The 61,607-nt window shown below is 45.2% G+C and overlaps 1 protein-coding gene across 1 annotated transcript; it reads left to right on the forward strand.

Annotated features, from left to right (window-relative positions):
- The first annotated feature begins 26,236 nt into the window (after positions 1 to 26,236).
- On the forward strand, positions 26,237 to 39,445 carry LOC143933564 (uncharacterized). Its single transcript, XM_077456506.1, has 5 exons — positions 26,237 to 26,361; positions 29,786 to 29,902; positions 32,135 to 32,278; positions 34,367 to 34,519; positions 38,058 to 39,445. The coding sequence occupies exons 1-5, from the start codon at positions 26,313 to 26,315 to the stop codon at positions 38,168 to 38,170; spliced, it is 576 nt and encodes a 191-aa protein (XP_077312632.1). The 5' UTR covers positions 26,237 to 26,312; the 3' UTR covers positions 38,171 to 39,445.
- The last annotated feature ends 22,162 nt before the right edge of the window (positions 39,446 to 61,607 follow it).

Consider the following 61,607-nt stretch of genomic DNA (forward strand, 5'->3'; position numbering starts at 1 on the left):
CAAACAGTCCGTCGAAAGTTTGCGCGATGACGTGTACAGCACGTACGACGGGACTAGAAATAGGAAGTCGAATACACAGCAAAGCACCCTTTCGCCGTGTAAATCCTTTCTGGGCATGCGCCATTCTTAGTCCGTCGAACTAGCCTACTGACGAGCGGATTGTCCGCTGAAACCAAAGTACGACGGACAGAATTTCGAAAAATCCGATATACTTAGTACGCCAGACTGCACGCTGAAAAAGTCCGCTGAAGCCCACACACGAGCGGACTGTCCGCTGAAATGTGTTTCGACGGACTAAGTACGCCATACAGTCCGCCCGTGTGTACGCGGCAATAGTCAGCTGCGTTTATGCAGGTTTGTGCCCGCTCACATAGAATATAACATGGAATCTATAGGTATTACTTCCTCCTCATAGGCTCAGAAGGGGCATAAAGAAAAAGTAAAACAATGCCATAGCGTGATGCTGTTTAATTAAAACGTATTTTAAAAACATAAAGCCAAATGGCTGCTTACATTACACAGTGCCCGACCTGGCCCTGGGGCTGCTCGTTTTCAAGTTTACTCGTGGTTCCTTGTGGTGTGCGGCGTGCGTTCCACCAAGAACAGCCGACAACCGGGCAGACCGGAAATTGCGTAGCAAAAAAACGTGACCTCCTCCGGTGGTACCTGGTCACGTTTTTTTGCTACGCAATTTAAATAGCCATTCAAACCCCTTTGTGTCAACTTGTGTGCATGTTATCAGGCCAATAGCACCAGGGTATGTAAACTTTTGATCAGGGTCATTTGGGTAGTTTCTGTTGTCATTATGATTTAAAAAGAGTAAACGCAGTTGATTGATAATAAATGGCTTCAGCCAAACACTGACCATGAGTGAAAGAAATATTTTTGTGTTATCATTTATATTCTCTGAAAAATAGCCACAAAATCATACATTTTGCCAGGGTAAACTTATGAGCACATCTGTTTCTGTGCATGTTTCTGTTGGAATTGGACAGCCTGCACCCCCTTCCTTCATCAAGAACTCAACAAATGCATGTTGCTTCTGATTGGATTCCATTATTTAGCTGCAATGAAAATGAGGATGAAGGAGAGAGAGATGAAGAGCTTTAGAGGAAGAGTAGAGGGAATAGAGGAAATTCTACTCTATTAAAGTGGTTGTAAACCCTTACAAACCACTTTGACCTACAGGTAAGCCTAGATTAAGGCTTACCTGTAGGTCCAAGAAATATCTCCTAAACCTATACGGTTTAGGAGATATTTGCCTGAAGACGGGCACCGCTGTCTACGGCGCATGCGCCGTAGACAGCAACGCGCAGGCGCACTGAGCGGGGCATTTCCAACAATGGATCTGCCGCGCGTGTCGGCTCCCATGCGCATGCGCGGGAGTGACGTCATCGGCGGAGCTGTGAGACGCCACCAGCAAGATGGATGCGGCGGACTACAGAGGACAGCGGTGACTTCGCTGGCTCCTGTGTCAGGTAAGTGACACATAATGGGCTACTATGCGATGCATAGTAGTCCATTATGCTTTGCCTTTGCAGGGAATGAAAGAGGAAGTAAACTCATCAGGGTTTACTTCCTCTTTAAAATGTGAAATTTGAAAAACATTGGACAGCCTGCATCCTTACTTTGCCAAAAACTCAATGAGGTTGATTTACTAAGCTCTATGCTCTGCATAGAAACCAATCAGTTTCTTCATGGAATCCTTTTTCTTTTTTTACCTGCAATGAAAAAGAGGAAGAGTTATTAGAGCAGGGATTTCCAAAACTTACGGCCCTCCAGCTGTTGCAGAACTACACGTCCAGTGAGGCATTGAAAAACATTCACAGCCATGACTAGGCATGATGGGAATTGTAGTTCCTGAACAACTTGAGGGCCATAGTTTGGAGACCCCTGCTATAGAGGAAGAGTTACTCTATAAAACATGTGAAATTTGAAAGGCCTTTGTAAGTTAATGAAAAAGTTATGCTCACCTTTGCATTACTTTCGGTACAACCCTTGTACATATTTTATACTTACTATACACAATCTTTTTTTTTTTTTGCAAATTAATATTTGCTACATGAATCAGTAAGTTGTTCAAAACCTCCAGTTTGCATTTGTAAAAGCTTCTTTCTTGTATCATATCACAGAGCCCCCTTACAACAGAGTTTACTCTAAGCCCTTGTACACACGGTCGGAGAATCTGTCGGAATGAGTCTTATCAGACCGTGTCGTCAGATAATCCGACTGTGTGTGGTATGCATCGGACTGATTCCGTCCGAATCTCCGTCCGACCCAATTTTCCAACATGTTGGAAATATTTCCCGACCAACTGGGCTGGATGGACCCAGGGCCGCTGTTAGAAATCATGGGGCCCCATACAGCCTACCTGACTGGGCCCCATTGACCCCGCCCACAACCCATCCTGGCTCCGCCCATAACCCCACCCCTGCCTCCACGCTGTCAGGGCAGGAGGCAGGAGCTGGAACATTTAACATTTACAGCGCCCCACCAATCATAACTGCATCTGAATGGGAGAGATGTCAGTGTTTTGACATCTGTGCCCATTCAGTTTGTGTCTTCATACGGAGCTTTCAATCAGGTCTGCATGAAAAAGGACCTAATTGCAAAGCTTGGGTGAAAGGTTATGAAAGGAGAGTGGTTTGGGGGTGGTAAAAATGCAGCTTGGCTATGTATTTTTACTGTCCCTTCCCCCATCACATGTGTAAAAGTAGCATCTCACTATGTGCTCATGGTCATTATCATTATGATGATCAGAGCACAGCAGGTGCTATGTGGCTCTGTCAGTGTAACATGACTGTGTGATGCTGACTTTGTTATGGCTGTGCTGAGTTATAGTCTGTAACACATAGTACAGTCATATATCAGGAAAGTCAGCACCACACAGTCATGTTACACTGACAGAGCCATACAGCACCTACTGTGCCCTGATCATCATAATGATAATAACCATGAGCACACAGAGTCTAGGGACTGCACATGCTACAATAGTGTGACCTGTCAGTGTGTGTGTGTGTGTGTGCAGGGGACTGCTTGCCTGTGCACCACTGCCATTGTCCAGATTACTCCTGCTGCTCTGTCTGTCTCAGCCGTCCCAGTGATAAGTCCCTCAAGCTGCAGCACTTACTGGATGAAGTATAACAGTAATATCCATCCGCCGGAGAGGCATACAGTGAGCAGGAAGAACTTTAGTTTGTGCAGGTATACTGAGAACAGCATGCGGCACAGCATTGTATCCCTGCACCCGAAAATAGAAAAAAAGTCCCTCTTCTGCTTTCACCTCCTGGGCCCCTCTGGTAACCTGATGGGGCCCAGGAAATGAATATATATTCCTTATATATGTTAGTAATCAAGTGGGTGCAGGTTAATATAGTTATTTCGTTTTTTTTTTTTTTTTTTAGCTAGAAGTTAAAAGCTGCTCGGGCCCCCCCTGCTGGCCGGGCCCGGTACAACAGGGCTGGTTGTACTGCCCTATCAGCGGCCCTGGATGGACCTAATCCGATCATGTGTAGAGCATTTTCATCGGACCAAGTGCCACGCATTCTCAGATCAAATTCCTACACCAAAGCTATTGGCTACTAGCCTGAATGTAGTCCCATTGTAACGAAATTACGTCATCAGGTTCTGAAAGATCGGATTTTTCACCAACTTGGCCCGACCGTGTGTATGCAACAGTTTCGGACAAGATCCGACGGACAAAATCCGACGGGCAATATCTGACGGATTTGGTTGTGGAAATCTCCGACCGTGTGTACAGGGGCTCTGGCCCCTTTCACACTGCCGGTGCCCGGGTGTCAGTGGTACAGTGCTGCTATTTTTTACCACCTGCTAGCGGCCAAGAAAGGGTTAAAACCACCCGCAAAGCACTGCTGCAACAACGCTTTGCCGGCGGTTTAGCCGTGCTTCCCCATTGATTTCAATGGGCAGGAGCGGTGAAGGAGCGGCGTATATATGGCGGAACTTACACTTACAAGCAGTGTTCTGTCTTACGAACAGATTTCACTTATGAACAAACCTACAGTCCTTAACGTGTTCGTAACTCGGGGACTTCCTTTAATAGGTTGTTAGGAAACTAGAAGTGTAATTTATGCTCCAAAAATGCCTGACGGTGCTCCCTGCATGTTGGGCCTTTGTATGTGGCCAGGCTGTGTAAAAGTCCCACACACGTGGTATCGCCATACTTGGGAGGATTAGCAGAATGTGTTTTGGGTTGTAATTTGTGCTATATACATGATTTGAGTTAGAAATATCTTATAAATTGACCACTTTGTGTAAAAAAAATAAATGTTTTAATTTTCTTTCCACGTTTTCCGAAGACTTGTGGAAAAACAATGAACCATTCAAAAAACTCACTATGCCTCATAGAATAGATGTTGGGGTGTTTGCTTTCCAAAATGGGGTTATTTTGGGTAATTCCACTGTCCTGGTGCTACAGGGCCTTCACAAATGTAATAGGTCGTTAGGAAATTAGAGGTGTCATTTGTGCTCCTAGAAACTCTGATGGTGCTCCCTGCATGTTGGGCCTCTCTGTGTGGCCAGGCTGTGTAAAAGTCCCACACATGTGGTATCGCCATACTCAGGAGGAGTATCAGAATGTGTTTTGGGGTGTAATGTTTTCTATATACATGCTTTGAGTTAGAAATATCTTATAAACTGACCACTTTGTGTAAAAAAAAAAAAAGTTTTAATTTTCTTTCCACGTATTCCGAAGACTTGTGGAAAAAAATTAACCGTTCAAAAAAATCACTATGCCTCATAGAATAGACGTTGGGGTGTTTGCTTTCCAAAATGTGGTTACTTTGGGTAATTCCACTGTCCTGGTGCTCCAGGGCCTTCACAAATATAATAGGTCGTTAGGAAATTAGAGGTGTCATTTATGCTCCTAGAACCTCTGATGGTGCTCCCTGCATGTTGGGCCTCTCTGTGTGGCCAGACTGTGTAAAAGTCCCACGCATGTGGTATCGCCATACTCGGGAGAAGTAGCACAATGTATTTTGGGGTGTAATTGTAAGTATACATGCTGTGTGTGAGAAATAACTTGTTATTATGACAATTTTGTGGACAAAAAAAATTCTTATTTTCCCAAGAATTGTGGGAAAAAAATTACAACTTCAAAAAACTCACCATGCCTCTTAAGCCCCATACACACGGTCGGACTTGTACAAACTTTTCCGTGGACTTTTGTACAAAGTGTGTTGTCCACAAGTTTGTATTGCATACACACGGTCGGACTTTTTGACAACAAACACGAACGTAATGACGTCACAACGTACTGACGCCGCTTCAAAAGAGGACGTTCAATGACTCCAGCGCCACCTTTGGTCAACTTCTGTATTGTAGTCTGATCGTTTGCAATGGTTCTGAGCATGCGTGTTTGTACCTTGTACAAAAGTCCGATGCTTTTGCGTACACACGGTAGGACTTTGCTCCATCGGACTTCTGTTGTCAAAAAGTTTGTCCGTTCGCAGAGCCAACAAAAGTCCGATGAAAACAGAAAAAGTTTGTCCGATGGAGCGTACACACAGTCGGATGTTGCTCCAAAACAGCTAATTTGCATGTTTGTTGTCAAAAAGTCCGACCGTGTGTACGGGCCTTTACTAAATACCTTTGACTGTCTACTTTCTAAAAAGGGGTCATTTGGGGGGTCTTTGTACTTTCCTGACAATTCAGGGCCTCAAGAAATGAGATTGGCGCATCATGTGTGATCAATTTTCAATGATTTGCACCATAGCGTTTAGACTCTATAACCTTCACAGAGACTAAATAATATCCACTAATTTGGGTTATTTTTGTCAAAGAGATGTAGCAGTATAAAGTTTGGCCCAAATTTATGAACAAAAATGACTTATTTGCAAAATTTTATCATAGAAACTAAAAAAAAAGTGTTTTTTTCCCCCAAATTTTCGCTTTTTTTCACTTATGTCGCATCGGTCTCTCCAATTTTCCCATTGTCTCTGCTCATTCCCATCATCCTATATTATTTATAGTGATCTCTTCCTCTTGTTACCCCCACTAGAAGCAATAAAATGCAAAAGCTGCATGGAGCGATACTCTGATCACTGCAAGTCCGAAGACATCATAGATTGCGAGGACAGCGATGGGTGTGGTGCAGTGTCTGGATTATTTCAGAGAGGTAAATGCCAGTATATTGTGTTTTTGATATGTCATGTTTACACTTTTAAATGCCAGAGATCCTATTTGTTACTGTCATCTGCAGTTCATCTTTTGGTTTAACCACTTGACTACTGGGCACCCCCTGCCCAGGCCAATTTTCAGCTTTTAGCGCTGTCACACTTTTAAAGACAATTGCTCGGTCATGCAGCACTGATGATATTTTTATCTTTTTTTTTTTTTTTTTATTAAAAAGCTTTCTTTTGGTGGTATTTAACCACCACTAGGTTTTTTACTTTTTGCTAAATAAACGAAAAATTTTGGAAATTTTTTTTTTCCAAAGTTTGTTTTTTCTCCTTTACTGATGAGGCTGCACCAGGGCCGGATTGACAACTCATGGGGCCCCCGGGCAATAGGAAATTATGGGCCCCCTGGGCAATAGGAGATTATGGGGCCCCCAGGCAATAGGAGATTATGGGGTCCCCAGGCAATAGATTATGTGGCCACACAGTGTACACACACACATACAGTATACACACACAGACACACAATATACACACACAGTATACACACACAGAATACACATACACACACTGAAAAGGTACTGGAGAGGCGGGTAGCTATAATCTTGGTATTTAAAAAAAAACACAGATTTTTACATACTGTCCCTGGTTTTGTTAAGGCTGGCAACCCTGATGTGGCCCCTTAGTGGCACGGGGCCCTCGGGCAGTGCCCGAGTGCCCAAATGGTCAGTCCACCCCTGGGCTGCACTAATAGGCACTAGGCAGTGATAGGCTGCACTGATAGACACTGATGAGGTAGCACTGATGGCACTGATGAGGCTGCACTGATGGGCATTGAAGGACACTGATAGGCTGCACTGATGAGCACTGATGAGGAGGCATTGATGAGGCTACACTGATAGGTGGCACTGATGGGTGGCAATGATAGTCACTGATAGACGGCACTGGTAAGTGACACTGATGAAGAGGCACTGATAAGGTGGCACTGATGGCACTGATGAGGCAGAACTTATGGCACTGATGAGGCAGCACTGATGAGATGGCACTGATGGGCACTGATGAGGAGACACTAATGAGTCTACACTGATAGGTGGCACTGATGGGCTCCGATAGGCGGCACTGATAGGTGACACTGATGAGGAGGAACTGATGGGCACTGATGGACACTGATGAGGCAGCACTGATGGGCATTGGTGGACACTGATAGGCTGCACTGATGGGCACCGATGAGGAGGCACTGATGGGTGGCACTGATAGTCCCTGATAGGCGGCACTGGTAGGTGACACTGATGAGGAGGCGCTGATGAGTTAGCACTTATGGCACTGATGAGGCAGCACTGATGAGACGGCACTGATGGGGACTGATGAGGAGACACTGATGAGTCTACACTGATAGGTGGCACTGATGGGCTCTGATAGGCGGCACTGATAGGTGACACTGATGAGGAGGCAATGATGGGCACTGATTGGCAGCACTGGTGGGCACTGTTTGGACTGCATTGATAATCAGGACACTGATAATCAGTGTAGATGTCCCTTTTACAGAAGCCGATTATTGGCTCTCTTCTCCCTTCCTCACCCTCTCAGCGGGAAGAAAGGAATGCCGATAACCGTCCTCTGTTTACATTGTGATTAGCTGTGATCGTACAACGCTGATCACGTGCTAAAGAGCCAGTTGACTCTTTACCTCAATCTGTGATCAACTATGTCTGGATTGGGCACGTGGCGGGTGCGATCACAGAAGGACATCAAGGACGGCCTCCCGTTGCTGGCCGGCTGTGATGTAGTCATCAATCGGCTATAGCAGGGTCGGCAAGTGGTTAATCACACCCATTCCATAGAATTAACGGCTCTAAAACTGGTTGAACCAGAAATACAAAGCTAATATAGAGCTGCATAAAGTGACCCTTTTCTGAAACTAAAAATGGCTATAAAAGTTGTACCTGTAATATAAATAAATACTCGCCTCACCTGATGCCTGTGTGAATATATCTCTGATCCTAAGAGATAGCCTGCTGAAGCCTTGTGCAGAAGCCAACACCTCTGGCAGTGCCAGTCACCTGGTTCTCCACAATGCTTGCCCTGGTGTGCGTGCAAAACCACTGCTTCTAATGTCATTAGAAAGTAGAGAGCATCTGCTTAAGGCACAGAGCTGATTGGAGTGGCTGTATATCATGTGATCACTATGATGACCAATTACAGCAAACAGCAGTGTAAACAGATTAACAAAGGCAGAGGAGGCTGCAATCAAAGGTGGAGGTATAAGGGGTTTAATTGGCCAATGACCACCAAATGTTGTGGCATTGTTTTGGGGTGGTGGGGGCATTAATGGGGTCAGGATGGGGTTGGTGGGGTTTTAAAGTGCCAATGACCACCAGTGATTTTTTTGGATTGTTTTGGGGGCAATTTAAATTGCTGCTGACCACTAGAGACCCCCTGGTTCGTTTTGCACCTGAACTCCCGAACATAGCAAAAGTTTGGACCCGAACATTGAACCCCATTGAAGTCTATGGGACCTGAATGTGAAAAAAACAAAAGTGCCCATTTTGAAGGCTTATGTGCAAGTTTGTTGCCCATAAACAGCATTTGGGGACCCGGGCACTGCCCTGGGGGACATGTATCAATGCAAAAAAAAAAAACTTTTAAAAAAGATTGTTTTTAAAGGAGCAGTGATTTTATTGATTCATAACGTGAAACAATAAAAATGAAAAATTCCTATAAATATAGTGCATGTGGGGTCCCCTTAGTCCGCCTGTAAAGTGGCTCATCTGTACCATGTATAGAACCTGCTGCAGCAAAACTGACAATTATAAGGAAAAAATTATATTTAAATTGCCGGTAATAGAAAAATCAGGAAGAAAAAGTCCCTTATCCGAGCATTCAGCCCGGTAGGTCAGGGAAGGGGGGGACAAGTGAGCGCCCCTCCCCGAGCTATACCATACCATAATAAAAAAAAAAAAATAGTGGCTATTTAATACCACCCAAATTTTTTATTTTTTTTAATTAAGTAAAATTAATTTGGGTACAGTGCATGATGGAGTAAGTGTCAGTCCACCTATCACAGTGCTAATCACTGAACAATGGCCTGATAATGAAGGAGGGTGAAGGTCCAGTCTGGTTGATGTCTCCAATGCATTTCGCAGCCAAGACATTTTGGAACACCCTTGGTCAAGGTATTACCAGAAATCTCTTGTCTCATTACACCAGGATCTGAAAGGAAGAATTTTCTGTACAAAGGTTGCCGGCTTCCGATAAAATGCAATTCCTGGATGAGCATTTCCATGAATGATACCTATCTACAGTCCTACATCACGTGCTGCGATGGGGAGATGTGCGACCTGGATTACTACAGTAAGTAATGTGAACTGGAACAGAACCAACAAAAGGCCGGGGCCACCTACATTTTTATGTGCCTATCTCTCCGTCTTTGATTTAGTTTTGGTTTACTTTACTTTTAACCTCAACCGAACCTAGGCTTTCTATGGAGCCGGTCCACATATATGCCGTGTAAATTCGCTGCAAAGAGTCCTGTACGTCTTCTGAGCACTGCCGTGCGGTTCGGCTGCGAATTCCAGGCTCATTGCCTTCTATGGGAACGCATCTGAATTGCACATGTGATCAGTTTTGGACATGAAAATGTGGTGGTCCCAACCCCCCCCCCCCCCCCCCCCCCAGGTCATACCAGGCCCTTTCGGCTCTGGTATGGATTTTAAGATAAACCCCACACCAAAATATAGAAAATAAAAAGCGCCATTGCCCGCCCCCATTGCATACCAGACCCTTAGGTTTGTTATGGATTTTAAGGGGAACCCCCACACCAACATTTTTTTAGAAAATGGCAGGGCCGCCCCTCAAATCCACACCAGATCCTTATCCGAGCATGCAGCCTGGCAGGCCAGAAAAGGGGAGGAAGAGTGGGGATGTAGTACCCAATACTCATTCACATGGGAGTGGAGTGGGACCTGGGGCCCCCTTGTTAAAAGGGGGCTTCACAGTTTCTGATAAACCCCCTGCCCACAGACCCCCACAACCATTGGGCAGGGTTGTGAGTAAGAAGCCCTTGCCCCCAGTGGCGTAACTAGAACCTTCAGGGCCCCGATGCAAGAAACCATGAAGGGCCCCCCCTGAACCCCAGCCAGGGCCCTTCCCTCCGAGTCCGGCGGTGGAACTCCAGGGCGTGGTCACAGGTATGACCTTTGTGAGCCCTGTAGTTCCACCGCTGGCATCAGTAGTTTTTTTTTTATTATTTTATTTTTTATTTTTACGTGCCCCATTGGGGGACTGTCCCTAGGCAGGATGGGGTCCCCGTCCCCAGAAGAGATGAGGTCCTTTTCTCCAGGGCAGATGAAGTTACTGCCCCCAAGTGAGAAGGGGTCCCTGTCCCTAGGGGATGTGGAGGTCCCTGTCCCCACCTCCCCTAGGGGGAGATAGAGGGGGTATGTAATGGTGTGTGGGGGATGGGGTCCTCTCACTCACCATGACCAAGCTGCAGGCCGCGCACTCATCCATGTTGGCCTGGGCTCCATCCAGTGTGCTGGACGGGCGATCAGCATATCTCCCAGAAAGACCTTTCATCATCTGTGTATGACGGGGGAGGAGGGGGGCTGGCAGACAAGCCTGCAGTGTCCTCCGGGGAGCTCTCATAGGGCTGCACTGCATCTGTGTGCTTAAAGTTTGTTTACCCGGGAGAAGTATGCAGTGCAGTGTGGGCCGGCCTTGGGGGGGGGGGGGGGGGACTCTGGCTGGGGAGAACAGACATCGGACTGAGCGGCAATGCATGGAGCAGGAGAGGGGTACTCTGAGGAGCCGGCCGAGGACACAGGTCATGCGGGGAATGCACAACTAAAGAGCAGCCAGTGCGATAGTCGAGCATGGAGCTCTGCTAGTCACCCTCCATCTCCAGCCCCCCGTGTGCATGGTGCACTGGTACCCCTAGCTGCCTATGCTGCTGCCAGCCATATGTAGAGGGGGCTGCATCACAGGGCCTGGTTGTGGTCACAACTGCTGCACCCCCTATAGTTACGCCCCTGCTTGCCCCCATCAACATGAGGACAAGGTGCTTTGAGATGTTGGGGGGAAGAGCCCCCCCTGAACCAAAGTACCCCCCATGTTGAGGGCATGTGGCCTGGTATGGTGTCAGAGGGGGTGTGCTCGCTTGCCTCCCCTTTCCTGGCTTGCCACCCCACGCCCTTTAAAAAAAAAATTGGCTTTGGTTACCCTCAAAATCCATAGCAGACCCAAAAGGACCCGGTATGGATTGAAGAGGGACCCCCCGGCCATTTTTTTTCACAATTTTTTTATAGCCGGCAATGTGTTTTTTTACATTTAGCTGTCAGGGGGGAACCCCGCTGACAGCTGGCGAGTCATTCATTGTTAAGAATGTGCCGGCCGGTTCCTTAACAACCAGCTAATGTTAAAGATGCCGGATACAAAAATTTTGCATCTGAACCGCATCTAAATTGCAGCTGAATCCATTTGGAAAACCGCAGTGAAAATTGGGGGAACAATTGCACTGGACAGGTGTGAGCCTAGACTTTTTTTGCCCAAACTCACTATACCTAACACTTAAAGCTAGACTCCGGGAATGATCTGAATTGCATTCTTACATTGGTCCAGTGTACCAATGTAAGTAAGTCTAACATACAGAGTGCAGTGGTCAGGAGTATGTTATGTACAGCCTACTAAAGAAAGTGTAGAAGTCAGGAGTGTGTTATATATAGTGTCCAAAACAGAGGGCAAATTTCAGGGGTATGCTATGTACAGTCTACCTTACAGAGTGCCGAGGTCAGGAGCATGTTACGCACAGTCTACCACACAGGGTGCAGAGTCTACCTAACAGAGTGCACAGGTCAGGAGTATGTTATGTAGAGTCTACCTTACAGAGTGCAGAGATCAGGAGTATGTTATGTACAGTCTACCATACAGAGTGCAGGAGTCAGGATTATGATATGTACAGTCTACCATACATAGTGCAGGAGTCAGAAGTATGATATGTCCAGTCTACAATACAGAGTCCAGGAGTATGTTATGTATAGTCTACCATACAAAGTGCAGGAGTCAGGAGTATGCTATGTACAGTCTACCATACAGAGTGGAGAGACCAGGAGTATGTTATATACAGCCTACCAAACAGGGTGCAGAGGTCAGGAGTATGTTATGTACAGCCTACCAAGCAGGGTGCAGATGTCAGGAATATGTTATGAACAGTCTGCCATACAGAGTGCAGGATTATGATATGTACAGTCTACCACACAGAGTGAAGAGGTCAGGAGTATGATATGTACAGTCTAACACACAGAGTGAAGAGGTCAGGAGTATGATATGTACAGTCTACCATACAGAGTGAAGAGGTCAGGAGTATGATATGTGCAGTCTACCATACAGAGTGAAGAGGTCAGGAGTATGATATGTACAGTCTACCATACAGAGTGAAGAGGTCAGGAGTATGTTATGTACAGCCTACCAAGCAGGGTGCAGATGTCAGGAATATGCTATGAACAGTCTGCCATACAGAGTGCAGGAGTATGATATGTACAGTCTACCACACAGAGTGAAGAGGTCAGGAGTATGATATGTACAGTCTACCATACAGAGTGAAGAGGTCAGGAGCATGTTATGTACAGTCTACCATACAGTGTGCAGGAGTCAGGAGTATGATTTGGATAGTCTACCATACCAAGTGCAGAGGACAGTAATATACTATGTACAGTCTACCATACAGAGTGCAGAGTCAGGAGTATTTTGTCTACGGACAACCCTGAAATGCCCAAGACAAATAAGAGCCAAGAGCATGCAATGAGTGAAGATGACCTTTAAATGATTAAGCATTCTTTCCTGATCCTTCAGTGCCCAGCGATGCAGATAAACCGGATAATGGCGAAGAATGTGAATCTTGCTACGTAGAAGACAATGCGGATGAATGCAGCTCCACACAGACTCAGCGGTGTAGAGGTGATGAGACGCTGTGTTTGTTTTATGAAGGATATCGCAGGACACAAGGTAATGGAGTTAATAATTAATGGTAGGGATGAGCGGAGGGATTTCAGTGAAATTTGCGGGGGGGGGGGGGGGTCATACAGTACATGAGAAGGGTTGCCACTTTTTCTGCAAGCCAAACCCAAACACTTTAGCGGGACAGGCTAGCAAAGGACCCGGGACACCCTCGTGTGTTCCAAGGAAAGTAGTAATGTGGTGGACAGTGCGTGGCACAGCGAACAGTGGGCGTGGCCACATTGCATTAACAGTGGGAGGGGCTTAACAAAAGCATTCTTCTACCCACAAAATATGCTTGGATTGCGGTGCCACAACGTAAGAGTCTCACAGACATGATTTTGTGTACTCGGAAAATAGTCAGAGAGCTAACATTTTACCTATAACCACTTCGGCCCCCAAAAGATTTGGCTGCTCAGTGACCAGGCCACTTTTTTAGCGATACGGCGCTGCGTCGCTCTAACTGACAATTGCGCGGTCGTGTGACGCTGTACCCAAACAAAATCGACATCCTTTTTTTTCCCCCACAAACAGAGCTTTCTTTTGGTGGTATTTGATCATCTCTGCGGTTTTTATTTCTTGCGCTATAAACAGGAAGAGCGACAATTTTGAAAGAACCACAACATTTTGTACTTTTTGCTATAATAAATATCCCCCTTTTAAATTTTTTCCTCAGTTTGGGCCGAGATGTATTCTTATACATATTTTTGGTAATAAAAATTGCAATAAGCGTATATTGATCGGTTTGCGCAAAAGTTATAGCATCGACAAATAGGGGACAGATTTATGGCATTTTTATTATTATTATTATTTTATTTATTTTTTGTTACTAGTAATGGTGGTGATCAGCGATTTTTATCGGGACTGCGACATTATGGCGGACAGATCGGACACATTTTTGGGACCCTTGGCATTTATACAGCGATCAGTGCTATAAAAATGCACTGATTACTGTGTAAATGTCACTGGCAGGGAAGGGGTTAACACTAGGAACGACCAAGGGGTTAACTGTGTTCCCTAGGGAGTGATTCTAACTGTGGGGGGGAGGAGACTGACTGGGTGAGGAGAGCGATTTGTTGTTCATACTTAGTATGAACAGCAGATCGTTCTCCTCGCCCCTGACAGCATGAAGGTATGTCTGTTTACATTGACAGATCTCCGTTCTGTCTCTGTGTGGAGCGATCGCAGGTGCCCGTCGGTCATCGCGACCGGCTGGGCAAGCGCATCGGCTCTGGCGTCGACCCCTAGTGGTCAAAAGGCAATCCGACAAACAGTTACGTCGTTTCGCCCAGGAGAGCCAACCGTACAGTACAACTGTGGCGGCTGGCTGGGAAGGGGTTAAAGAAGACCTTCAATAAAATGGCCAGGGACTGCTTAGCAACCAACAACTGCTAAGACAATTAACACTTTGATGAGAAGTATATACAGCAGTGCTGGGACAAGGGGTGGGCAGGAGGGACGGCTGCCCCTGGCGCAATGGTTTATTGCAGGGGTAGGGGGCACCCTGACCCTAATCCTAAGGGAAAAGGGGGGGCGCAATTTCGCTTCTTTGCCCTGGGGGCACTGGATGACCTTGTCCCGGCACTGATATACAGTATCTCACAAAAGTGAGTACACCCCTCATATTTGTGTAAATATTTTATTCTATCTTTTCATGTGACAACACTGAAGAAATGACACTTGTCTACAATGTAAAGTAGTGAGTGCACAGCTTGTATAACAGTGTAAATTTCCTGTCCCCTCAAAATAACTCAACACACAGCCAATAATGTCTAAACCGCTGGCAACAAAAGTGAGAACACTCCTAAGTAAAAATGTCACAATTGGGATCAATTATCCATTTTCCCTCCTGGTCTCATGTGACTTGTTAGTGTTACAAGGTCTCAGGTGTGAATGGGGAGCAGGTGTGTTAAATTTGGGGGTATCACTCTCACTCTCTCATACTGGTCACTGGAAGTTCAACATGGCACCTCATGGCAAAGAACTCTCTGAGGATCTGAAAAAAATAATTGTTCTCTACATAAAGATGGCCTGGTTCTGGGATATGCAATTAGCGGACCTCCAGCTGTTGCAGAACTTCAAGTCCCATAAGGCATAGCGAGACTCTGACAGCCACAAGCATGACACCCAGAGGCAGAGGCATGATGGGACTTGTAGTTTTGCAACAGCTGGAGGTCCACTAATTGCAAATCCCTGGCCTAGGTTATAAGAAGATTGCCAAGACCCTGAAACTGAGCTGCAGCACGGTGTCCAGGACCATACAGCGGTATAACAGGACAGGTTCCACTCAGAACAGACCTTGCCATGGTCAACCAAAGAAGTTGAGTGCTCAGCATCATATCCAGAGGTTGTCTTCGGGAAATAGACGTATGAGTGCTGCCAGCATTGCTGCAGAGGTTGAAGGGGTGGGGGTGGGGGGGGGGGGGGGTCAGCCTGTCAGTGCTCAGACCATACGCCGCACACTGCATCAAATTGGTCTGCATGGCTGTCGTCCCAGAACGAAGCCTCTTCTAAAGATGATGCACAAGAAAGAGTGCAAACAGTTTGCTGAAGACAAGCAGACTAAGGAGATGGATTACTGGAACCATGTCCTGTGGTCTGATGACACCAAGATAAACGTATTTGGTGTCATATGGTGACAAGTGTGTGTGGGGGCAACCAGGTGAGGAGGACAAAGACAAGTGTGTCTTGTCTACAGTCAAGCATGGTGGTGGGAGTGTCATGGTCTGGGGCTGCATGAGTGCTGCCGGCACTGGGGAGCTACAGATCATTGAGGGGACCATGAATGGCAACATGTACTGTGACATACTGAAGCAGAGCATGATCCCCTCCCTTCAGAGACTGGGCTGCAGGGCAGTATTCCAACATGATAACCACCCCAAACCCCTCCAAGACCACCACTGCCTTGCTAAACAATCTCAGGGTAAAGGTGATGGACTGGCCAAGCATGTCTCCAGACCTAAACCCTATTGAGCATCTGTGGGACATCCTCAAACGGAAGGTGGAGGAGCGCAAATTTTATAACATCCACCAGCTCTGTGATGTCATCATGGAGGAGGGGAAGAGGTCTCCAGTGGCAACCTGTGAAGCTCTGGTGACCTCCATGCCCAAGAGGGTTAAGGCAGTGCTGGAAAATAATGGTGACCACACAAAATATTGACACTTTGGGCCCATATTTGGACATTTTCACTTAGGGGGTGAAGACTTGTCCTCCCTGCCTCCTCCTCTGCTCCCCTCACTATCCCTCCACCTCTGCTACCCATCCCAGGCTCCCCTCACCCTCCTGCCAGGCCAAGCTGGTCTGAATAATGTGTCCGGATTTCAGGTGGACTGCAATCGGAAAACACATGGTTCAAAGCCTGGACTGATCAGATGGCAACTCTAGGTTTAGTGCCCCCACTATGCTGGCATCAGTGGTGCAGTACCCCTGCTATGCTGGTATTAGGGTTGCTACTTTTTTTTTCAAGCCAAACTCGAACACTTTAGTGGCACACAGTCATTTTTTTTTTTTGCTTTAGTATACACTATAGGATTGTAACAGACCTGGGACACCTTTGGGCACTCCAAAGAGAATAGCAATGTGAAGTACATAGTGCCCCCTCATCCTCCTGTCAAGCCTTGTCTGAATAATGTGTCCGAGTTTCAGGTGGACTGAAACCTGGACACAATATTTAAAGCGGAGCTCCACCCTAAAGTGGAACTTCCACTCATTGGAACCCTCCCCCCTCCGGTGCCACAATTGGCACCTTTCAGGGGGGGTGCAAATACCTGTATAGTACAGGTATTTGCACCCACTTCCGGCATAGATAGCCGCAGATTCTTCAGGTATTTACGCCACTTCCTGCGGGTCCCCCGCTGTCTGCTGGGAAACACACAGATCCCAGAGACAGCGGGGACCATCCTTATTGCGCAGCTTGACTCGCGCATGCGCAGTAAGGAACCAGGAAGGGAAGCCGCAAGGCTTCGCTTCCAGATTCCCATACCCAAGATGGCGGCAGCAGCACCCGAGAACCGATCGAGAGATCGGCTTCGGGTGCCGACATCGCGGGCGCGCTGGGCGGGTAAGTGTCCTTATTTTAGAAGTGAGCAGCTGCAGTATTTGTAGCTGCTGACTTTTAAAAACAAAAAACGGCGGAACTCCCGCTTTAAAACCGGGACTGTCCGGGTGAATCCGGGACAGGTGGCAACCCTAGCTGGTATCAGTGAAGTCGCGAAGTTAAGTAGTGTCCTGCCATGCTTGAATCAGTGTTATAGTGGTCCCACCACACTGTAATGGGTATTGTAAGTACCTTTTTTCTAATCGATATACAGCTGTCACATGACTCAGCTCTTTCCCAGCCTGCCTGCAGGGAAACATAAGCAGGAGGAGATTCTAGTCCTTTGCTGCTGATCAAATGTAAAAAAAAAAAAACAACAAAAAAAAACTGCCTTGAGAACTTCAGAACAGAGTACAAATAAATAATTAAAATCAATAAACTGTTTTAAATTGTCATAGATATATATTTGAAATCAAATCCTTTTTTTTGGGCAATAACATGGTGTGGGGGCGGATTCCTGCCAGTCACAGGCTGCGTCACACCCCTCCAGCCTCTGTCTTAGAATAACAGGGAGGTGAAGCCTCCTTCAATCTACATGTAAAATCCCACCCCCATTATGTTTAGCTGGTTAGTGTGCATGGAGGAGGAGGGAAAGAGTGGACTGTCATTTGCCCCTATGTATACACCCACAGGTGTGACTTTATAGCGTGATGGCGAACCTTGGCACCCCAGATGTTTTGGAACTACATTTCCCATGATGCTCATCCCTCTCTGCAGTGTTGTTGAGCATCATGGGAAATGTAGTTCCAAAACATCTGGGGTGCCAAGGTTCGCCATCACTGCTCTATAGACACATGGGCTGCTCAGATGTGATAGGGGAGGAAATGCTCGGCATGGAAACTCATTGAAAACTGAGCATGTGCGGAGCTGCCAACACTGCTCTGCAAAATCCCTAGCTGGATTGGGGACATGGACAGAAGGGGGAGATAGAGAGCAGTGGGATTGACCAGGTTTTTTATTTTTAGAATACAGAAAACGAATCTGATAGTGGCTGAGTGAGTATGAACAGCATGGAATACACCATTTATTGATTATTTATTGATAGTTTTTTTTTATAATGTTGGTTTAGTGACACTTTACCATGCTTGTATGCATTTATTATTTGATTTTTTTGATTTTTATTTTTTGATTTTTCATTCTACAGATGGAGAAAGAACTGCTGTTTTCTTTAAAGGCTGTGGCAATACTTTGTCATATAAACATTTTGATTACTTCTATGGCTTTGATGAACTTGAGAAGGAATATTTATTGTATATTAAAAAGTTTGTAGACCATTCTATGGATTAAGGTGAAAAACCTTAAGGCCCCCCCCCCCCTCCCCAGAGCCCCCTTTTTACTTACCTGAACCTGGTCGTTCCAGCGATGGGGACGAGCACAGCAGCTCCAGCCGCTATCTTGTGTTCTGATTGGATAGATTGATAGCAGGGCAGCCATTGGCTTCCACTGCTGTCAATCAAGTCCAATGACTCTGTGCAAAACCAACTTCACAGAGGAGGTAAGTATAGCATGTTTGTTTTTAAAAAAACAACTAAAAAACAATGGAACCTGTAGTTTTCCTTACCGCAAACCAATGTAGCAGTACGTCGGTAATTTGACATAGAATAACGGGGTTATGGCAGCAGATAGCTGTCATAATCCCGTTTTTTTAGAAAAGGCGTCCCTTTTTTAAGATAAAAGTGGTCTCCGTGGTGGATTCGCCGCAAGATCACTTTTATCGGGGGCGGGAAAGGGACCCCCCCTTCCACCACGCTTGGGTCGTCTCCGCCGCTTACTGGAGCCCTTGGTAGCGGTGGAGACAATCCGATGTTCTCCCCTCACAGGCCTGGAGCCGAGTGAGGGAATGATGGGCCCTACTCGGCTCTTTAACCCCTTCCCACCGACCATATGCTGATGTGCGTACTCGGCTTCCAGGGGATATACCAGGATGATGCCCGCAGCCATACCGTTTTTTTAGAGCGGGCAATTGGCTTTCCAGGGATAACAACCAATGCGGCTAAAAGCCACTCGGCTGTTATCCCGGAGGAGCGGGAGGGAACGTACACCCCTTCTGCCGCCTCCCGCCGCTCCTCCCGTCCCACCGGGAGGCCGATCGATGATCCGTCGCTTCCAGCGGCTATTGACAGACTGGCACGAAGCCAGAAATGGCTTCGTGCCAGTCTCCTGGATGTAAACACGGAAGCGACGTCACGACGTCACTTCCTGTTTACTCGGCTGCCAATGGCGCCGGATTAAAAAAAATATACAGTATTCAGATACACCCTTTTTTGGTGATCTGAATACTCTGAAGTGCAAAGGAGGGATCGGAGGTCTTTTAGACCCCCCCCCCCCCCGATCCCTCCATAAAGAGTACCTATTACTGTCACAAGGGATGTTTACATTCCTTGTGACAGCAATAAAAGTGATACAGTTTTTATTTTTTTTTAAAACACAATTTAATAATATAAAAATAAATCAAATAAATAAGAAAAACATTTTTTTTCAAAGCGCCGCCGTGAGCTTGCGCAGCAAAGAAAACGCATACGGAAGTCGCGCCCGCATATGTAAACGGAATTCAAATCACAAATGAGAGGTATCGCCGCGATCATCAGAGCGAGAGCAATAATTCTAGCACTAGAACTTTTCAGTAACTCTAACCTGGTAACCGTAAGCATTGCCTATGGAGATTTTTAGGTACCAAAGTTTGTCGCCATTCCACGAGTGCGTGCAATTATAAAGCGTGACATGTTTGGTGTCTATTTACTCGGCGTGACATCATTGTTCACATTATATAAAAAAAATGGGATAATTATACTGTTTTTTTTATTTTTTTATTCATGAAAGTGGTGTTCAAACCACACATGTGTGGTATCTCCGCGATCGTTAGGGCAAGAGCAATAATTCTAGCAAAAGACCTCTGTTACTCAAAACTGGTAACCTGTAGAAATTTATAAACGACGCCTATGGAGATTTTTAAGGGTCAAAGTTTGTCACCATTCCACGAGCGGGCGCAATTTTCAAGCGTGACATGTTGGGTGTCCATTTACTCGGCGTAACATTATATTTCGCAAAATATAGAAAAAAATTGGGCTAAATTTACTGCTGTCTTATTTTTTTAATTTAAAAATGTGTATTTTTTCCCCAAAAAATTGAGCTTGTAAGACCACTGCGCAAATACGGTGTAACATAAAGTATTGCAATGACCGCCATTTTATTCTCTAGGGTGTCTGAAAAAAAAAATATATATATATATATAAGGTTTAGGGGCTCTAAGTAATTTTCCAGCAAAAACTGATTTAACTTTTAACTGTAATGAACAGATCTAAAAAAAAAAAAAAAAGTTTGGTCCTTAAAGAGGAAGTAAACCCTGATGAGTTTACTTCCTCTTTGATTCCCTGCAAAGGTAAAGCATAATGGACTACTATGCATCGCATAGTAGTCCATTATGTGTCACTTACCTGACACAGGAGCCAGCGAAGTCACCGCTGTCCCCTGTAGTTCCGAGCGTCCATCTTCTTGGTGGGTCTCGCAGCGATGACGTCACTCCCGCGCATGCGCACGGGAGCCGACACTCACGGCATATCGCCGCGATCTGCGGCTTACCCAGTGCGCCTGCGCGCCGCTGTCTACGGCGCATGCGCCGTAGACAGCGGTGGCTGTCTTCAGGTAAATATCTCCTAAACCGTATAGGTTTAGGAGATATTTCTTGGACCTACAGGTAAGCCTTAATCTAGGAACAGCTACAACAACACAACCAAATAGCTTGGTATCAAATGCATTTTATTAGAGGTCATGACAAGCAACAAAATGTAAAAAAAAACAGGACAAGACTGATCATTAAAGGCCAACTCCGGGCACGTAAAAAATTAAAATACCTTTGCGGTGTCCCCCCCCCCCCTCCCCACTCCACATTGCAAGGTTAAAAAGCTCATTAAGACTAGTGGGTTGCAGCAGAGGTTGAAATATTTTATTATTTACAGTGAAATAAATTATTTGCCCCCGCCCTTTCAAAAAACTGGATGGGGGATTTAAATGTCTGACTGGTGGATTGTCTGTTAAATATGTGTTGACTTGCTCTGTACCATGTCACTTGTCTGATGAAGGGGCCCTGCGTGGCTCCGAAACATTGCATTTTCTGTACCATGTGACCACGATAATAAAGCTTTGGACCATTCTTGAAGAATCCTTGGTGTGCTGATTTATTCACGGAGATCTAAGTGTGTCACAAATTACACTTTTTATTGATACATTAAAATCAATCACATAGTAAAAAGTCTAATTTATAGCAGCTACCGTCGAATCGCATAGGGGAATATATACAATTGGATTTTCAAAAGTGGATCAACGCATTTCGCTTGATAGCTTCTTTAGGATCCACTGTTATGTTTGTTGATATCAAATAGAGTAGCCAGCAATTAGATGGATGTATTGCACTTTAGATGGTAAAGGGACGATGATGACATCCTTGAATAACCAAAGACTCAAACAACCAGCATAATCTTGACCACAGAGAGGCATTATTGTATTATTTATCTGGTCCTCCTCAGCCTGCTCTGTAAGCTGCTCCCGGCCCATTCACACTCCTGCCTCCGCCACTTACAGTGCAAAGTTATTAACCTTGCGTTGTACATGATGATGCCTAGGCTCCACCCACAGATGGGAGCTTTGGGGAGAAAACAGAAGCACCAGAACCTGCTGGAGCAGGGAGTCAGATAAGTAATGCAGCCTAGTCATTCTACCTGTTCTGTCTGTAGGACAGAGAGCTAAACCTACCTGCTCCATAAACTTCAGACACCATATTTCTTTGATCTAAAATTTATTAGAACGAGCCAGGTGAAACTACAAATTGATAAAACAGCCATTATTCAGTATAACATTACATATGGTAAAAAAACAATGCTCTATAACACAGACTAGGATAACAAAAACATACTTTTTAACCACTTGCCGACCAGCTGTCACATTTTTACTGTGGCAGAATGGCACGGCAGGGCGAAACGGCGTTATGTTACGTCGCTTCGCCCTGTGGCCACTAGGGGCGTGTCCCCCGGAGCCGATGCGAGTGCCTGTCGGGCGCGATGACTGCCGGACTCCCGCGAACGCTTGTGACACAGCGAGAATCGGGATCTGTGTGTGTGAACACACAGATCCCGGTTCTCTGAGGGGAGAGGAGACTGATCGTTTGTTCATACAAAGTATGAAAACTGATCTCTTTCTTCCCCTAGCAGAGCCCTATTCCCCTACAGTTAGAACACAGAGAGGGAACACAGTTAACCCCTTGATCACCCCCTAGTGTCAACCCCTTCCCTGCCAGTGACATTTTTACCGTAATCAGTGCATTTTTATAGCACTGATCGCTGTATAATTGTCAATGGTCCCAAAAATGTGTCAAACATGTCCAATTTGTCTGGTGCAATATCGCAGTCTCAATAAAAATCGCAGATCGTCACCATTACTAGTAAAAAAATAAATAATAAAAAAATGCCATAATCTATCCCCTATTTTGTAGATGCTATAACTTTTGCGCAAACCAATCAATATACACTTATTACGATTTATGTAGAATACATATTGGCCTAAACTGATGAGTACATTAGTTTTTTTTATATTTTTTTATGGATATGTATTATAGCAGAAAGTAAAAAAAATATAGTTTTTTTTCAAAATTGGCAGTCTTTTTTCGTTTACTGTATAACACAAAAAATAAAAACCGCATAGGTGATCAAATACCACCAAAACAAAGCTCTATTTGCAGGAAAAAAAGGACGTCAATTTTGTTTGGGTACAACAACTGCGCAATTGTCAGTTAAAGCAACGCAGTGCCATATCACAAAAAAATGGCCGGGTCATTAAGGGGGTAAATCCTTTCGGGGCTGAAGTGGTTAATGTGTCATGACCATGTTTTTTTTTTTTTTTTTTATGGGAACAAGGGGGAACGTAATTGCAGCGAAAGGGGGTTCTACAAAGTTTTGACTCAGGGGAGCTGAATACAAATGCACACCACACTTTTCACATATTTAATTGTAAAAAATTTTGAAAGCCATTTATAATTTTACTTCCACTTCACAATTATGTGCCACTTTGTATTGGTCTATCACAATAAATCCCGAAATCCTGAAAAAAAAAAATTATGTTTTTAGTTGTAATATGACAAACCGGGGAAAAATTCAAGGGTTATGAATACTTTTTCAAGGCTTTATTTCCTATGTTCTAATCTCAGTCCATGTATCAGCCAACTGCTTGAACCAATGACTTGGTGGAAGAGTGGAAGACTTTCTATAACACCTCCATGTATAGCTTAGCTGCAATATGAGATTGGGGTGATCCCATAGCAGAGCCATGGAATCATTTAGTTATCCTTTTACTTGAAACAGGTGGTGGGACGAAGGCCCAGCAAGGAACCTATTTGGTCTGGTTTGAGTTATGTTCATCTTTTAAGAGTCTTATCTTATCCCAGATGTTTCCTTACAGTCTCAGTAGCCTCTGTAATTTGGGATGTGACATCATAGGACACCATTGTCTGCCGGCTGGAACTTCAATTGATGTACCTTGTTGACAAATTCTTTAGAGTTTTGAACATGGTGTACCATGTTGCCAACTAAGGGTGATTGGATAATAGCCAGATACTTAGCAATGTTGTATGTAACAGTTGACGCGACTGTCATTCAGGCTTATAATTAGAACATAGAGCTTCCACAGCCTTTACACTTCCCATTCTGTTCTTCGACAATTGCCATCGACCTTGATACCTTCCATGGTCATTGGATTAAGGCAAGGCTGGACTGGGACAGAAATTTGGCCCTGGACTTCATCCAGACCGGCCCACTTACATTTTGAGTGTCCCATCAGCACTCCCTTACTTTAGAGTGTCCTATTACCAGCCCAGTTACATTAGAGTGTCCCATGAACAGCCCTCTTACATCAGAGTGTCCCATGAGCAGCCCTCTTACATCAGAGTGTCCCATGAGCAGCCCCCTTACATCAGAGTGTCCCATGAGCAGCCCCCTTACATCAGAGTGTCCCATGAGCAGCCCTTTTACCTCAGAGTGTCCCATGAGCAGCCCTCTTACCTCAGAGTGTCCCATGAGCAGCCCCCTTACATCAGAGTGTCCCATGAGCAGCCTCTTACATCAGAGTGTCCCATGAGCAGCCCTCTTACATCAGAGTGTCCCATGAGCAGCCCTCTTACATCAGAGTGTCCCATCAGCACCCCCTTACATCAGAGTGTCCCATGAGCAGCCCCCTTACATCATAGTGGCCCATCACCAGCCCCCTTACATCAGAGTGTCCCATGAGCAGCCCCCTTACGTCAGAGTGTCCCATCAGCAACCCCCTTACATCAGAGTGTCCCATCACCAGCCCCCTTACATCAGAGTGGCCCACTGAGCCATCGGCTCACCGGGAAACTCCCAGTAGTCCCAATTGCCAGTACATGCCTGGATTAAGGTGTCTGTACTATCTTTGTGAATATAGATGCTGGGGTATGTCCTTGACACTCATTAGATTTGAAGAAGTGGCTTGGATAAGCTTTGAAACATCAATATTACAGGCTCATTGGAATGTAAGTTATTGCTACTGGCTATACCATGATTTGGCAAAATGAGAACCTTCACAAACATATTGGCAATTTTGGGGTATATACCTTGAAACTGGCGCAGGAACATGAGAAAATGGCAACAAACAAAATTGCAGATTACAGGAGCACCCTACATTTCAGCCTCAGGTGTCAACATCATGGACTTACCCTTATCAGTGTTCACTTGGTTTCCACAGTAAAGTTCATGGGGCCCATACAATTTTACAAAGAGCACTAAACATAATGCTAAATGAATTGATGAGACAGACTCACTTCACTATTGAGGCTTCGAGACAGAAAGTTGAAGACATTAAACAGTCTTTGACCTGAAAACTATCTGCTGAGATCCTAGCAGTTACTTGCACAGAACAAGCCCAACTCTAATGCCGCGTACACACGATCTGACTTTGAGGGACTAGGTCCGACGGTCTTTCCGACTGACTTTCAGCGGAGTTCCGACGGACTTTCCGAATGAACGGACTTGGCCACACACAATCACACCAAAGTCCGACGGATTCGAACGTGATGACTTACGACCGGACTAGAATAAGGAAGTTCATAGCCAGTAGCCAATAGCTGCCCTAGCGTCGTTTTTTGTCCATCGGACTAGCATACACACGAACTGATTTCTCGGTCCGGCGGAGTTCTGGTGGGAAAATTTTAAACATGTTCTATTTCTAAAGTCCGCTGGATTTTTGGCAAGCAAAGGTCCGATGGAGCCCCACACAAAATCGAATTGTCCGACTGACTCGTTCCGTCGGACCTTTGCTGTCAAAGAGTCCGATCGTGTGTACGCGGCATTAGGGAAAGGAAAGAGCGTTCAACAAATTCACCAACAGGCTACTATAGACCAGCAATATCAACACAACAGAGGAGGAAGGGAAGGATGATAACAGGACACCTCAAAGAAATATGGAAAAGTCGGTAAAGAACCTTTTAGTCAGAAAGCTTATTTAACCATAGAAGGAAGTCTAAGCCAAGGGAATTACATTTTCTGTGGCAGACGGACCAGTTCTCTGTAGTGGATATCATTTCAGCTACAGTATCTTCCATCCAACCACCTATCAGCACTGCAGAAGAGACTATGGGTCTTGGCAATCTTGTCCAGTGCCAAGGCACCTCTTTCCAAGAGGAAGTCCAGGTGAATGTCGCTAACTTCTCTAGCTTCCCTTTGCTCCAATTTTTGTAGATTTGAGTACATTGAGTTCATTTAGAAGAACCAGAGAAAAGAAAAGTGCCTGCAGGATTCCTTATAATAATAATAAGACAAACAAAAGCCCAATTGCAGAACCGGTAATAACGTCTTGCAATTTTGGCAGGACCTGCTGTTTTCTCCAAATCTAGTTTATTTACTGAAGGTGTCTAACGTCAAGTCTATGAAGTCTTGCCAAGAGGAACATGGTGTGATGCAGGATTAAAACAGATGACAGTGCCTCCCATTCTCTTTCCCATGTATAAGATTGCTGAGAGCCACCATAACTGGAGAGAAGAGAGAGAAAATAGAGACGGACGGATACCTGAGACTATTGTCCGACAATGCAGCTTCTAATAGTGTCCTTCTTCTGGTTTATAATATGCACCAGTGGTAAGCCTATTTGTCCTAATGTGCTATTATCTATCTATCTATCTATCTATCTATCTATCTATCTATCTATCTATCTATCTATCTATCTATCTATCTATCTATCTATCTGTCTATCTATCTATCTGTCTATCCGTCTATCCGTCTATCCGTCTATCCATCTATCTATCTATCTATCTATCTATCTATCTATCTATCTATCTATCTGTCTGTCTGTCTGTCTGTCTGTCTGTCTGTCTGTCTGTCTGTCTGTCTGTCTGTCTGTCTATCTATCTATCTATCTATCTATCTATCTATCTATCTATCTATCTATCTATCTATCTATCTATCTATCTATCTATCTATCTGTCTATCTATCTGTCTGTCTGTCTATCTATCTATCTGTCTATCTATCTATCTATCTATCTATCTATCTGTCTATCTATCTATCTATCTATCTATCTATCTATCTATCTATCTATCTATCTATCTATCTATCTATCCATCTATCCATCTATCAATCCATCTGTCAATTCATTATCTATCTAGCTAACTTTCTAATTTTTCCTTCTCAGTTTTTTCTTCTTCTCTTGCCCCCTTCCGTCCCTATATCTTTTATCCCTCTTTTTTTCTCTTCAGCTTTCTTTCTATCAGTCTCTCCATCTATATTGTGTTTATTTATATTTCCATCTCTCTTTATATATTTTTGGAAGTTTGGATATAAACTGGTGTGTGTTAAACATTCTAAATTATTTCTATAACATATTTAATAAACCAAATTCATTTTAACTTTGCCAAAGAAAGCGGGTAAGAGGATAGAGGAGGTGTTCACAATGTAGGAACTACGGATGTTAGGATTGAGAGTTATGCACTAATAGAATTGAATTATAAAATTTTTGGTTTTAAGAACATTTGTTTGATATTATAATTGTTAGTGGGGTCAAATCGACATTTGTTTTTGACCACAATAAGAAGGAAAGGAGAAGGATAGGATTTTTTTTCTAGCAAATGCATTTCTAATGCCCTGTACACACAGTCGGACATTCCGACGACAAAATTCTTTGTTTTTTTTCCGACGGATTTTAGCCCACGGTCGCACAAAGTTGTCGGAAAATCCAATCGTTCAGAACGAGGTGTCGTAAATCACGTACGACGGGACTATAAAGAGGGCGGTAGTCAATAGCTTTCGTCTCGTAGTTTATTCTGAGCATGTGTGGCACTTTGTCCGACCGGAATTGTCTACACACGATCGGAATTTAAACGATCGGACGAAAATCAAGCTCTGGACCGCCGCACTCTTCAGAAAACCACTTTCTTTTATTGGAAAATCACAGCTCAACAAACACAGCGAACAAGGAAAAATTGCTGACGTTTCGCACTAGCTGTCGTGCTTAATCATAGCCATTTGCTATGATTAAGCACTACAGCTAGTGCGAAACGTCAGCAATTTTTCCTTGTTTGCTGTGTTTGTTGAGCTGTGATGTGATTTTCCAATAAGAGAAAGGTGTTTTCTGAAGAGTGTGGCAGTCCAGAGCTTGTTTTTTGTCTGTTGCTAGTGGTAATAGCCAGCACCTGTGGCTTCCGAGCCGAAGAGACAGTTTACAGCCTGCATGTGTGCTCCTGGAGCGGTGAGATCCCTCTTCCTTCATATTACAAGATCGGATTTTGTTGTGGGAAAATTTTAGATCCAGCTCTCAAACTTTGTGTTTCTGGAATTCCGACGGAAAAAGTCAGATGGAGCCCACACATGATCGGATTTTCTGACAACATGAGCCGATCGCGCATTTTCCGTCGGAAAGTCCGACCGTGTGTACAGGGCATAACAGTGAATGTGGTTTTCAATTAGGAAAGCCAATTCTTTTTAAAATGTAATGTTAAAAGTAAACATAATTTTGAAGAACTTTTGAATGAATTTCGTCATGTCCAGGTACTCTGGTTTCATGCTGGTAGGTTAATTGGATCCTGTCTAAACTGGCCTTAGTATGTGTATTTGCAGGGCAGAAGTTAGGGTGGTGGGGGCCCCTGGGCTTGAGTCACTTTCGGGCCCTACCTTCTATACATTACCGTATTTATCGTCGTAAAACACGCACCCCAAGTTTAGGGGGTAATTTTAAGAAAAAAACTTTTAGGAGGGAAGTTTAAGGAAAAAACTTACATTTAAATGCTCATCAATGCAGCCTTATCAGTGTCTATCTGCAGCCTTGCCCATCCATCTACAGCCTTGTCCAGTGTCATTGCAGCCTTGTCAGTGTAGCCTTGTCATTTACAGCCTTGTCATTTACAGCCTTGTCATTGCAGTCTTGAAGTTTAAAAATGGCGCCGCCAAGATACAGAGTCCTGTGTATCTTGGCGGCTATCGGGTCCTCTCGGCGGCTCTCGGTCCAGTGTCATTGCAGCCTTGTCAGGGTAGCCTTGTCATTTGCAGCCTTGTCATTGCAGTCTTGAAGTTTAAAAATTGTGCCGCCGACATACAGAGTCCTGTGTATCTTGGCCGCTCGCGGGTCCTCTCGCAGTCCCGAGCGGAGCCGAGAGTAGCCGAGTGTACTCGGCTCGGCTCACAGTCACGTCCAGTCCCTGTGTTATGTCTATCATAGGACAGGACTGGGTGTGACTGTGAGCGGAGCCGAGCCGAGTAGACTCGGCTAAGCATCTCGACGGGGCCAGCGGGGCCCCCTTATTGGGCGGGGCCCATGGGCTTGAGCCCAGTCAAGCCCAATGGTAAGTCCGGCCCTGTGTATTTGTGACTTAGGGAAGTTAGATTGTAAGCTCCTTGAGGACAGGGACTGATGTGAATGCACAAAACATGTAAGAAGCAGTGTGACATTGTTAAATAAGTACCTGTAATAATGAATACAAATAAACAAATCATCAAATGTACTGAAAATGTTTGTACAAATTTTGTAAAGTTTTAACTATAATGGTTTTGAGCCAATACAATTTTATTTTTTACATGTATATTTGACAATTCATTAAATATATTTTTATTAATTTCAGTTTCAGCGCCATCAATTTACGCAGCGCTTTACATATACATTGTACATTCACATCAGTCCCTACCCTCAAGGAGCTTACAATCTAAGGTCCCTAACTCACATTCATACATACTAGGGACAATTTAGACAGGATCCAATTAACCTACCAGCATGTCTTTGGAGTGTGGGAGGAAACCGGAGTACCCGGAGGAATCCCACGCAGGCACAGGGAGAACATGCAAACTCCAAGCAGGTAGTGTCGTGGTTGGGTTCCAAACCAGTGACCCTTCTTACTGTTAGGTGAGAGTGCTAACCACTACACCACTGTGCCACCCATATATGCTGGGTGCTGTAATGACCATAGGCTGGAAACCGTCGATAACATCTCTGCATAGGTCTCGATTTTCCCATTGTCTCTGCTCTTCCCCATCATCCCATATTGTTATATTGATCTCTTCCTCTTTTTGTCCCAATAGAAGCCATGAAATGCAAACGCTGCTTAGAGCGATACTCTGACTGCTGCGTGTCTGAAGACATCATAGATTGCGACGACAGCGAAGGGTGTGGTGCAGCGTCTGGTTTTTTTCAGAAAGGTAAGTGCCATTATATTATGTTTTTTTATATACTCTGTTTAAATTATTATTTTTTCAATGGAAAGTGAATTTCATTGTATACAGTGTCATTTCAAGGAGCCATAAGCAGGACACTCTATATGGTGAATTAAATGCCAGAGATCCTGTTTGTTATCCTTTTGGTATAAACACATCAAATCCACAGAATTAACGGCTCTAAAACTGCTTAACCAGTTGCCGACCGCCCGCACGGTGATATACGTCGGCACAATGGCAGTGGTGGGCATATGGGCGTACCTGTACGTCCCCTTTAAGAGCCGGGGATAGCAGCCTCGCTTGTGCATGCCACGCCATAGCGAGACCGCGCCGGCGGGACCGACGGACTCGATGTGCGCCGGTCTCCTGCCGATCATGTCACGGAGCCTCAGAACGGGGAAGTGCCTATTAGACATGCGCAATTAGTTTCGTACGAAGCGGAAATTCGTACGAATTTCCGTAAATCCGTACATTCCGGAGGATCCCAAATATGAATTGCTATGCTTCCGAATTTTGGACGAAATACAAAATTTTGTTTACGAATTTCGGATCCAAATTCTGTTACAACGGAAAACGTGACTGGTGTTTTGTTGATCAATCAGAGGTCTTCTTCTGCTGCTGAGTGAAGGTGGGGAAAATGACCTTTTTTAATATGGGAGTGGGAGACGGGTAATGGTAGTCGATAGGAGATTCAGAATCGGACAAAATACGAATTTCCGTTAATTACGATTATTCGTTATGATGAAACCCAGGAAGTCAGCACAGCACAGGGATGGTGGGAGCCCCTCATAATGAGCACAGCACAGGGGTGGTGGGAGACCCTCATAATGAGCACAGCACAGGGATGGTGGGAGCCCCTCATAATGAGCACAGCACAGGGATGGTGGGAGCCCCTCATAATGAGCACAGCACAGGGATGGTGGGAGACCCTCATAATGAGCACAGCACAGGGATGATGCGAGCCCCTCATAATGAGCACAGCACAGGGATGGTGGGAACCCCTAATAATGAGCACAGCACAGGGATGGTGGGAGACCCTCATAATGAGCACAGTACAGGGATGATGCGAGCCCCTCATAATGAGCACAGCACAGGGATGGTGGGAGCCCCTCATAATGAGCACAGCACAGGGATGGTGGGAGACCCTCATAATGGGCACAGCACAGGGATGGTGGGAGCCCCTCATAATGATAAATTCATCCTAACGAATGTTCGTAATTATTACGAAAAGTTAACGAACCTAATGAAAATTCGTATTTCGATTTAACGGCTAATACGAAACGGAACGGAATGAAATGAAACAAATTTATTGACGACGTACATGTCTAGTGCTTATGTAAACAAGGCATTTCCCCATTCTGCCTAGTGTCATGACAGAGATCACTGCTCCCTGTCATCAGGAGCAGTGAACGCTGTCATATCAATGGTAGCCCATCCCCCCCACAGTTAGAATTAATCCCTAGGACACACTTAACCCCTTCATCGCCCCCCTAGTGGTTAACCCCTTCACTGCCTGTGTCATTAACACAGTAATTAATGCATTTATATAGCACTGATCGCTGTATAAATGACAATGGTCCCAAAATAGTGTCAAAAATGTCTGATGTGTCCGCCGTAATGTGGCAGTCTCGATAAAAATCGCAGATCCCCTCCATTACTTATTAAAAATAAAATTAATAATTAAAATGCCATAAAACTATCCCCTATTTTGTAAAAGCTATAACTTTTGCGCAAACCAATTAATATACGCTTATTGCGTTTTTTTTTTACCAAAAATATGTAGAAGAATATGTATCGGCCTAAACTGAGGAAAAAAATCATTTTTTTTTTATATATATATTTTCTGGGGATATTTATTATAGCAAAAAGTAAAAAATAATGCATTTTTTTTTCAAAATTGTCGCTCTATTTTTGTTTATAGCGCAAAAAATACAAAACCACAGAGGTGATCAAATACCACCAAAAGAAAGCTCTATTTGTGGGGGAAAAAAAAGGACGTCAATTTTGTTTGGGTGTAACGTCGCACGACCGCGCAATTGTCAGTTAAAGCGATGCAGTGCTGAATCGCAAAAAAGTGCTCTGGTCAGGAAGGGGGTAAAATCTTGCGGGGCTGAAGAGGTTAAAGAGGAGCTCCAGTCTCTTCAGTGAAAATTAAAAAGCCAGCAGCTACGAAAACCGTCATGGCATTAACAGAAGTCCCTTGTCTCATTACTCCAGGGTCGGAAAGAACAAATTTTTTTTACAAAGGCTGCCGGTTTCCCATAGAATGCAATTCCTGGTTGTGCATTTCCATGAATGGTACCTATCTACAGTCCTACATCACGTGCTGCGATGGGGAGATGTGCGACTTGGATTACTACAGTAAGTAATGTGAGCTGGAACAGAACCAATAAAAAGTCAGGGCCACCTACATTTTGATGTACCCATCACTCCATCTTTCATTTGTTTTGGGTGACGTTTAACCTCCACCTAACTCCTGAACCCTAAACTTTGCCTAAACTCCTATACCTAACACTTAAAGTGTTTATTACCCCAACACTTCATATTCCGGATATGTGTACCATATACTTGTATGAGAAAGTCTCCTGTTCTCCTTGTATTTTTTTCCTTTATGTGAAATCCCTGGTGTTCCTCCCATTCCCTCTGCTTTCCTAGTAAAAACTGACCACACAAAATAGGAGCGCACAATGTGGTCAGTTCTCTAGCTATGCTGGGAACTCAGAGTTCTCTCCTCCAATAATCAGACTTGCCCGGACACGCCCCCCACTGCACAGCCATTCCCTGGGAAGCCCAGTGTTCTGCTGCTTCCCCTGCCTTTCAGTTCTAATTTAGACTGAATGGGTTACTTTACAAGGTAATCGTTTACAATCACTTTAAAGCTGAACTCCGGGAATGATCGGTATTGCGTACTTACATTGGTCCAGTGTACTGTTTAAGTAAGTCTAAGATACAGAGTGCAGGAGTCAGGAGTATGTTGTGTACAGACTACTAAACAGAGTGCAGAGGTCAAGAGTATGTTATGTATATACTAATGTACAGAGAGGAGAGGTCAGGAGTATGTTATGTGCAGTCTACCACACAGAGTACAGAGGTCAGGAAGAGGCTATGTACAGTCTACCATACAGAGGGCAGAAATCAGGAGTATGTTATGTACAGTCTTCCAAATAGGATGCAGAGGTCAGGAGCATGCTATGTACAGTCTACCAAAGAGAGTGCAGAGGTCAGGAATATGCTATGTACAGTCTACTGTACAGAGGTCAGGAGTATGCTATGTACAGTCTACCATACAGAGGTCAGAGGTCAGGAGTATGCTATGTACAGTCTACCATACAGAGGTCAGGAGTATGCTATGTACAGTCTACCATACAGAGGTCAGAGGTCAGGAGTATGCTATGTACACTCTACCATACAGAGGTCAGAGGTCAGGAGTATGCTATGTACAGTCTACCATACTGAGGTCAGGAGTATGATATGTACAGTCTACCATACAGAGGGCAGAGGTCAGGAGTATGCTATGTACAGTCTACCATACAGAGTACAGAGGTCAGGAATATTTTATGTACACTCTACCAAACAGGGTGCAGAGGTCATGACTATGCTATGTACAGTGTACCATACAGAGGGCAGAGGTCAGGAGTATGCTATGTACAGTCTACCATACAGAGGTCAGGAGTATGCTATGTACTGTCTACCATACAGAGGTCAGGAGTATGCTATGTACAGTCTACCATACAAAGGGCAGAGTTCAGGAGTATGCTATGTAAAGTCTACCATACAGAGTGCAGAGGTCAGGGGTATGCTATGTACAGTGTACCATACAGAGGGCAGAGGTCAGGGGTATGCTATGTACAGTGTACCATACAGAGGGCAGAAGTCAGGAGTATGCTATGTACTGTGTACCATAGCAGAGTTCAGGAGTATGTTATGTACAAAAATACAGAGGACAAAGGTCAGGAGTGTTATGTACAGTCTACCATACAGAGGGCAGAGGTCAGGGGTATGGTATGTACAGTGTACCATACAGAGGGCAGAGGTCAGGAGCATGCTATGTAAAATGTACCATACAGAGGGCAGAGGTCAGGGGTATGCTATGTAAAATGTACCATACAGAGGGCAGAGGTCAGGGGTATGCTATGTAAAATGTACCATACAGAGGGCAGAAGTCAGGAGTATGTTATCTACAGTGTACCATACAGAGGGCAGAGGTCAGGTGTATGGTATGTACAGTGTACCATACAGATGGCAGAGTTCAAGATATGTTATGTACAATATTTTATACAGAGGATAAAGGTGAGGAGTATGTTATGTACAGTCTACCATACAGAGGGCAGAATCAGGACTATGCTATATACAGACAACCCTGAAATGCCCAAGACAAATAAGAGCCAAGAGCATGCAATGAGTGAAGATGGCCTTTAAATGATTAAGCATTCTTTCCTGATCCTTCAGTACCCAGCGATGCAGATGAACCGGATAATGGCGAAAAATGTGAATCTTGCTACGTAGAAGGCACTGCGGATGGATGCAGCTCCACACAGACTCAGCGGTGCAGAGGTGATGAGACGCTGTGTGTGCATTATGGAGGATATCGCAGGAAACAAGGTAATGAAGTTATTAATTAATGGTAGGGATGAGCGGAGGGATTTTAGTGAAATTTGTGATGGGAACATACATGCTACGTAATTATGGTGACCACATTTCCAAACTGCCATTCAGGGACATCCCCCCTCCAAAAAAATCAGCTTGTGCTGTAACGAATCACAGCACAGTGATTAAGACACAAGAGGCGGGATTTATAATTTCTCCAATCACAAGCAGGGGGCGGAGATTGTGCTTCTCCAGACATTCCCGGCCAGGACAAGTACTGTCAGTGAGTATAGCGGTCAGGTGGCGCCCTTTTTTTTGGGGGCATCAGATTGGCCCAGGGGGGTGACTGTGTCAGTTTCATTCCGGGACACTGCAGTGTCCTGGAATGAAGGTACCCGGGACAGACCTGCAAAATTCGGGACTGTCCCGGGCAATTCGGGACAAGTGGTCACCCTATTAACGTAATGTGTCGGTGTAAAGCTGTCCATGCACTGTTTTAATTTTGGGTGACCTCCTTCCATCCGACATCCTTCAATTGAAAGAGGGGACTCTTTTAGATTTTTTTTTTTTTTTTGTGTGTGTGTACGGCCAATCGGACACTTCCAGCTCTCACAGAAATCACAATAACTTAAATCCTGGCGTCTGCTTAGATTTTTGCTGTGCTTGCAATTGTCTGATACACATAAGCTCCCTATTTCAAACTTTCACCTTCTGCCTTCCTGCAAATTTACAATGTTGCACGACTGAGGAGAGGAGACTGAGGAAATGCTTCCTCCTGCCTGCAGCAGACTGATGGCATCAGCTCAGCCTAGGCAGAGTCACTTAAAGTGATACTAAACACACACTTTTTGATTTACACTGTCCCTTCTATTTCTGTATATGAATGGTGGCACTATAGTTACATAGTTAATAAGGTTGAATAAAGACACCAGTCCATCCAGTTCAACCTGAGTGAGTGTCTACAATTGTCCCTATCCCTGTACATTGCACACTCACATCAGTCCCTACCCTCAAGGAGCCCACAATCCAAGGTCCCCATTCATATTCTAGGGGACAATTTTGGACAGAAGCCAATTAACCTACCTGCATGTCTTTGGAGTGTGGGAGGAAACTGGAGCACCCGGAGGAAACCCACACAGGTACAGGGAGAACATGCAAACTCCAGGCAGGTAGTGTCATGGTTGGGATTTGAACCAGTGACCCTTTTTACTGCTAGGTGAGAGTGCTAACCACTACACCACCATGCCGCCCCTAATTATAATTATTTTAAGAAAAAAAAAAAAAACATCTAAGTATCTTTTTCTTAATCAATATACAGCTGTCACATCTCCCAGCTTTCTCCCAGCCTGTCTGCAGGGAAACATAAGCAGGAGGAGCTTCTAGTCCTCTGCTGCTGGTCACGTGTTAAAAAATAAACAAACAAAAAAAACAGCCTTTGGAATACAGAGCAAAAATAAAGAAATAACAAATAGCAATAAACAGTTTTTAATACAAATATATATTTGAAATAAAATCTTTATTATTTAGTGGAAATAACATGGTTCGGGCAGATTTTTGCCAGTCACTGGCTGTGTCATGCCCCTCCTACCTGTGTCTTAGAATAAGAGGGAGGTGAAGCCTCCGTCAATCCGCATCTAATATCTTGTCCCCATTGTGTTAACTGGTTGGTGGGCATGGAGGAGGAGGAAGGGAGTGGGCTGTCATTTGCCAGAGTTTATATGCCCACATGTGTGACTCTATGGTCACATGGGCTGCTCAGATGTTACATAGTTAGTAAGGTTGAATAAAGACACCAGCCCATCCTGAGTGAGTGTCTACAATTGTCCCTATCCCTGTACATTGCACACCCACATTGGTCCCTACCCTCAAGGAGCCCACAATCCAAAGTCCCCATTCATATACTAGGGCAAATTTTGGACAGAAACCAATTAACCTACCTGCATGTCTTTGGAGTGTGGGAGGAAACTGGAGTACCCGGAGGAAACCCACACAGGCACAGGGAGAACATACAAACTCCAGGCAGGTAGTGTTGTGGTTGGGATTTGAGCCAGCGACCCTTTTTACTGCTAGGCGTGAGTGCTAACCACTACACCACTGTGCCGCCCAGATGTGAGAGGAAATGCTCAACATAGAAACTCACTGAGCATGTGCGGAGCTGCCAACACTGCTCTGCAAAATCCCTAGCTGCATTGGGGACATGGACAGAAGGGGGGGATAGCGAGCAGCAGGATTGACCAGGTTTTTTTATGCAGATTACAGAAAACGAATCTCTGTGACTGAGTATGAACAGCATGTAATACACCGTTTATTAATAGTTTTTTTTAATGATGTGGGTTTAGTGACACTTTAATTGGAGATGTTTTTTTTTTTTTTAATACAAATTTGAGCTTCTCTGAATGTTACTGTTGCTATTTGTTGTTTAATTTCATACATTAATTAACTGCCGGCCGTGTCCTGCACATATAAGTCGGCAGAATGGCACGGCTGGGCAAAGTAACATACACGTACATTACCTTGAATTTCCCGACGCGCGCTCACGCACGTGCACGCCTCCTGCGCGCTCTGTAACTGCGCCGGCGGGATCCGTGGGCTCGATGTCCACGGGGATACCCGCGATCGCGTCACGGAGCTGAAGAACAGGGAGATGCCGATGTAAACACAGCACCTCCCCGTTCTGCCTAGTGACAGGACACCGATCGTCTGCTCCCTGTCATCGGGAGCAGCGATCAGTGTCGTGTCACTGCTAGCCCATCCCCCAGACAGTTAGAATCACTCCCCCAGGACACACTTAAACCCTCCCCCGCCCCCTAGTGGTTAACCCCTTCACTGCCCGTGCCATTTTTACAGTAACCAATGAAATTTTATAGCACTGATCGCTGTATTAATGCCAATGGTCCCAAAAATGTGTCAAAATTGTCCGATGTGTCCACCATAATGTCGCAGTCACGATAAAAATCGCTGATCGCCGCCATTACTAGTAAAAAAAAAAAAAAATTTGTAATAAAAATGCCATAAATCTATCCCCTATTCTGTAGACGCTATAACTTTTGCGCAAACCAATCAATAAACGCTTATTGCGATTTTTTTTTTTACCAAAAATATGTCGAAGAATACGTATCGGCCAAAATTGGGGGAAAAAACGTTTTTTTTATATATTTTTGGGGGGATATTTATTATAGCAAAAAGTAAAAAATTTGTTTTTTTTTCAAAATTGTCGCTCTTTTTTTGTTTATAGCGCAAAAAATAAAAAACGCAGAGGTGATCAAATACCAGCAAAAGAAAAGCTCTATTTGTGGGGGGAAAAAAAAGAATTTTGTTAGGGAGCCACGCCGCAAGACCGCGCAATTGTCAGTTAAAGCGACGCAGTGCCGAATCGCAAGAAGTCCTTCGGTTTTTGGCCGGCAAAATGGTCCGCGGCTTAAGTGGTTAATGAACACTTACATTTACTGAAAGGTTCAGCTACAGAAGCTGTAACTATTGATTATTTTACGCTTGTATGTATTTATTATTTGATTTGATTAAATTTTTTTTTTTTCTCTTTTTCATTCTACAGACGGAAAAGAAACCGCTGTTTCCTTTTCAGGCTGTGCCAATCCTTTGGCATATGAAAATTTTGAGTACTTCTTTGGCTTTGAAGAAACTGGGACTACACTCTTTACTTATTAAAAAAAATTCCAAGACCTGTTGGGGCAACCAGTGCAGAGTGCAGTTTTAAAAGTGCAGCAATCTGGGAGCTACCGTGTTTTCCCCCCGAAAATAAGCCCTACCCGGAAAATAAGACCTAGCGAGATTATCGGGGAGGGCTGCAATTTAAGCCCTACCCGGAAAATAAGACCTAGCGAGATTATGGGGGGGAGGGGCTGCAATTTAAGCCCTACCCGGAAAATAAAACCTAGCGAGAATATCGAGGAGGGCTGCAACTTAAGCCCTACCCGGAAAATAAGACCTAACAAGATTATCAGGGAGGGCTGCAATTTAAGCCCTACCCCAAAAATAAGCCCCAGTAAAGTTAATTTAAAGAAAATAATTATCTGCTTTGTAAAATGTCCACAGTGGCATGAGGCCCAAAAAATACCCCATCCGCAGCCGCAGCTGACCCGCGGAAGGTCTTCTCCTCTGCTCCCGGCTGACGTCTGCGGCCCCTCCCTCTGCAGTGCTCGGAGCGGGGCTGACGTCAGAGGTAAATTCGGAATCGGAGAAAAAGAGCTCAGGCAGGTTACATGATCCCCGAGGGCTGCTGTAAAAAAGTACTTCTCCTAAAACAGCCACAAAGGGAGGCACGCTGCACCCTACACCAGCACAATCCTCCCACAAAACGGACTACATCATCTTAAAAGTACTTTAACAAGATGTTTTTTTTTGGGGGGGGGATTAAAATTATGTCAGAATACTGATACTACCCTGTTTCCCCCCAAAATAAGACCTAGCGTGATTGTCGGTGATGGCTGCAATATAAACCCTACCCCCCAAATAAGCCCTAGTTAAAGTCCTTGTAGGTCTTATTTTCAGGGTAGGGCTTATTTTTCGGGGGAAACAGGGTAGGGCTTATTTGGGGGGTAGGGCTTATATTGCAGCCAATCACCGACAATCACACTAGGTCTTATTTTTGGAGAAAGAGGATAATAAGACATCCCCTGAAAATAAGCCCTAGGGTCTTTTTTGTGGCCAAAATTAATATAAGACTGTCTTATTTTCGGGGAAACACGGTAATCAGATTACAGGTCACTACAGTCAGATCAGTCGACAGACAATTCCCGACTGACTACCAGGAACTTTGCACATGCTCATTGCAATTTACATTGTCTATATGGTATAGGCTGGCTTATTTTTTTTTTTTTTTAGAAGTTAGAAATTTAGAACCAATTAATAGTTTATGATTTCCTGGGAATTGAACAGCTACAACAGCACAAACATTCTAATAAAAAAATAAATTGCTCTGCATCAAGTGTATTTTATTACGTCATGACAAGCAACAACGCATAAAAATCCAGGACAAGACTTTATCATTAAAGGCTAATTCTGGGCGCAACACCCCCCCCCCCAAACCTTTGCAGCACCCCAAATTGCGAGGTTAAAGCTCATTAACCACTTTCAGCCCCGGACCATTTTGCTGGCCAAAGACCAGAGCACTTTTTGCGATTCGGCACTGCGTCGCTTTAACTGACAACTTTGCGCGGTCGCGGCGACGTGGCTCCCAAGCAAAATTGGCGTCCTTTTTTTTGTCCACAAATAGAGCTTTCTTTTGGTGGTATTTTATCACCCCAGCCGTTTTTATTTTTTGCGCTATAAACAAAAAAAAAGCGTTAATTAAAAAAAAAAAAAAAAACGCATTATTTTTTACTGTTTGCTGTAATAAATATCCCCCAAAAATGTATAAAAAAAACATTTTGTTCCTCAGTTTAGGCCGATACGTATTCTTCTACATATTTTTGGTAAAAAAAAAAATCGCAATTAGCGATTATTGATTGGTTTGCGCAAGAGTTATAGCATTTACAAAATAGGGGATAGTTTTATGGCATTTTTATTAATAATTTTTTTTTTTTTTTTACTAGTAATGGCGGCGATCAGCGATTTTTATTGTTACTGCGACATTATGGCGGACACATCGGACATTTTTGACACATTTTTGGGACCATTGTCATTTATACAGCAATCACTGCTATACAAATGCACTGATTCCTTTGTAAATGACCCTGGCAGTGAAGGGGTTAACCACTAGGTGGCAGTGTAGGGGTTAAGTGTATCCTAGGGGTGTGTTGCTAACTGTGGGGGGGGGGCGTGGCTGTGTTTTACAGGTCACTGATCTCTGCTCCAATCACATCACTGTTGCTAGGCAGAACAGGGAGATGCTTGTTCACTTTAGCATCTCCCCGTTCTTCCTCCCTGTGAGACGATCGCGGGTATGCCCCCAGCGATCGAGTCAGTGGGACCCGCGATCGGACTCATGGAGGTCCCCACCGACGGCAAATTTAAAGGCACGTACCTGTACACCCATTTGCCTGTCCGTGCCATTCTGCCGACGTACATCGGCGTGCGCCGGTTGGAAAGTGGTTAAGACTAGAGGGTTGCAGAAGAGGTTGTATTATTGTATTATATTGTACCTGACTCCATTGATCCTCCTCAGCTTACTCTGTGAGTTGCTCCTGGCTACGGTCTCACTCCTGACTCTGTCACATACAATTAAGGTTGCCACCTTTTCTTCAAGCCAAACCTGAACACTTTAGCGACGTATTGCATTTTTTTTTTTTGTAGTATACACTATGCATATATTTTGTGATGAAATCACAACGCACAGACACGCACCAGACCCCAAATGCGGACGCACATATATGAACCTGGCCAAAAGCATCCAGGTTGCTAGGAAACAGACGGTCCTAGCAACCAACGCCTGCCAACTGCAAAGATGTCCATTCACTGTCTGGCTGCTCTGGCGGTGCTGGCAGCAGGAGGGGGAGGGGAGCTTGGTGCTGGTGGGAGAGAGCGCACAGTGAGCTGCAGGCTGCAGCATTCAGGCTTGATTAGGCTAGCGCTGCATTGACAAGGATGAGGGGAACCGGACCTGGACCGACTCACCACCGTCACCATTCACCAATCACCAGTGGCAGTGAAGGCCTGCTGGAGCAGGGGAAGGAGGTGGGGTGGAGCGTGCTGCTGGCGGGACAGAGTGCATTCAGGGCAGGCTACATTTGCCGATCATCATTGACACATTGAGATAATAAATGAATGTGCCTAAATGAACAAAAAATAATAATAATATAAACGGTATCCTCATCCTAATAAATTTGGTATAGAAAACAAGAATAATTATTTTATTCTATTCTTGTTTTCTATTGACACATTGAGAGGAGTTGAGCTGGATGATGGGGAATGCTCACCACTGAAACCACAGGACAGGAGCCGTGGTAGGAGTGGTAGGTGCTGCTGGCAGAAGAGTGTGCATGGACACCTACTTCCCACACTGGCTGGAGCCTATGCTGCTGTGTCCGGGCTTCAGGAGGAGAGAAACCCGGGCACCGCTGTCAAAACCCGGACTGTCTGGGTCATTCCCGTACAGGTGGCAACCCTACATACAATGCAGACACAGACGGGAGATTTTGGGGAGAAAAGAGAAGCACAGGGCCTGCTGTAAGGAAGGAGTCCTCACTGTAAAGGTTTTTTTTTTATGTGCCTGGAGTTGGGCTTTAAAGATATTATTATTATTATTATACAGGACCTATATAGTGCCAACAGTTTCCTCAGCGCTTTACAATACAGTTACAATACAATTCAATACATGAGGAATCAGAGGGCCTTGTTCGTTAGGCCACGTACACACGGGCGGACTGTCCGTCCAACTTAGTCCGCCGAAACACATTTCAGCGGACAGTCCGCTCGTGTGTGGGCTTCAGCTGACTTTTTCAGCGGACTGTCTGGCGGACTAAGTCTTTCGGAATTTCCGTAATACAGTCCGTCCAACTTTGGTTTCAGAGGACAGTCCGCTCGTGTGTAGGCAAGTTGGACGGACTAAGTATGGCGCATGCTGAGAAAGGATTTACACGGCCGAAGGTTGCATTGCAGTGTATTGGACGTCGTATTTCTAGTCCCGTCGTACGTGCTGTACACGTCATCGCGCAAGCGGACTGTCTGTTCATCGTGTGTGGTCAAGTCCGTTCATTCAAAAGTATGACGGACTGTCCGTCGGATTGTCTGACGGACTTAGTTGGCCAGACAGTCCGCCCGTGTGTACGTGGCTTTAGAGCTTACAATCTAGGAGGGAGGGTCAAGTGATACAAAAGGTAATAACTGTGGGGGGTGAACTGATGGAGAAAATGAAAATACAGTTGATAGGTGTGGGTAGGTCTCTCTGAAGAGGGGGGTCTTCGGGAATTGTCTAAAAGCAAATAGAGTAGGACATAATCGGACAGATTGTGGTAGGGAGTTCTATAGGATGGGAGAGACTCTGGAAAAGTGCTGGAGGAAACCATGGGAGGAGGTGACGAGGGAGCTAGAGAGTAGGAGGTCTTGGGAGGAACGAAGAGAATGCTTAGGTTGGTATTTTGAGATCAGGCTAGTGATGTAGCTGGGGGCCGAGTTGTGGATGGCTTTGTAAGTTATTGTTAGTATTTTGAATTTAATTTGTTGGGTGAGTGGAAGCCAGTGGAGGGATTGGCACAGAGGAGTAGCAGACACGGAGCGGTTGGTAAGGTGGATAAGCCTGGCAACAGAATTCATGATGGACTGAAGGGGGGATAGCCTATGCAAAGGTAAGCCAATGGAAGGGAGTTGCAGTAGTCAAGGCGAGAGATGACCAGGGAGTTACCTAGGAGCTTTGTGGTGTCATTGGTTACAAAGGGACGTATTTTGGAGAAGTTGCGGAGGTTGAGGCAGAAAGATTTGGATAGTGATTGGATGTGGGGCCTAAGGCTCCATGCACACTGAAGCTGATAAACTGCAGTTTATTGGCGTTTGGGCGTTTTTTGTAAAAGCCCATAAACTCCACTCTATGTTAGCCTATGTGTCCATGCACACATGGACGTTTTTCAGCTTTAATGAGCAGTGGAGTTTATGGGCTTTTTTCTGAACGCCAGAAATTCGCGTTCAAAGTGCCGTTTTTCAGCGGCAAAAAACGACAAACGCTCATTAACGCTCATTAACGCTCATTAACGCTCGTTCATTAGTGATCGGCATTCTATTTTTCAATGCATTGTGGGATTTTTGGAGTGTCCTCTGTGTATTTTTATAAAAAACGCCCATTAACGCTAACGCTGTAAAACGCTCATTAACGCTCATTAACGCTAGTATAAAACGCTGTTAAAAGCAGGTTTTTCAACCAGCGTTTTCTGCCAGCAATCTGGCGTCCAGAAATAGCTTTTTTGAGCTTCAGTGTGCATGGAGCCTAAAGGATAGATCAGAGTCCACTATAACACCTAGGACCTTGGCATGCGGCGTTGGGTTGATAGTTGTGCCATTGAACTTGACAGAGAGATCAAGGGAAGGGGCACGTGGGGGAGGAAATATTATGAGTTAGGTTTTGGATAGATTAAGTTTGAGGAAGCGGTGTGACATCCAGACTATGTCTGTTAGTAAATTAGTGTTATGTGAGGAGACTGAAGGAGTGAGCTGAGGGGTAGAAAGATAAATTTGGGTGTCGTCAGTGTAGAGCTGACCCAGGGAGGAAGTGTAGATGGAGAATAGGAGAGGTCCAAGAACACAACCTTGGGGGACCCCAACAGATAAAGAAAGAGGTGAGGAGGAAGTAGAATTATAAGTAAAGGTGTGGTTGGATAAGTAGAAAGAGAACCAGGGAAGAGTTCAGCCCCAAATACCAAAGGCATGGAGTTTTTTAACCACCTCAATACAGTGCAGTTACACCCCCTTCCTGACCAGACCAATTTTCAGCTTTCAGCGCTCTCACAGTTTGAATGACAATTACTCAGTCATCCTACACTGTATCCATATGAAACTTGCGTCCTTTTTTCCACACAAATAGAGCTTTCTTTTAGTGGTATTTAATCACTAGTGGGTTTTTTATTTTTTGTGCTATAAATAAAATAAAACGTAAATTTTGTGAAAAAAATGCCTTTTTCTTCGTTTCTGTCATAAATTTTTGCTAATTAGTAATTTTTCTTCATAAATTTTGGCCAAAATTTATACTGCTACATATCTTTGGTAAAATAACCCACATTAGTGTATATTATTTGGTCTTTGTGAAAGTTATAGAGTCTACAAACTATGGTGCCAATCACTGAAAATTGATCACTTCTGATCAGGCCTTCAGTACATCAGGTGTACCTCATTTCTTGAGACACTAACAAGTCAGGAAAGTACAAATACCCCCCAAATGACCCCTTTTTACAAAGTAGACATCCCAAGGTATTAAGTAAGTAGCATGGTGAGTTTTTTTAAGTTGTCATTTTTTTCCCACAATTCTTTGCAAAATTAAGATTTTTTATTTTTTTTATTTTTTTTTACTAAATTGTCATATTATCAGGTTATTTCTCACACACAGCATATGCATACAACAAATTACACCCCAAAATACATTCTGCTACTCTTCCCGAGTACGGTGATACCACATGTGTGAGACTTTTACACAGCCTGGCCACATACAGAGCACTAACATTGATGTAGTACCTTCAGACGTTCTACGAGCAAAAATTACGCATCTCGTTTCTCAACCACCTATTACACTTTTGAAGGCCCTGGAGTACCAGGACAATGGAATTTCCCATAAAATTACCCCATTTTGGAAAGCAAACACCCCAACGTATAATCTGTGAGGCATAATGAGTCTTTTGAACGGTTCATTTTTTTCCAGAAGTTTTTGGAATATGTGGAAAAAAATTAAAACGCATTTTTTTTTACACAAAATTGTCAATTTATAAGATATTTCTAACACATAGCATGTATATAGCAAAAATTACACCCCAAAATACATTCTGCTACTCCTCCCGAGTATGGCGATACCACATGTGTAGGACTTTTACACAGCCTGGCCACATAGAGAGGCCGAACATTGAAGTAGTACGTTCAGGCGTTCTAGGAGCATAAATTACACATCTCATTTCATTCCTACCCATCACACTTTTGAAGGTCCTGGACCACCAGGACAGTGAAGTTACCCACAAAATTACCCCATTTTGGAAAGCAAACACCCCAACGTATATTCTATGAGACATGGGCTGCAAATAGGTACTCGGGTACTCTGATGGCCTGGTGACAGGTACTCGGGTACTCTGATGGCCTGGTGACAGGTACTCGGGTACTCTGATGGTCTGGTGACAGGTACTCGGGTACTCTGATGGTCTGGTGACAGGTACTCGGGTACTCTGATGGTCTGGTGACAGGTACTCGGGTACTCTGATGGTCTGGTGGCAGGTACTCGGGTACTCTGATGGCCTGGTGGCAGGTACTCAGGTACTCTGATGGCCTGGTGACAGGTACTCGGGTACTCTGATGGCCTGGTGACAGGTACTCGGGTACTCTGATGGCCTGGTGACAGGTACTCGGGTACTCTGATGGCCTGGTGACAGGTACTCGGGTACTCTGATGGCCTGGTGACGGGTACTCTGATGGTTTGGTGACTGGTATTTGGGTACTCTGAAGGGCGGTGACAGGTACTCATATGGACTGTGACAGGTACTCGGGTACTCAGATGGGCTGTGACAGGTACTCGGGTACCCTGATGGACTGTGACAGGTACTCGGTACTCTAATGGACTGTGACAGGTACTCGGTACTCTAATGGACTGTGACAGGTACTCGGGTACTCTAATGGACTGTGACAGGTACTCGGGTACTCTAATGGACTGTGACAGGTACTCGGTACTCTAATGGACTGTGACAGGTACTCGGGTACCCTGATGGACTGTGACAGGTACTCGGGTACCCTGATGGACTGTGACAGGTACTCGGTACTCTAATGGACTGTGACAGGTACTCGGTACTCTAATGGACTGTGACAGGTACTCGGGTACTCTAATGGACTGTGACAGGTACTCGGGTACTCTAATGGACTGTGACAGGTACTCGGTACTCTAATGGACTGTGACAGGTACTCGGGTACCCTGATGGACTGTGACAGGTACTCGGGTACCCTGATGGACTGTGACAGGTACTCGGGTACTCTGATGGTCTGGTGGCAGGTACTCGGGTACTCTGATGGCCTGGTGGCAGGTACTCGGGTACTCTGATGGCCTGGTGACAGGTACTCGGGTACTCTGATGGCCTGGTGACAGGTACTCGGGTACTCTGATGGCCTGGTGACAGGTACTCGGGTACTCTGATGGCCTGGTGACAGGTACTCGGGTACTCTGATGGCCTGGTGACAGGTACTCTGATGGTTTGGTGACTGGTATTTGGGTACTCTGAAGGGCGGTGACAGGTACTCATATGGACTGTGACAGGTACTCGGGTACTCAGATGGGCTGTGACAGGTACTCGGGTACCCTGATGGACTGTGACAGGTACTCGGTACTCTAATGGACTGTGACAGGTACTAGGGTACTCTAATGGACTGTGACAGGTACTCGGGTACTCTAATGGACTGTGACAGGTACTCGGTACTCTAATGGACTGTGACAGGTACTCGGGTACCCTGATGGACTGTGACAGGTACTCGGGTACCCTGATGGACTGTGACAGGTACTCGGTACTCTAATGGACTGTGACAGGTACTCCGGTACGCTGATGGGACGTGACAGGTACTCCGGTACCCTGATGGGCCGTGACAGGTACTCCGGTACCCTGATGGGCCGTGACAGGTACTCGGGTACCCTGATGTGCCGTGACAGGTACTCGGGTACTCTGATGTGCCGTGACAGGTACTCGGGTACTCTGATGTGCCGTGACAGGTACTCGGGTACTCTGATGTGCCGTGACAGGTACTCGGGTACTCTGATGTGCCGTGACAGGTACTCGGGTACTCTGATGGGCTGAGACAGGTACTCGGGTACTCAGATGAACTGTGACAGGTACTCGGGTACTCTGATGGGCTGACAGGTACTCTGATGGGCTGTGACAGGTACTCGGGTACTCTGATGTGCTGTGACAGGTACTCAAATACTCTGATGGACTGTGACAGATACTCTGATGGACTGTGATTGACAGGTACTATGAGGGGTGGTGACACGTCCTCTTTATTGGGGGGGGGGCAATCAGTATGATTGGTGTACACTGTATGCGGTAACGAGATGTTACCGCAATCTCCTCCTCACACACGATCGGTGTGTGAGGAGGAGAACCCGGTAACATCCCGTTACCGCAGTTTGTTTACATTTTTGTGATCGGCTGTGAAAGGATCACAGCCGATCACGTGGGTAAACAGCCGGCCAATGGCTATTTACCAGCGTCGGTGACGAGCAGTGTTCCCGGGGAACACGCCGCCACCGACGTGCACGCGCAGCGCGCTCGCGATCGCGCGCATGCGCCGTGCACGTTCGGGGTGTTACCATCTGTGATCGGCCGTGACTTCATCACGGCCGATCACGTGGTAAACAGCCATAACGAATGGCTGTTCACCCCCTTCGGTGGCGAGCGGTGTCTCCGTGACACGCCGTCACCAAAGAAACAGGGATGCGCGCGCTCGATCGCGCGCATTCCCAGTTTAAACGGGAGGCCTTCATATGACGACCTCCCGCCACAATAGGTGCGCCGCCTGGCCGTCATTTGACGGCCGGCGGTCAGCAACTAGTTAAGGAGGAGGCGGTGGTCAACTATATCAAAAGCAGCAAAAAGGTCTAGGAGTAGGAGTACAGAATAGTGTCCATTGGTTTTGGCTGTTAGTAGTATAAGGTATGTTGGTGGATCAGGATTTTAGCAAGTATTTCGATTTGTAGATATTTTAGTTAACAGGCTTCCCTCTAAGGCAACGTTTCTCAACATTTTCAACACAAAGTAACCCTTGAAATACATTTCTGATCTCAGGGAACCCCCTACTAAAAATTATTATGTTAAACTCATGATATATTAGTGTGATGGTCAGTGGGAAGAAAGCTTGTTACACTTGTGATCACTGGGAAGAATAACCCCCTTACAGACAGCTAGAAAGATCAATGGTGTCAGTGGCAATTTATCTAAGCCCTTGTACACACGGTCGGAGATTTCCACAACCAAATCCATCGGATTTTGTCCATCGGATCTTGTCCGAAACTGTTGCATACACACGGTCGGATAAAGTTGGCGAAAAATCCGATCTTTCAGAACGTGATGACGTAATTTCATTACGATGGGACTACGTGCAGGCTAGTAGCCAATAGCTTTGATGTAGGAATTTGATCCGAGCATGCGTGGCACTTGGTCCGATCAAAATTCTCTACACATGATCGGAGTATGTCCGATCGGCCCAGTTGGTCAGGAAATATTTCCAACATGTTGGAAAATTGGGTCTGACGGAGATTCGGACGGAATCAGTCCGATGCATACCACACACAGTCGGATTATCCGACGACACGGTCCGATAGAACACATTCCGACGGATTCTCCAACTGTGTGTACAAGGGCTTAAGAGGCAGACATTGCTCATTGCTCAAGGAACCCCTAGCAACTTCTGGAGGAACCCTGGTTGAGAAAACCTGCTCTAAGATCTACAATCCAGTTGATCCTTAAAAAGACATTCCTGGTTTGCAAATTTGGTAGAGTAAAGAGATGGTGAGATGTATAATTGAGAGTCCAGTTCCATTTTTATTCATCATAATAGTATAAAAAAATAGCCAACGTGTTTCAGGGGCTCAACAAATTGACCTTCATCAAGATTTATGCAGATGAGAGTTAGAAGAAAGCTGCACTGAAAGTGCTATACTTGAGTAGATACCTCTAGCACGGATTAAAGGCCTACTCTGGTGGCCAGTCTATCTGTCTTCTAGAGATTGGCTGCTAGACCAAGGAAGAGAAAGATTTGTTTAAGCGACCAAAACGTGCTGGCTATCATTTTTACTCTTAGCCCTTGTACACACGGTCGGATATTCCGACAACAAAATCCGTCGGATTTTGTCCGACAACAAAATCCGTCGGATTCTGTCCGACGGATTTTGTCCGAAACTTGTGTTGCATACACACGTTCGGACAAAGTTGTCGGAAAATCCGATTGTTCGTAACGTGGTGACGTTATTTTGTTACGACGGGACTACGTTCAGGCTAGTAGCCAATAGCTTTGGTCTAGGAATTTGATCTGAGCATGCGTGGCACTTTGTCCGATCGTAATTCTCTACAAACGATCGGACAAAGTCCCATCGGACCATGTTGTCGGAAAACTTTGTCGGTTGGATATTCCGACGGAAACAGTCCGATGGAGCCCACACACAGTCGGATTATCCGATAACACGGTCCGATCATACATTTTCCGTTGGAATGTCCGACGGTGTGTACAAGGGCTTAAACTAAACTGGACTCTCAACCAAATGTCAGATCACTCTACCGAGATTGAACATTGGGAACAATAGGCATGTGGTTAAAGAGGGTGAATATAAAGAAGTCAATCTCCTTGTACAGGTATTGACAATTTTTCCTCATCATTTGTCGAAACATAGTAATTTATTTTAAAGTTGTTAATTGTAATGTATAGCCTCTCAATACAAAGAGTCCCAGCACACACTCCAACTAGTTGGCAAAAAAAAATCGAACCAAACGCTGTTGATACATACGTTTTTATATATACAGTATGTTACGCCACCCTGTCACATCCAAGGCACCTCTGCAACTAGTTCTTGGTTATGAAACATATTCATATGGGGCAATGCATACATGGAGAGCAGGTACGTCTTGGGGAAAGCCTTCTCTTCCTTGAAGGAACAGCAAAACACCAGAAGTCCAACATTCCTACTGTGTTTCTGTATCAAATCCAACAAAGCACAAACCTTCACACAAGAACGATAAGATTATATACTATTCTTTGCACACAATTTATCTATTTATGGCAGAATCCAGGAGTTCGGGAATAAAATTCTGACCAGGTGGTATAGGATATTGGCACTCTTGCAAAATAATATTGCCCTTCACTTATGTGCTGGCGGTGCAACCAGGCAACAATCATATCTCCTGGGAATGCACACTGGTATGGCCGTAATGGCCCTATTGGAAGAGATCAAAGGATTGATTACCAAGCTCACACAGGTCCCTCATGGGAACAATCACCACCTTTGTCATTCACCTCAACCTGCTACCTATGAAACAATATGTTACTTATTCTCCTTTTAAATTTTATTGTGCTGGAGGTGCAACCAGGCAACACATATGTAGCTAAGAGCCGGGTCCCTTGAGGCCTAATGGCGATCTGCAGGAGTTAGGGACAGCTAACACCCTTCTATGCAGTTACAAGGCATGGTGGGTGTACTGCAAGATGAAATGGTGAGCGTCAGACACTTTTTGAATGCAAATAGATTTATTGTGTCTTGAACAGAACTGTGGGAGAGAGTGTTAGGGCTAAGACACCCTTAGGTAAATGCAATGATAATTGGCAGACTCGGAGACCACTTCTGTATAGGTAGGACCGCTGTCTCCTATGTAGATGATAGGTTCAGCAATGGCATGCAATGCCAAGCTGTTGCTAACAAAGCAAACAGAATATTGGCATGTATTAAAAAGGAGATCAACTCCAGAGATAAAACGATAATTCTCCCGCTCTACAAGACTCTGGCCCGGCGGCACCTGGAATATGCTGTCCAGTTCGGGGCACCGGTCCTCAGGAAGGATGTACTGGAAATGGAGCGAGTACAAAGAAGGGCAACAAAGCTAATAAAGGGTCTGGAGGATATTAGTTATGAGGAAAGGTTGTGAGCACTGAACTTATTCTCTCTGGGGAAGAGACGCTTGAGAGGGGATATGATTTCAATTTACAAATACCGTACTGGTGACCCCACAATAGGGAGAAAACTTTTTCACTGGATCCCCTGAGCTGTTCAACTTTTAGCACTCGGTATCTTTCTCAAGCGTCACCCCCACTTCCCTGCTGGGTCCCTGGCTTGGCACTCACAGATACTCTTCAAGCGTCACCCCTGTTAACCCGCTAGGTCACTGGCTTGGCACCCACTGATGCTCCGCAAGCATCACCTCTGCTATCCCGCTGGGTCCCTGGCTTGGCCCGCGCTAAAGTTTTCCCACTTCTTCACCGTCCCTGGCTGGTGAGAAGACTGCTCTGGTACTGGCTTCAGCTTACTCACAGTGGTCTCCGGTAATGAGGTGGATGGTCCCTTAGTGGCAACAGCTTCCCTTTCTATCTCCGACCAAAGGTGGTTCTCCCTCCAGCTGAACCGCTACTTATGATTGGACTACAAGCCAGCAGTCCCGTCCCAACCCTACGCTGCTCTGGATAGGCACTCAGACAGGCCAGCAGCCAAATGTCCCCGTGATAGGCCCCAGGTCTCCAGCCCAGCAGCGCGGGGCAGCACAACACACGTTCACCCAGACAGCCATACAGGTGGCACAGAACTCTGATCACCTGACTCCAGCCATATAAATAGACTCTCCCAGCAGGCCAAGGGACCAAAGTAAAACCCTGCCCATTGGCTGAGACACCCCATCCATTCATGTCTGAGCTTGCAAAGCCCCTGTCTTATCTAAAGTCACTAGCATAGTGCCACTTAGTGACAGAAGAGAAAGGGTGCAACAAGTCCAGATTTAGAGAGGAATCAATTGATCTCCTAACAATTGGCCAAGGCAACTATCGCCTCGTCCCAACGAGGTTCTCTTCTGCTTCTGGATAGGCCCTCAGACAGCCTAGCAGCCAGCTGTGCCTGGGATAGGCCCAATCTCTGGCCTAGCAGCCCGGGCAATACGACACACATCCACCCAGACAGCCATCCAGGTGGCACAGTCATTCAGGTGAATCCCTTGGCCCAGCAGGCCAAGGGATTAAAGAAAACCCCTGCCCATTGGCTGAGATACCCCATATAACCATAACTTGACCTTGCATTGCCCTTCTCATATCTAGTACCACCAAGTACCCAGCCACCTAGTGGTAGAAGAGAAAAGTGCAACAAAGCCAAACTTAGGGAGAAGTAACTGCACGGTTCTTAATTAATTCCAAAGCTGGACAAATAGTAGCTTATTAGATGCAGAACAGGTCATGTAAGGTAATGTCTTTCCATTTTGCCAGACACCTCTAAATCTTAATTGAAAGGAGTATAAAGTATGAAATATTTCCAAGAGGAACAATATATAAGAAGAGTCATCACAAGTGTGAAACCTCAGGAGGGAGGGAGAGAGAAAGAGAGAGAGAGAGAGAGAAAGAAAGAAAGAAAGAAAGAAAGAAAGGGGAGTGGAAGAGAGATAGAGAGATAGGAGAGAGATAGATAAGAGGGGAGAGAGGAGGAAAGAGATAGATAAGAGGGGAGAGAGAGGAGGGGGAGAGAGAGATAGGAGAGAGCTAGATAAGGGGGGGGGGAGAGTGAGAAGGGGGAGAGAGAGATAAGAGGGGAGAAAGAGAGGAGGGGGAGAGGTAGAGTTAGGAGAGAGATAGATAAGAGGTGAGGGGGGAGAGAGAGAGAAGGGGGAGGGAAAGAAAAGGGGAGAGACAGAGAATGGAAAGAGAGAGAAAAGAGGGGAGAGAGAGATAGGAGAGAGAAATAGAGAAGAGGGGAGAGAGGGGGGAGGGAGAGAGAAGAATGGGGTGAGAGAGAGAGGGGAGAGAGAATGGAGAGAGAGAAAAGAGGGGAAGAGAGAGGGAGACAGGGAGGAGAGAGGGGGGAGGGAGCAAGAGAAGAGGGGGGAAGAGAGAGATGAGAGAGAAGAGGAGGGAGGGAAGGGGTGAAAAGGGAGGTAGGGAGGGAGAGAGGGGGGGAAGGGGAGAAGAAAGGGGGGAGAGATAGAGCTGGGGGGAGAGAGAGAGGAGGGAGAGAGAGAAGGGAATAGAAGGGGGAAAGAGATAGAGAAGGGGGAGAGAAGACAGAAAGAGAGAGAGAGAGAGGGGGGAGAGAGAGAAGGAGGTATAGAGAAAGTATAGAGATCGAGAAGGAAGAGAGAGCCTATCAGTTCCCATCAGTGCCACCTATCAGTGCTGCCACATCAGTACCCATAAGTTCTGCCTCATCAGTGCCCATCAGTGAAGGAGAAAAATTACCCGTTTGCAAAATATTATACAAAAATATGAAAAAGTGGTTAAATGTAAATTTCAATTAGTAGACTGAAAAGAGGAAAACATCTCCCTTGGGACTTGTTTGCAGCCAAAGAATAACAACAATATACATAAAAAGCAAACTTTTCTTTGTATAAAAACTGAATGTGAAAAATCTGGTCTCTGTACATGTACAAGATTTTACCCTCACAATATGGGCCCCGATCCTACTCAGTTGTGTGACAATAGTGAATGAATTTTCCCTATTTTCACACTAAATCTCCTCCCCGCCAATCAGGAAGCGGGTCGCGAAACCCGTTCCCAGTTTGGCCACAACGTCAGCCGATCCTATTGGACACCTAGAAGGCGGAGAGAGGAGATGCACGGCACCGCCGTGCTGGAGATGAGGACATCGGAGCCCCTGCCTGCAGCCCGCCACCCAGATCGGGTCCACCCGTGCTGGTGATGAGGACACCGGAGCCGCTGTCCGCAGTCCGCCATCTAGTTGGGATAAGTGCAGGACCAGCAGACAGCAGGCAGGTGACCCACCAGCTGCCACTGTTCAGGCCCCACTGTGCCGGGCTGCCAATCTGACAGCCTGCAGGATTGTTCTCCCTCCCTGCTAGCTGTCACAATTTAAAAAAAAAAAATGTGGCCAAGCGGTACTCCACCTCCGCGTCACTCATCCTCAGCGTCCTGTGCATAAAAAACTTTGCGGCTGTTGGCTTGGTGACATGGTGCTGTGAGCGTTGTGGTAGTTCATTGAGTCTTCCTGTCAGAATGTACAAGCTTTTTCATATGAGGTATGAACAAGCCAATACACTGACAGATCTGCAGGAGACCTACATGGCACCAGCTATCTGCTGAATGCTGGTGCAATGCTTTACAGGCTCCTAAAACAAAAAATAATAACTGCACATTTTTTTACCTGCAAAAAAATGTGCATTTATTATTATTATTATTATTTTTATAAAGTAAATTTATCCATTTGTGACACAGCATGATGGCATATATGTATGGGTAGGCTCCACCCTCTGCCCTATTCCAGGACCGCTTATACTATAAAATAAGTCTCGTCCCTGCAGGCCACATTCCCTTTTTTTCCCTCACTGCTACAGCTGGTTATGCTACTGCTGAAAGCATGATTTTTCTTTTCCCTCACCTTGCTGGATTCACCTGGCCAAGCTGCACAGGTTCAAGCCTCTCCTGTGACAAAGCTCCCCTGCTGCACAGGCAGACATGAACGCCTACATGGGGGAAACCTCCCTCCTCAAGATCCAGGATAAGGGGTGGGGGGCGATGGGTGGCATCTGGTCTCTAGAGATTGCTTCTTCATCATGACTCAATGGGTGGACACTCATTGGACTTCCAGTTGGACCATGAAGCATGCAGGTGGTAAGGCACCACACGGTGCACAAATTTAGAGTATTCAGTTACTGCTGCAAGCATATGTCACACATGCAATTTTCCGGCCTGTTCATAGTTTCAGTCGGTTTACTATTGCCTCACAGGTTGTGGTTTGTGTCTGCAATATTGCTAATGCTGATAGCAGGTGTGCTGTTCTAGGCTGAAGTCTTCCTATTAACTCAGCAAGGCCTGGTCCTACAGGCTTGACTTATTGTCTGCAGGTATGCTGTTAGCTTGCATCACTGAAAGCGTATATCACATATGTGAATCTTACTGGCTGCCCATAATGCCATTCTGTTTACTAATTCGGAAGAAGAGAGAAGAAGGACGGAGAAGACCGGGCCACCACTAGCAAAAGAGCTGGAAGAAGATAGCGGAGGAGCCCGGCAGAAGAACCGGAGAGCGGGTAGAAGAGGCCCGGAGAAAGCAGTGGAATCGGAAGAGACCCCCCAAGTTGGAAGAAAACCCCCGGAGCTGACTAATAAGTTACTTTAAAAACCTGTAGTGTGTTTTTTTATTGACACTTTTTTTCCCCAGGTGAATGGGTAGGGGTACGATGGTACTTATTAAAGGGGCTTCCGAATTCCAATAAGCCCCCCGCCCATAGAACCAGGTTGTCGGGAAGAGGCCCTTGTCCTCATCAACATGGGGACACAGTGCTTTGGGGTGAGGGGCGCCCTTCCCCAAAGCACCCCCACCATATTGAGGGCATGCGGCCGGGTACAGTTCAGGAGGGGGGGGGGCGCTCGCTCGTCCCCACCCCCTTTCCTGACCGGCCAGGCTGCATGCTTGAATAAGGGTCTGGTATGGATTTTGGGGGGGCCCCATGTCATTTTTTCGGCATAGGGAGTTCCCCTTAAAATCCATACCAGACCTAAGGGCCTGGTATGCTCTTGGAGGGGAACCCATGCCAGTTTTTTATTTAAAATTTGACGTGGAGTTCCCCCTGAAGAGCTGACTATTCTGTGATTGGCCACGGCCAAAGTGGCCTGGCCTGGGGGCGACTTAAAATTGTGTTGTAAGTCGCTCCAAGTCGTGTTGAAGTCGCCCCAAGTCGCGCTGTTATTCATACTCAAGTCGTGTCCAGGTTGCCTCCAAAAGTCGCGCTGGAAGTCGTGTGAACCGGCTCTCATCCCGTAGTTTATAAGATCAAAGATACAACTATGTTGGTGTCCCTTGTCAGTTTTACATTGTATTTTTTTTATGTAACTGCCGACTCCCAAACTGTCATTTTTTAGTAAAACACACAGCCAAGTATTATTCTACACAATTTTTTTTATTGTGCATTAAAAAAAAAAAATTTGACATGCTATCTGCCAATAAAACTTAGTGCATTCTATGCATCCAAAAATATAGAAAATATACCAAATCAAATCATTATTCAACCAAAAAAAAGTCAAAGCAATAACTCCAATGCCAATAATAAATAACACGATATCTACTCCGATTCCACAACATGTCTGGTTGATGAACGGCAGCTTGGAAACAAACTGAGAAGCGCAAATCAACACTCACCAAACTTCTACTAACACAAAATTAGCAGAAGGCGCCCAAAGGGTGGCGCTAAAGAGCTGAAAAATCACGTAATACGTCACTACATTTGTAATTGTTGGCCAATATTTGTGTGACCATGTGTATGCAAGACAAGTTTGAGCCAACACCCTTCAGACAAAATTCCATGGTTTTGTCGTCGAAAAGTCCGATCTTGTGTAAGAGGCTTAACAGTATGCATTAAAAGTCAGAGCCTACCTCATTCTTGGCTGAAGGACATCCAATATCAGCAACTCATATCGAGACTGTGATATTGCGGCAGACAAATCGGACGATAAGTGACACTTGGGAACTGGTGACACTAATCCACAGCTCAGGTGGGAGAATCTGTCCACAGGACAACTATTAGTTGTGCGCTCCACAAATCTGCCTTTATGGAAGAGTGGCAAGAAGAAAGACATTGTTATAAGAAATCCATAAGAATTCCCGTTTGCAGTTTGCGAGAAGCCATGTGGAGGACACAGCAAACATGTGGAAGAAGGTGCTCTGGTCAGATGAGACCAAAATTTATATTTCCAGCCTAAAAGCAAAACGATATGTGTGCCAGAAAACGAACAACCTGAACACACCATCTCCACTGTGAAACATGGTGGTGGCAGCATCATGTGGGGATGCTTTTCTTCAGCAGGGACAGGGAAGCTGGTCAGAGTTGATGGGAAGAGATAGATCCAAATGGAGGGAAATCTTAGGCCGCGTACACACGGGCGGATTGTCTGCCCAACTTAGTCCGCTGAACCGTGTTTCAGCAGACAATCCGCTCGTGTGTGGGCTTCAGCGGACTTTTTCAGCGGACAGTCTGACGGACTTAGTCTTTCGGAATTTCCGTAATTTTGTCCGTCCAAACTTGGTTTTGTCCGTCCAAACTTGGTTTCAGAGGACAGTCCGCTCGTGTGTAGGCAAGTTGGACGGACTAAGTATGGCGCATGCTCAGAAAGGATTTACACGGCCGAAGGTTGCATTGCAGTGTATTGGACGTCGTTTTTCTAGTCCCGTCGTACGTGCTGTACACGTCATCGCGCAAGTTTTCAGCGGACTGTCTGTTCATCGTGTGTGGTCAAGTCCGTTCATTCAAAAGTTGAACGGACTGTCTGTCGGATTGTCTGACGAACTTAGTTGGGCAGACAATCCGCCCGTGTGTACGCGGCCTTAGAAGAAAAACTGTTGAGTCTACAAAAGACTTGAGACTGGGAAAGAGGCTCCACTTCCAGCAAGACAACAACCCCAAACATACAGCCAGAGCTCATTTAGATCAAAGGATTTTTATGTGTTAGAATAGCCCAGTCAAAGTCCAGACCTAAATCCAATGGAGAATCTGTGGAAAGGCTTAAAAATTGTTGTTCACAGACACTCTCCATCCAATCTGACGGAGCTTGGGCTATTCTGCATAGAAAAATGGGCAAAAATGTTACTCTCTAGATGTGCAAAGCTGGTAGAGACATCCCCAAAAAGACTTGCAGTTGTAATTGCAGAGAAAGGAGGTTCTACAAAGTATTGACTCCAGGGGGCGCCATACAAATGTATTCCACAATTTTCACAAATTTATTTGTAAAAAAAAAAAAATGCCAAACCATTTATCCTTTTCCCTTCACTTCACATTTATGTGCCACTTTGTGTTGGTCTATCACATAGAATCCCAATAAAATGCATTTACGTTTTTGGTTGTAGCATGACAAAATATGGAAAATTTCAAGGGGTATGAATACTTTTTCAAGGCACTGTACACAGCCTCTTCTGAAAGCTAGCTGTGCTGCTGTTAGGCGGGATTGAATGAATCACAATTAGAATTCAATCCTGCCCAGTTAAATATGCCAAGTGTGAAAAGGGAGAGTGCCACCCCTCTGATCCCTCCCTTCTAGAGCCCTGCTCTCTGTGGAGAGATTAATTTCCATATGAATGAAACACCTTCATAATAACCTCACATAGCCCTTCCTCTGCAGACTTGCAGCACGCCATTGTTCTTTGGCATGCTGCAAGACAGAAACTAAGGAGGAGGTATGACACCTTTACACATTTCACCATCCACATGAAGGCCCAGAAACACCCACAGTAATCCTAGGACCCACCCACATCAACTCCCGGAACTCCTGAAACTACAGAGGCTCAAAGTATCATGGGACATGTAGTATCAGGACTGGCAAAGGTAGGAAACAGGAAGTCAGAGATTTTAGAAATTCAGCCAGGAGGAGGAGTGACATCACAGACACAGAAACCTGCTGTATACAGCTAAAGGAGTTGTTGCAATGTGTATAAAATCACATGATTTACTTTAAATAGTTTTAATATACACATACAAATTCATAAGATTTAGCATTACTACTAACATAGACATGAAAACTCACAAACAAATTATAAGAAGTCTTTTATTTGGGTAACAAAACATTTATTAATTTCAAATAGTTTTTTCTGTTCAATTAACTTTTGCATATAGTATAATAATTAGGTACAGCAATGGGATCAAACAGAACCCCACCCAAACCATTCATTCATTTCATGCAATGTCTCGCTCACCTATAAGGCTTATAGGGTCATAGCTGATTACTTTGCATAATTAAACTATATTGTACAGTGTGCTATCTTTATCATGTAGCTATGCAAATATCTTTTTTGACATAAGACCTAAACATAATGGGAATAGAGTAGCTCTAAAAAAAAATTAAAAATAACTGCTCCCTGTAAAAAGAGATATAATATTCATATGTCCTGCCACTCATGCAATATTTGCACTATTGAAGAGTTACAGTGGCTGCAATGCCAGGTGCTTGTGTCCCTTGCTGGGTGCTCTAACTTGATACGCTGTTGTGAGGATCCTCTCGATCGTCCTGTAGGTATGTAGGAGTCAGAATATGAAACCCCAGCAGAACTCAGTGAGGGTTTCTTTGAGTGTTATAGATCTTCAAGAAAGAAGAAAGTTTATGTCTGCGGGTGGCTTTGAAGAAAGGGGATGGGGTCCAAGAAACACATGCAGTAGCATTATCTATTGACAGCCATACTGTAAAAATAGAAGAGCACTTCGTGGTATGTGAGGGTGTCTAGGCACGCCTGTGCCTAAAGCATCACTTGCAGTGTGAGGTCCAGGGTACTTGTTAGATGCATTAAGCTTGTCTGCCACTAGGTGGCTCTGTTCCTAATATTGTGTAATTTAAGCAGTGTTCCACCCAAAAATGGAAACGCCGCTTATCAGCCTTCTCCCCCCTCCTGTGCCACATTTGGCCCTCCCTCCTTCTTTTGTTGCCGCCGGGCCATTCAGAAAGTGCAGCGCACACCGTGAATGTGCAGTAGGGAACTGGATGTGAAGCCAATTGGCTTCCGGGTTCCCTTACTACAAATGGTGGGGGCAGCACCCGAGAGCCGATGGAAACATCGGCTGGGGTGCCGACATGGCTGGATTCCATGGCTGGATACAACAGTATGTGTAACTGCTGACCTTTCATTTTTTGCTGGGGAGGGCTGAACTCCATTTTAAGTGTCAGGCCCTTTTTAGGGAAAATCTTCCTCTAATGATGTAGTTGGTAGAGTTAGTGCCCAAATAAATTCCAGGATAGGAGTGCCCTTGTGAGTCAATGCATGGAAGCCAAACATCCCAGAGCTCTTTGGATGTAGTCAGCAACTACCAAGGGCCCTGAACACGAATTAGGTAGTTCAACACTCAAAAGAATCAGCTGCAGTTGCCCTAATACCTTTACGGTCTATTGTGGGCTGTATGTTAGATGCAAAAGGCCTTGTAGGCCAGGCTAAGGGCCCTTTGAAGTGAGTACTAGTACACCTTGGAATATCGGGCAGCGCTTCCTCCAGGCAGTGGGTGGCGGCTTCCCCTGTGGCTCCTCCTCCTCTGCATCACGGCAGCTTCTGCTGTGTGTCTCCTTCCTCCTTAGGGGGTGCATGGATAGGGGGGTGGCACCCCTGGGCCATGCAATAGGGGCTGCCACTGCTTGGAATACGTTTATCATCTGGGAGCCTGCCCGGCTGGGCAGAGCTAAAGAATAAGACAATGGTAGAGACTGGTATATTAACAAGGGCATCTTGAATATACTTAGTGAAGGAAGCTGAATGCTCTGAGCTTTTACATGGGGAAGTGGTCCCAACTCTGTGGTGCTCCCAAAAATAGAGGAGCTGCAAAGAAAAGAGTTCTTAAAAAGTATATGCTGGCATTCCATGCTTAAATGAAAGCTATAGAAGGTCTGATCCTGTGTATGGCATTTCATGCCAATTAATTTCTATTAGTATGTCAATGTGATGTTAGATGCCATGGCCAACTTTGAGAAGTTACAGAAAAGTGTGGAAAATATGCTTCCTTTGTGGATGTTCCTTTATTCTTGAATATTAAGGCCTACAGGAAGGGATGTTGTGAGCGGGGCTATGGCCAGAAGTTTGACACAATATGATCAAGGACTATAAGTATCAACAGGTGGGTTCGCTGTCCTATCCGAGTAGAAGAGGGGCAGGGACAATCGTAGGTCCCCTTACTTACTGCAACTTCCAACCGCTAGCCTTAGAAATGAGATTTAGTGAAGTCACTGCTGCTGCTCACTGTTGCTCTTGTTGGAGGCTCTGGCACGAGGAAGCAAAGCCCTGCCTCTGCCAAGATGGAGACACAGTGCAATGCGAGGTAAGATAGTAATGGGGAAGAGATCAGCTGCAGGGAGAAATACTGGTGCTTTGCCCGCTACCTTTTCTATTTTGAGTTCACTTTCACTTTAAGAAGCCATTAATATTACAAAAGCCATTGTGATTCTGTAAATTCAACTGATAAAGATTTGAGTATAAGGTAGAACTAGAGAGACTTGAGGTGATGCTTCCAGTCTTTCCCCTTTATGGTTGCCTAAAGCCCTGTACACACGATCGGACAAGAAATGTTGGATGTGCGCTTGTTGGCGGAAAAAGTCCGACAGTGTATATGCTCCATCGGACATTTGTTGTCAGACTTTCCGCCAACAAATGTTGGCTAGCAGGTTCTCAAATTTTCCACCAACAAATGTTTGTTGTCGGAAAGTCTGATTGTGTGAACAAAAGTCAGTCAAACAAAAGTCCACGTATCCTCCGAATCAAGTGCTCGGTCTTGTAAAACTAGCGTCTGTAATCAAGTACAAGCCAGAGATATAGCTAGCATTCGTAATGGAGATATCAGGTACGTCTTGTATGTAACTACGTTCATAATTGTTAGCCAACATTTGTGTGTGACTGTGTGTATGCAAGACAAGTTGGAGCCAACAACCTTTGAACAAAAGTCCACAGTTTTATTGTCGGAAAGTCTGATCGTGTGTACGGGGCATGACACATACTATATATATGTGGCAGCAAATGGGTGAGCTTTAACGTCCATATGCTGCCATATGCGCCACTGGGTGGCCAAAATTTCCAGGCAGAGAGTTAGCTCACTGCCCACTCAGAGATTGAGCTATAAAAGTCAGCTAATGATCAGTAGCTGATAGGACCGGCTGTCACATTGGTAATGTGATTGGCCTATCTTAGCTTCGGAAATGGAAAAGATTAAAGTGTAAGTAAACCCCCCTATCGTTTTCAGCCAAGGAAGCTGCCATTTTTGCCTCTGTTTAAACACTTAGGCCGCGTACACACGGGCGGATTGTCTGTCCAACTTAGTCCGCTGAACCGTGTTTCAGCG

The sequence above is a fragment of the Lithobates pipiens genome, unplaced genomic scaffold (genome assembly GCF_037356315.1).
Source record: "Lithobates pipiens isolate NorthernLeopardFrog02 unplaced genomic scaffold, aLitPip1_a1.2 Scaffold_27, whole genome shotgun sequence".
Taxonomy (NCBI): domain Eukaryota; kingdom Metazoa; phylum Chordata; class Amphibia; order Anura; family Ranidae; genus Lithobates; species Lithobates pipiens.

What these genes read in the sequence shown, in the direction of transcription:
- LOC143933564 (XM_077456506.1), top strand. Translation starts at nt 26,313, where the DNA reads ATGCAGCTTCTAATAGTGTCCTTCTTCTGGTTTATAATATGCACCAGT. An exon ending in GTCTGGTTTTTTTCAGAAAG is followed by an intron (nt 29,903 to 32,134) that starts GTAAGTGCCATT and finishes TCATTACTCCAG; the next exon opens with GGTCGGAAAGAACAAATTTT. An exon ending in GTGCGACTTGGATTACTACA is followed by an intron (nt 32,279 to 34,366) that starts GTAAGTAATGTG and finishes CTGATCCTTCAG; the next exon opens with TACCCAGCGATGCAGATGAA.